The following is a 72,089-nucleotide window of genomic DNA, read 5'->3' as shown; positions in this document are numbered from 1 at the left end:
ATCTCTTGGTCTCCCTGTAACCTCCCCCTCACTTATCGACCCTAACGACAATGAAAAATTAAACCGCGTGTACCTAATGGAAATTTGGGAAAAGCAATCGTCACCGAAGTTAATCTGTCGGTAAAGAGGGAGGAAAGGGTTACATCTAAATGAAAGGAAAAATGCAAATGAAACTGGTGGAAATTAATTTTGAAATGGGGTAAAGTTAATAAAGAAAGTAAATGTGCGGCCGTTACGTTAACAATTAACTAGCGGTAATTAGATATTTGAGATTTGGGGAAAATTACGGTCGCCAGTCCTACGGACAATTACTATAATAACTGAAAAAGAAAGGTTATTGCACATATAATTAGCACTAAAAGCGTGGCAACTGAAGGTTGACACGTGTTGTGTGAAAACTGAATGTTTGTCTGAAGTAATAAATTTCGCTACACCCTGACTTAATTTAGCAAAATAATTAATAAAACTGGAAAATTGAAAGTTAGTTTAGTGACTGAAATTAATAGTGAACTTTGTTTCTGAAGCATATCGAAATTCAGTAACATACAGTTAGTCTTGGGCTACCTCAACAATCATTTCAAAAGCTACTTGAATCTACGCAATTTAGAAATAAGAGATTTAACTTTGAACTTGAATTAAATGATTCTGAACAATTAACAATAGTAAAATTTAGTACGTACCAAGCTGAGCTGCAGTCACAGGTAAGCTAAAATATGCTAACAAAACTCGCACTCTTAATTTGTGCTCGTGTAATCTAAATATTGTAGCCAGCTATGAATACTTTAACTGAACTTTCAAATTAAGGCAGTAAAATTGAATTATATTATTTTAATGCTGGCGTTTGAATTTCAACGACACTCGGGTTCATTTCGGAAAAGGAAGGGACCCTGCTTGGTAATGCAATTGGGACAATGAGCAACAAAGGTTCATGCTAAGTTGCTGTAATTTTGTGATGCAACAATTTTAAAAGCTGAGGTCTGCCATACAGTTCTGAAACTTTACGTGCTTTTAGTCTTCCTTGTTGGTTGATTGAAGGTTTGAAGTCGTCGATCGAGGAGGTGGCGACAGTCACTCATTGTCGGCCGTCGCTGTTGCAGAAGCTGGATGCTGGCGCGCCTTCTTCTCGACACGGTCACCAGGCGAAACGGGCTCTTGATGTGTGCCAGCTAATGCTTCCCGTCCGCGACACCGTGCTAGAAACTATCATAGCAAGTCGAGCGCAAACCCCGAAAGCGCGGCAACTCGCGGGAGCGTCGCACAACACACCTGCTACACTCGCTACTCCAGGCAGACTCTCTCTCTGCTCAGCCCGCGCTCCACGCGGCAGAGTTAACACTACCAAAGATCCTGAACACTTTCGTTCTCCACACGACCTATCGATGTATTCGTTCGATAGTATAGTTTTCCCTAGGCCAGACCCAGCGTATAAATACAAATAATATCCACAAAACAAACCAATTATACATCGACATAAATGCATATATATACAAATAGTAAAACCATTACAATATACAAAGACACAGAAATGTTATATCTTCAGGTAACAAAATAAGGAAAAAAATTTGCAGTGCAATAGATGGAAATAGGAGGATATGCATTTCCGGCGTTACATCCCTCTACTATTTTTACCCTCCACGCTGCCCTGCAGTACTAAATTGGTGACTCCTTGATGCCTCAGAGCATGTCCTACCAACCGATCCCTTCTTCTGCTCAAGTTGTCTCACAAATTTCTCTTCTCCCCAATCATATTCAATACCACCTCATTAGTTATGTGATCTACCCATCTAATCTTCAGTATCCTTCTGTAGCACCACATTTCGAAAGCTTCTATTCTCTTCCTGTCTAAACTGTTTATCGTCCATGTTTCACTTCCACACAAATACTTTCAGAAAAGACTTCCTGACACGTAAATCTATACTCGATGTTAACAAATTTCTCTTCTTCAGAAACACTTTCCTTGCCATTGCCAGTCTACATTTTATATCCTCTCTACTTCGACCATCATCAGTTATTTTGTTCCCCAAACAGCAAAACTCATCTACTACTTTATGTGTCTTATTTCCTAATCTAATTCCCTCAGCATCACCCGACTTAATTCGACTACATTCCATTACCCTCGTTTTGATTTTGTTGATGTTCATCTTATGTGCTCCTTTCAAGGCATTGTCCATTCCGTTCAACTGCTCTTCCAGGTCCTTCGCTGTCTCTGACAGAATTAAAATGTCATCGGCGAACCTCAAAGTTGTTACTTCTTTTCTTTTGTTTCCTTTACTGCTTGCTCAATTTACAGACTGAACAACATCGGGGAGAGGCTACAACCCTGTCTCACTCCCTTCCCAACCACTGCATCACTTTCATGTCCCTCGACTCTTATAACTTCCACCTGGTTTCTGTACAAACTGGAAATAGCCTTTCACTCCCTGCATTTTACCCCTGCCACCTTCAGAATTTGAAAGAGAGTATTCCAGTCAGCATCGTCAAAAGCTTTTTCTAGGTCTACAAATGTTAGAAACGTAGTTTTGCCTTTCCTTAATCTATCTTCTAAGATGAGTCGCAGGGTCACTATTGCCTCACGTGTTCCAACATTTCTACGGAATCCAAACTGATCTTCCCCGAAGTCGGCTTCTACCAGTTTTCCCATTCGTCTGTAAGGAATTCGCGTTAGTATTTCGCAGCTGTGACTTATTAAACTGATAGTTTGGTAATTTTCACATCTGTCAACACCTGTTTTCTTTGGGATTGGAATTACTATATTCTTCTAGAAGTCTGAGGGCATTTCGCCTGTCTCACACATCTTTCTCACCAGATGGTAGAGTTTCGTCATGGCTGGCTCTTCCAGGGCTGTCAGTAGTTCCAATGGAATGTTGTCTACTCCCGGGGCCTTGTTTCGACTCAGGTCTTTCAGTACTCTGTCAAACTCTTCACGCAGTATCATAACTCCCATTTCATCTTCATCTACATACTCGTCCATTTCCATAATATTGTCCTCAAGTACATCACACTTGTATAGACCTTCTATATACTCCTTCCACCTTACTGCTTTCCCTTCTTTGCTTAGAACTGGGTTGCCATCTGAGCTCTTGATATTCATACAAGTGGATCTATTTTGTCCAAAGGTCTCTTTAATTTTCCTGTCGGCAGTATCTGTCCTACCCATAGTGAGATACCCCTCTACATCCCTACATTTGTCCTCAAGCCATCCCTGCTTAGCCATTTTGCACTTCCTGTCTACCTCATTTTTGAGACGTTTGTATTTTTTGCCTGCTTGGTTTACAGCATATTTATATTTTCTCCTCTCATCAATTAAATTCAATACATCTTCTGTCACCCAAGGATTTCTACGAGTCCTCGTCTTTTTACCTGATTGATCCTCTGCTGCTTTCACTATTTCATCCCTCAAAACTACCCATTCTTCTTCTACATTATTTCTTTCCCCCACTCCTGTCAATCGTTCCCTAATGCTCTCCCTGAAACTCTCTACAATCTCTGGTTCTGTCATTTTATCCTGGTCCCATGTCAATAAATTCCCACGTTTTTGGTTCTTATTTCCACCATAACTGATATTCCTTGTAATCAGGCCACAAGGAAGAGTAAATATTAGTAAATACGCGCGTCTGCCTCTCCCGTATATTCGTCATATATGAGTGATTTTTACAATAGTTACAATTTATTACCATCGTCCCCAAATCCAGTAGTTATTAGGCAACTCACCCACTCCAGAATGTACGCGCCTTTTCTCGTTGTTACACCCAGGCGTGTTGTTAAATATTACTTATATTTTATTAATATTCTGTGGCATAATTTCCACTTGTGCATATTGCTACTGATGCGACTCTGCTTGACCGCGAGAATTATTACGCGACTTTATAATTAAACCCATTTTCCAAATTACTGCATCGGCTGGTGAAATAATCAGAAAGATTAAAAAACAACGGAGAAGGCGAATTACAAAGTTTAACCGTTGCATGCCTGTTAGTTATCGTTCAGTGCTGTGTCGAGTAGAGCGTTGTGTCGCACATTATGCGAATTTGGAGATCGCAGAGTTAGAGGAGCAACGCGTGTGCATTAAATTTATCGTGAAACTCTATAAAATACACTCCTGGAAATGGAAATAAGAACACATTGACACCGCTGTGTCAGACCCACCATACTTGCTCCGGACACTGCGAGAGGGCTGTACAAGCAATGATCACACGCACGGCACAGCGGACACACCAGGACCCGCGGTGTTGATCGTCGAATGGCGCTAGCTGCGCAGCATTTGTGCACCGCCGCCGTCAGTGTCAGCCAGTTTGCCGTGGCATACGGAGCTCCATCGCAGTCTTTAACACTGGTAGCATGCCGCGACAGCGTGGACGTGAACCGTATGTGCAGTTGACGGACTTTGAGCGAGGGCGTATAGTGGGCATGCGGGAGGCCGGGTGGACGTACCGCCGAATTGCTCAACACGTGGGGCGTGAGGTCTCCACAGTACATCGATGTTGTCGCCAGTGGTCGGCGGAAGGTGCACGTGCCCGTCGACCTGGGACTGGACCGCAGCGACGCACGGATGCACGCCAAGACCGTAGGATCCTACGCAGTGCCGTAGGGGACCGCACCGCCACTTCCCAGCAAATTAGGGACACTGTTGCTCCTGGGGTATCGGCGAGGACCATTCGCAACCGTCTCCATGAAGCTGGGCTACGGTCCCGCACACCGTTAGGCCGTCTTCCGCTCACGCCCCAACATCGTGCAGCCCGCCTCCAGTGGTGTCGCGACAGGCGTGAATGGAGGGACGAATGGAGACGTGTCGTCTTCAGCGATGAGAGTCGCTTCTGCCTTGGTGCCAATGATGGCCGTATGCGTGTTTGGCGCCGTGCAGGTGAGCGCCACAATCAGGACTGCATACGACCGAGGCACACAGGGCCAACACCCGGCATCATGGTGTGGGGAGCGATCTCCTACACTGGCCGTACACCATTGGTGATCGTCGAGGGGACACTGAATAGTGCACGGTACATCCAAACCGTCATCGAACCCATCGTTCTACCATTCCTAGACCGGCAAGGGAACTTGCTGTTCCAACAGGACAATGCACGTCCGCATGTATCCCGTGCCACCCAACGTGCTCTAGAAGGTGTAAGTCAACTACCCTGGCCAGCAAGATCTCCGGATCTGTCCCCCATTGAGCATGTTTGGGACTGGATGAAGCGTCGTCTCACGCGGTCTGCACGTCCAGCACGAACGCTGGTCCAACTGAGGCGCCAGGTGGAAATGGCATGGCAAGCCGTTCCACAGGAATACATCCAGCATCTCTACGATCGTCTCCATGGGAGAATAGCAGCCTGCATTGCTGCGAAAGGTGGATATACACTGTACTAGTGCCGACATTGTGCATGCTCTGCTGCCTGTGTCTATGTGCCTGTGGTTCTGTCAGTGTGATCATGTGATGTATCTGACCCCAGGAATGTGTCAATAAAGTTTCCCCTTCCTGGGACAGTGAATTCACGGTGTTCTTATTTCAATTTCCAGGAGTGTATTTATAGAGAGAGACACACCAAGTGATGCAGGAAACTTACGGTGATGACTACTTCAGCCGTACACAGTGTTATGAATGGTTCACCCGGTTTAAAAATGGCCGGACGGAAGTTAAAGATGACCTTAGTTCAGTACGCCCTTCGATTTCTACCGAGGAGGCTCATGTCAGGAACGTCAACGAAACTGTGCGTGCGAGCCGAAGACTGACTGTCCGGGAAATTGTAGAAGAATGTAACATTTCATTTCGATCAGTTCATGGCATACTGACACAACATCTTGGGATGCATCGTGCTGCCACCAAGTTCGTCCCACGACTCATGAGTCAAGACCAGAAAGACCTTCGCCTCGCAATCTCTGAAGAGCTTTTGAGTCGCGCAAATGAGAACGATAAGTTCCTTAAGAGAAACATTGCTGGTGAAGAGACATGGGTCTACGATTATGACGTTGAGTCTAAGGTTCAATCTTCACAGTGGATAGGGAAAGGTTCTCCAAGACGAAAAAACGCTTGTCAGATCAGGTGAAATGACAAACCCGTGCTGATAGTTTTCTTTGACTTTGAAGTCTTAGTCCATCACGAACTCGTGCCACAGGGACAAAATGTTAATCGATGGTACTACCGGGGCATGTTGCGATCTCTGTAAGAAAATATGAGAAGGAAACAGTCTGAAACGTGGCGAGACAACTCATGGCTCTTGCGTCACGATAACGTACCCGCAAATTCCTCGCTGTTGGTGCGTGACAGTTGCACAAAAAACGAAATCACTATACGGGCCTCATCCTCCGTACTCTCCAGACCTGGCCCCTGCGGACTTGTGAAGTTGAAAACTCCTTTGAGAGGACGAAGATTTACAACGGCAGACGAGATAAAAGGAAATTCGGTGCTTCACGTGATCCAGTGGAGACGGCGTTGGGATCAGCATGAATTTTGGGGAGTAGTATTACGAAGGACGGCATGCACAATAAGTAAAAGGAAAGCGTAAAAAAATTTTGTGAATAATGTTCCGGAATTTTTCGAACAGACCTCGTACTGATGCCGAACGTCCACATTATCTTCTTCCAACTCTGAAAGACAACTAGGAGATTCCATGAGGCTGTGGATCGCAATATAACGATTTCTGTTAGGTTCTGTGATCACGCTACGAGCCTACGGAAACGTCATTGTACCCTCTTCATCTGAAGCAAATCGACGGCTGCGTGCGTCTTGCTTCAGCGTTCCAAAAATATGGCAACCGCATAGGGAGAGATCGAGGCTGTGGGGAGGTTGTGTAAAACCTCTGTAGTGTTGTCGAACAACCCTGGCAACGTGTGGTCGGGCATTTTCCTGCAACAGAGTGATGCCGTCTGTAAACATTCCTGGGGGCTTGTAATTCATGGAGAGCTTCAGTTTTTGCAAAATGTCTACATATTGCTGTGCACTTACTGTGGCTGCGTTTTCCAGAATGTCAATGAGCAGTGGCCTTTCAATTTGTTTCGCATAAGGAGGTGCATGCAGGGGCACAAACATGGTTCCGTAGGCTGCCGCAAACGTATTTCCAGGAAGGCAATGACCGTCTTATCTCACAGTAGGATAAATACATCAACAGTTACAGCGATTACTTCCGAAATAATAAGTTTAATTACTTTTTTCCCATCTGTCTCACTTTTATTTGACTGCTCTTAGTTTTTTATTTATTTTTTTATTTATTTTTTTTTCTTGCGAATTGACCACTTAGGATCACGCTACAATTTCATTTCTTCTTTGTCGGAAGTTTCCTCTTTCACCAGTACTCCTGTTGCTTATGTTCCTCCGTCCAGGTTCTTCCAGTCCTCTTAGTTCTTTCGGCTTGGAATCCTTCCAAATTTTGAATCATGGGCCGAAATGTATCCCTATTTAACATCTGAACTTCCTGAATCTTGAACCTTTCCAGAACCTTATGAGCTTCCTTAACTCATGTCTTCTTTTTCGACAGGTAGTCGAGTATCCTTTTGGTTAGTCTGGTTTTGTCCTTTCTGTACAGGTGTCCTAGAAATGATACCCTCTTCTTTTTCATGGTCTCCGAGATTTTCTCCACCAGTTTGTAGATTTCATTGTTGCTCAGAAGTTTCCAGCCAGTTTCAACTTGGGTTGGACGTATGATTTTCCGAGATATTCTTCTTTCTAGTATCTCCAACTTTTCCAACCTGTAATTCATTGAGAGGCATTCGCTGGCATACAGGCGCTTTGGTTTTACCACGGCATTGTAGTGCTTTATTTTGGCATTCCAAGATATGCACTTTTCTTGTAAACGTTTTTAGTTATTCCGTAAGTGCTCACCATTCCTGAGATACGGTCCCCCACAGCAGTTTTATCCAGTCCGTTCTCTTGTATGGCTTCACCGAGGTATTTAAACTTTTTTACCCTCTCAATCCGTCCAATATCTGTTTCAAGGAATTATGTTCCATGTTTGTCACTTGTCATAAATTTTGTCTTCTCTTTCGAGATCCTAAGCCCTGTCTTGCTAGCGATCCTTTCTAATAGGTTGATCTTTATGGCCGCTTCTTCTAAGTTCTCTGAAAGTATTGCAAAATAATCAGCGAAAGCCAAGCAGTTGACTTTGATTCCTTCCGATTTTCTTCCTAGACACATTGGGCTAATCCCTCGATTTTTAAGTTCGGAATACCAAATTCTCACAGTCTTCTCCAAGACACAGTTAAATAGTATTGGTGATAATCTATTGCCCGTCGCACACCTGTCTTTATTTCAAATAGTTGGGACAATTCTCCCATAAATTTCGCTTTGGAAGTAGTGCCTGTTAAGGTTTCTCTGATAGTTTCCCAGCTTGTTTTTGATGATCCTATCTAGAGCCTCTTTATCCACCGAGTCAAAGGTTGAAGTCAATGAAAGAAACCACTATAATTTTGCGATTCAGCATTCTGTGTAGGATTATTGGTTTCAAATTAAAAATTTGTTCGCCGCAGGAGCGGGCTTTCCGGAACCCACACTGGTATTCTCCAAGTTTTTTTTATCTAGGATTCCTTCACTTCTATTCAGTAGTATCTTTTAGAGGATTTTGTAGGTGACTGGGAATAGTGACACGCCTCTGTAAGTGTTTCGTCTTGTTTGTCACCTTTCTTATGGAGTGATTGGGTCATTGCCATTTTCCATTCATTTTGCGGTTTTTCTGTCTTCCATATTTGCTGGAAGATTCCGTGTAGGTCATCTAGGATTTCCGTTTCTTCCCATTTCATCATTTCTGCTGATATTGAGCCTTCTCCGCTAGCCTTGTTGGTTTATTTCTTATTTTGTTGGTGACATATCTTCTAGGTTCTCAGGAGGAGTCAGAAGTTCCAGTTTGGTGGTCAGAGGTGGGCAGTTGAGCGGCTTCTCGAAGTATCTGGCAATTTTCTTGGTAGTTCAATCCAATTTTGCCCGGTTCATTTTTGAAGCTTACACTGGCGAGCTGGTATCCTTTGAGCTTGTCTTTGAAAGTTTGAAAGAAATCTCTGCTATTATCTTTTGTGACGCTGTCCTGGAGACTTTGTAATTTTGCATTCTCAAATGATCGTTTGACTGTGCGGAATATCCTTGATGTTTCTTTTTTTTTGTTTTCTGAGTTGTTCCCAGTGTTCCATATTTCATGAACTTTTCCATCTTTTCCATGTGTCGACTCTCTTTTCTAGTGCTTTCTCACATTCTTCATTCCACCAGATTGACCGTATTGTCTTTGCCAGACCGAGTGTTTTCTTTGCGGCTTCATTGGTCCCTGTACATAGTGTAATCTCTGACACAGTACTCGATAAAGCCTGTGCTATGGTAAGTGAGCGGGATTCACCTTATGAGAAAGGATTTTCGTATCGTTATCGACCGCGTGTACCTGAATGGTGGCAAATCAGACTTACATCCACGCAGTAATAACAATGGTCCGTCAAGTAAGTCCGAAATTCAATTACATGTCAGGATGGATTAAAAGCAACCCAGAAGATGCTACCAATTAGATAATAATACGGTCGCCAGCCTAATTAGGCATCAACTGAGTTTCTTCCCTATACAAGTTGGTATATATTCATGCAAAACAACAAGTTGTAACACTGCATAATATAGTCGAATTTTAGAACCAGAAAATCTGTTGAACTGATAGTTTCACATTCTGTACTGATATGGATGAATACATAACACTATACTATAATGTATACTACAAAACTTTATACTGTCTATTAATCTGATTAAAATCGGGCATAGGTTACCCTAGAAATTGCACTTTCGTGCCACACACACAAATTGTCAATTTTGATAAAGATAAAACGCTGATAAATTTTGACTTTTACATTGACTTTAACTTTTGTTGGTCAAACCAATTTAGAACACTTCAGAATTCAAATGAATGAGGGGGGACCCTGAAACTGTTATGATCGCTGTATTTAAAAAAAATTGATTACTGAGTTTATTATGCGTTCAAGATTTCCAGTATATAAGTTACTACTCTTTTCATCTTATTTACTGCTCATTTAAATGCCTTTAAATCTGTCTCGAAATAATAAACTTCATTACTATATCAATACTAAAGTTATCTTTCAACTTCGTTGAACCTTCGTTACTCATTTACTGGTTCATTAACAAAACATTTCTTTAAACACCATTCTAACATAGGTAGTTCTGCAAATAATTATTATTAACACAAATTTTAATTTTCATTTCGTGACACTCGGATTGCACATCATTTGGAAAGGACCCTGTGTAGGTTAGTTGTGAGGATAGTTAAATGATGAAAGTTCTGGTAAAATTTAGGTTATTATTGGACCAAACAAACACAGTTCACTCTCTGATCCACACGAATACAGTATTAAAAGTTTCAACCTGCTAGTACCGATGCGGCAGTTGGCGGGCGGCGAGATGGCGAGGCACAGAGCACACATACAACCACAGCTATGGCTCTTGATGTATCGGCACTTTAATTCTTCTTAGCGTCGCAATACTTTTCCATTTAGTGCCTATGGAGTTTTGCCATGCTGTGTGGGCGTTGGAACAGCATACCCGAGGCTCCGTGAAGCTATGTCTTCCAGGAGAGCCTCCTCGCTGCAGAAGGTGTTGCTCAAACCAGTGCCAAACTCCAACAACTACTACTGAGCCCGTTGTGCCGTGCAGTTCCCGTGCGCATTTTCCCGGGCTCGCCTGCCATCCACCTTTTACCGCTCCCTGACAGACCTGGTATTCACTCAGGTTTTGCATTCTACATATCCTAACACATTGCCTGCGTATGGACAAGACGCACAGTTACAATTTTAAACATCTGACAACACTCTCAACATCTGTTACATTTCAATTCTATTACAATATTACTTGACATTTGACATCAACATTAATATTCACCTTGAAACTTATTTACAGTTTTCTTAACACAATGGCGTGAAACAAAATAATTGAAATCAGAACATCAATTACACAAGTTTATCGAAAAATCAGATGGAAAAAATTACTTATATGTACAATAGTACAGCGTCGTTGTTGTTACAGTAGGTGTTGTCAGATCTCTGTTCTAGAGGAGCGGATTTCTTCTCTTAGCTTATTTAAATAATGTCTTGGTGGATGTTCATTCGGTTGGTGTTGTATTTGGTCACTTTGAGTGGATCTCATTTCGTTTTGCCCTGAATACTACATACATGAAAATAATTGTTCAATAGTGCATTATTACGGACAGAAGAGTTTCAGTTCTCCAGAGTACAGGACACTTGTGCCAAACGAGTCATCTTTGCGGACGAATCGACCTTTAATCTATTGGGTAAAGTAAACCGCGGTAATGTAAGAAACGGGTCACAAAATCCTGGCGTCGACATCGAACATTAAATAGCCTCACTGAAATCGAACGTGTTTTGTGCCGTTTCTGTTCACAAAGTTTATGCACCTTTCTTTTTTGTGGAAGAAACTGAAATGGATGTCATACGTGGACATGATGCAAAATCGGTTGTTTCTTTAGCTTCACGAAGATTCCAGTCAACATCTACCCTGTGCAAACCACCGTGAGGTGCACGGCAGAGGGTGCGTCCCATTGTTACAGTTATTGAAGTTTCTTCCTTTTCCATTTGCATATGAAGCGCGGTAAGAAGGGTTGTTTTAACGTTTCTGTGCACGCAGCAGTTATTCTAATATTATCCTCACGATCAAAAAATGGCTCTGAGCACTATGCGACTTAACTTCTGAGGTCATCAGTCGCCTAGAACTTAGAACTAATTAAACCTAACTAACCTAAGGACATCACACACATCCATGCCCGAGGCAGGATTCGAACCTGCGACCGTAGCGGTCGCTCGGTTCCAGACTGCAGCGCCTAGAACCGCTCGGCCACTCCGGCCGGCTATCCTCACGATCCCTGTGTGAGCGATACGTAGGGGGTTGTAGTGAATCCCTAGGGTAATCATTTAAATCCGGTTTTTGAATGTTTGATGATAGCCTTTCTCGGAATTGTTTACGTCTATGTTCAAGAGTCTGCCAGTTCAGTTCCTTCAGTATCTCTGTGACAGTATCTTACTGAATTTAACACAAGAAAGCGCGTACTCACGCATCTGGGAATTCCGAAAGTTGGTTCACTGGTGTGGACATGAAATAGAACATCGCCTTTGACCACCGCAATCTCAGGATATGGATAGTATCGTGCGTCAGTGCTCTGAGTTTGAAAATCATAACTCCATCATCAATCTCTGAAATGGAGCTTTTTTTACAAGGAATAGAATAAAATTTAATTTGCCCACTGTTCCATATTGATATAAAGCATCTTCTTCATACTGTTATTGGCAAAATACCTCCTTGCCTAGGTGCTGATGGTATATTGCCCAATTTATTTTGTTGTCAGATAATTTCATCCCTGACGAAAGAAACGACTGTGCAAATTTCGCTTTAATAAATTCTGTTCAGACATCGTAACGAAAAATACGAGTGTAGTGCAACTGTCAAGGGATCAGATTACAAAGATGTAATGCGAACAACTTCTAGATGGTCTTAGCGTTCGGAGTTCTTAAAAGGTAGGAATGACGGCAGATATCGAACGAATTAAGAGACGTACCACTAGGGTCGTAACGTATCACCTACATTTTAGTGTAACGTGAACTCTCACAGAATAAATGAGAGACAGTCAAGGAATTTTTATTATCGCCTCGAAAAATATCAAGCTGTGACCATTAAACTTGATCTTTATGTTAATCCTTCTCTATATAGGGTGATTAAATGAGAAAGGACAGATTTCAGTGTTATTGCAGACAAACTGTGAAAGACAGAAGTACTTTGTGCAAGGCACTTGGTAAAGAAAGGTTCAAAGTGTTATGTTCGCACAGACACTGTACTGTACACTCAAGAGGTGCACATGCGTTGCTCCATTTCATTCCACACACGAATCAACAGGTCCCCATTTATCGAATCGGCAGCGTCAACAATTAGATTCCTCGGCTTTTGAAGAGCAGCTGCCGTAGGAAGGAAAAAGACTCTGTATTTTATGTACCATCGCAGAAAAAAGTCCCAATGTGTAAGGTCTGGTGACCTGGGAGAAGAAAGCCAATGAACAAGATTTTGTTGTCCACCTCTTCCACGTTGAGGGCTGGTATTGTTAAGATAACGCCACCCATGAAGGCGAGAGTGAGGCGGGATGTCGTCATGCAGAAAAATGGAATCATGTAGATAATCTCTGGCTCAAGTTTAAAAAAATATTTGACTACGCACTGAACAGGTATGTACACAGTAAAACAGTTCGTAATGGGAGGGAACCTCCGTAGTACACAGCAACTGTAAAGAAACAGAGACTACTGCATAATAGGTGTAAGACAAATCGTAGGGCTACAGATACAGACATGCTGCATTAAACGTGTTTGGCTGTCAAGAAAGCAATGTGTGATGCCTTCAATGACTGCCGTAGTAGAATATTGTAAATGAAATTTCACAAAATCCAAAGAAATTATGGTCGTACGTAAAGGCTGTTAGTGCTACCAAAGTTACTGTACAGTCCCTAGCGAATGAGACAGGAACTGAAATTGAGGGTAACAAAGCAAACGCTGAAATGCTTAACTTCGTTTTCAAATGTTCCTTTACAGAGGAAAACACAGGAGGTTCAGTAGTGGGTAGAGCAGGTGGTAGACTTCGGTGTATCGGTAGAATACTAGGGAAGTGCAATCAGTCCACAAAAGTGGTTGCTCACAAATCAGCCGTGCGACCCATCCTAGAATACTACTCAAGTGTATGGGTCCTGTGCCGTATAGGACTGACAGGGTATTGAACGTGTACAGAGAAGGGCAGCACGAATGATCACTGGCTTCTTTAATCCGTGGAAGAATGTCACAGAGATACTGAAGGAACTGAATTGACAGACTCTTGAAAATACACATCAACTACCTCGAGAAAGTCTATTAACAAAGTTTCGAAAACTTGCTTTAAATGATTACTCTCGGGATGTACTACAACGCCCTACGTATCGGTCACACAGGGATCGTGTATATAGTATTAGAATAATTACTGCACGCACAAAAGCATTCAAACAACCTTTCTTACTGCGCTCCATATGTAATGGGAAAAGGAAGAAACTTTAATGAGTGGTGCAATGGGACGTACCCTCTGCCGTGCACCTCACGGTTGTTTGCAGAGTATAGTTGTAGATGTAGAAATAAAGTTGAAGAAACAATTGATTTTGCAGCATGTCCAGGTATGACATCCCTTTCAGTTCCCTCCGCAGAAAAGAAAGGTGCATGGACTTTGTGAAAAGAAACGTCTCAAAACACGTTCAATTTCAGTGAGCCTACTTAATGTTTGACGTCGACGCCAGCATATTGTGACCCCCCAGTTTCTCACATTACTGCGGTTTACTTTACCCAACAGATCAAACGTCGATTCGTCTGTAAAGACGAGTCGTTCGGAACAAGTGTCGTCTACCATACTCTGGAGAACTGAAATGCGAAATTCGTACCACCAGCTATGATCGCCGGGGCTCAACTAGTGCGATAACTGCAACTTGTGCGACGTCATATGCAGGTATCGTATCAGAACACCATGCACCGTTATTTGAGTGAGTTGGAGTTCTTGGTCTCAGTCTTGTGGACTTCCGAGGGCTCCGTGTGAACGCATCCCGGATACGCTCGACATTTTCACCAGACGTCTGATGCCGACCAGTGCTCTTCCCTTTGAATATGCAACTAACTTCGAAGACTTTTGTATGCCTGTCATAAATCTACTTGTGCAGAGGCGGCTTCTAACTGAATCGACGGCGGAATGGACGTTGCATTTCAACAGTGAAACAGTGGACTTCGGGCAGATTCCAGCATACAACAGGACTTCTCTTGACGTGTGCAAGCAAACAACAGTGCAGCTGTGGTGAAACTCTGACCTTCCAATGTCCAGTTACATGCGCAATGTACACTGCTGGCCACCGTAAATGCAACACCCTGAAGGAAGCATCCGAATCAAGTGAAATTTACACCATGGGTTTGCAGCGATGAGATATGCAACTGATTAGAATTTCAGCGCAGACGCTCATCACGCGCGCCTGTGGCGCCACCTCATAGCGCCATTTAAGGCTTGGCGATTTCAACGAGTGTACGTTCGGCACGTGTGTTTACCTTGTGGTTGTTTCATAAGACGATCAGTTATGCCTCGTAGACAACAGCGAACATCTTTTGATCAAGTATCCGAGTTCGACAGAGGAAGGATAGTGGCTTACCGAGATTGTGGATTATCATACATAGAAATCGCAAGTCGTGTTGGACGAAACCAAACAACTGTAATGCGGATATGTGACCGTTGGATGCAGGAGGGTACGACGGACCGACATGGTCGATCGCATTCACCTCGGTGCACCACTGCACGTGCTGATAGGCAAATTGTGCGCATGGCAATGACGGATCGCTCAGTGACATCCCGAACCATAGCACAGCACATTGCGTCTGTAACGCATCATCCAGTGTCTGCGCGTACCATTCGACGCCGTTTACAGCAGAGTGGTCTGTCCGCAAGACGTCCATTGCTTCGTCTACCATTGACGCAGAACCACAGACGTCTCCGTCGCCAATGGTGTGATGACAGACGGATGTGGACGGCAGAATGGAATGACGTTGTCTTTACTGACGAGGCACGCTTCTGTCTGCAGCACCACGATGGTCGGATTCGAGTGTGGAGACACCGTGGAGAGAGGATGCTGGACAGCTGTATTATGCACCGCCACACTGGTCTTGCCCCGGGTATTATGGTATGGGGCGGTATTGGATATTACTCTCGCACGCCTCTAGTACGCATAGCCGGTACTTTAAATAGCCGGCGCTACATATCCGAGGTGCTGGAGCCAGTAGTCCTTCCTTACCTTCAGGGCTCGGCCACAGCCATATTTCAACAGGATAATGCGCGACCACACGTGGCACGCATTGTCCAAAGGTTCTTCGTCAATAACCAGATTGAAGTGCTTCCCTGGCCGGCTCGCTCTCCGGATCTTTCGCCGATAGAAAACATGTGGTCCATGGTTGCTCAACGAGTGACCCAGATTACATCCCCAGCTGCCACACCAGATGATCTTTGGCAACGTGTGGAAGCTGCTTGGGCTGCTGTACCCCAGGAACACATCCAACGTCTCTTTGACTCAATGCCGAGACGTGTGGCAGCGGTGATCTCCAACAATGGCGGCTACTCTGGCTACTGATTCTGGCAGGAACCACATGTCACAGACGTCTGTAAACGTAATCATTTGATACTTGGTCAACATATCTATAAAATAAATTTTGTTGTGCTACCTCTCGTCTTTCTTGGTGTTGCATTTAGGGTGGCCAGCAGTGTATTTCCATCATTTAGAGTTTGTCTCTAATAAACAACTGAAATCCGTTTTTTTTTCTTTTTGAATCACCCGGTATATTCACTTTTCAGTGCAATACAGAAGCGACTGACTTGAGGAAGGTGATGGTTGTATAAATCTGCGTTTTGGATGTTACGGAAAAGTTTCATCTCGAATACCATTTCGTCGTCACTCTGAAAATCCCTGCCACGCAAAATTTCTTCATGTAAAGAAAGAATAAGAAGCCACTGTGTGCCATGTCAAGGTAACATGAACAAACAACAAACACCATCAGAAGAGGCCTTGAAGACCAGACGGTACCGACCAGCCGCCTTGTCGTCCTCAGCCCTTACGCGTCACCAGTCGCGGATTCGGAGGGGGTATGTGGTCATCACAACACTCTCCCGGCCGTTGTCTGTTTCCGTGACCAGTGCCACTACTTCTCTGTCAAGTAGCTTCTCAGTTTGCCCAAGGGCTGAGTGCACCGTGCTTTCCAACAAACCACCCAAGTGAGACGAAATTTGGTAGCCGAAAGAAGGAGCATGAGTGGCTGAGTCTTGTGCAGATTGACCTGGGCCGCTGTCGTGGAACAGAACATCCCTACTGGACAGCGTCCTGTGACGCTGCGCGTTAATAGCCTCCGCACCATCGTCAGGAGATTTATTTGGTATGCTCCTGAGGTGCTGTGAGCACCCCACTGAAGCAGTCTCAAAAACACCCGATTTATGGATGGGTCTTCACCGTTTTCGCCGATAGTAAACCTTTTATTTTCTCCCTTGTCTCGGTGCCATAGTGATGCACACTGCACTCGTCCATGGCGATTAGGAGGATAGGAAGGCACCTGCATTACCTTTTTGAATGGGTGCGGGTAGTCACGGAACGCAGCAGACGGCGAGCTTTGTCATGTTCAGGATGTCGTGGAAGATGTTCCAAACTGATGAATATTAATTTTTTACACACTCGCTTCGATTGTGGTACGCTTGTCTTCGAGCAGCAGGGCACCGCCTTCTTCTGCGATTCCCGGATCTTCACAGAGAAATGATCTGCCACTTGGTTCTTCCTCATTCAGACTTGTTTGACAGTACTGGAAGCGACTGCGCCGCCTTAATCACAATGTCCTACCAAGGTCCATTGTTGCCGTGCATTTCCACCATCTCAACATGGATTACTGCAGCGCTGTTCAACTAAGGAAAGCGAATTACCGCACAATCCCCCACGTTTATCAAATGGCTGCGCCTTAGTGTTACTGATGCTCTAAAGGCGTGCTGCGATACGGTGGGGTGGAGATTTCAGTGTATCCGCGGTCTGCAGACGTGCATGTAAAAACAGACAAAAATTAGCTATTTAATTTTTTACGAGGTGATAAATTTTATTAATACAGCTTGTAAACGTTACTGGTTAGAATAATGGTTCTCAACCTGGGGGTAATTATCCCCTTAGGGGTAAAATGAAATTTTCTGAGCGTAAAAACTAAACGCTTCAATTCTGTGTCAGTCACGAAACCAAATTATTTTCAAACGATCATTACTATTATCACACATTTGTAAGTCTCTCATAATGATTATATAAGGTATCAATAACTACTTCTTCTCAATTAGTAGCATTAATTCGATGGAAGTTACAGGTTCCTCACACAGTCCACCCACCACATACATACATTGTACTTTGTTTCATACATCGTTAATTATAAAGTGAGATATATACGAAACAAACGCTAAATATCTCAAGGAAATGTGTTTTCTAACCTGTAGATAGTATCTGGGGCAGTTGAAAAATTGCCTCATTAAGGCCTTCGAAACAGATAAATGAGTTAGCACGACACAGCAGTACATACGTAAGGGCTACTATAGTACAGTATTATTATTATTATTATTATTATTATTACTGCTACTATTAGTGGCTGTGGTCAGACACAAAGCATTAAAATCCTGAAGTCAAAATGGCTCTGAGCACTATGGGACTTAACTGCTTAGGTCATCAGTCCCCTAGAACTTAGAACTACTTAAACCTAACTAACCTAAGGACATCACACACATCAATGCCCATGGCAGGATTAGAACCTGCGACCGTAGCGGTCGCGCGGTTCCAGACTGTAGCGCCTAGAACCGCTCGGCCACTCCGGCCGGCAAAATCCTGAAGTCTTCCAGTTTCTGCCAGTTCAGAAGTAAGGAGTGCAGCAGTAAAGTGATTTACGAACAGTAAGTACAGTGCAAACATTTTAACTTGGTTGATTTTCAATGGAGCTGCAGTGTGCAGGTCAAGCAAGCGCCGCAATGAAGAGAAGTAATGCAGGGGAAGAATGTTTTCAAACAAGTGTCTACCCTCGGTGTGGATAGTTAGCTTCTTTTATGATAGGGTATTGTGGGTAGCACCTGCGATGCACCACGAATTACTCCGTCATACACTCCGTCATTCATTCTTACACACACACACACACACACACACACACATACACATTAAATATCATTCATATTTTATCATATTACAAATACGAGGGCAGTTCAATAAGTAATGCAACACATTTTTTTTTCTCGGCCAATTTTGGTTGAAAAAACCGGAAATTCTTGTGGAATATTTTGAAACATTCCCGCTTCGTCTCGTATAGTTTCATTGACTTCCGACAGGTGGCAGCGCTGTACGGAGCTGTTAAAATGGCGTCTGTAACGGATGTGCGTTGCAAACAACGGGCAGTGATCGAGTTTCTTTTGGCGGAAAACCAGGGCATCTCTGATATTCATAGGCGCTTGCAGAATGTCTACGGTGATCTGGCAGTGGACAAAAGCACGGTGAGTCGTTGGGCAAAGCGTGTGTCATCATCGCCGCAAGGTCAAGCAAGACTGTCTGATCTCCCGCGTGCGGGCCGGCCGTGCACAGCTGTGACTCCTGCAATGGCGGAGCGTGCGAACACACTCGTTCGAGATGATCGACGGATCACCATCAAACAACTCAGTGCTCAACTTGACATCTCTGTTGGTAGTGCTGTCAAAATTGTTCACCAGTTGGGATATTCAAAGGTTTGTTCCCGCTGGGTCCCTCGTTGTCTAACCGAACACCATAAAGAGCAAAGGAGAACCATCTGTGCGGAATTGCTTGCTCGTCATGTGGCTGAGGGTGACAATTTCTTGTAAAAGATTGTTACAGGCGATGAAACATGGGTTCATCACTTCGAACCTGAAACAAAACGGCAATCAATGGAGTGACGCCACACCCACTCCCCTACCAAGAAAAAGTTTAAAGCCATACCCTCAGCCGGTAAAGTCATGGTTACAGTCTTCTGGGACGCTGAAGGGGTTATTCTGTTCGATGTCCTTCCCCATGGTCAAACTATCAACTCTGAAGTGTATTGTGCTACTCTTCAGAAATTGAAGAAACGACTTCAGCGTGTTCGTAGGCACAAAAATCTGAACGAACTTCTCCTTCTTCATGACAACGCAAGACCTCACACAAGTCTTCGCACCCGAGAGGAGCTCACAAAACTTCAGTGGACTGTTCTTCCTCATGCACCCTACAGCCCCGATCTCGCACCGTCGGATTTCCATATGTTTGGCCCAATGAAGGACGCAATCCGTGGGACGCACTACGCGGATGATGAAGAAGTTATTGATGCAGTACGACGTTGGCTCCGACAGCGACCAGTGGAATGGTACCGTGCAGGCATACAGGCCCTCATTTCAAGGTGGCGTAAGGCCGTAGCATTGAATGGAGATTACGTTGAAAAATAGTGTTGTGTAGCTAAAAGATTGGGGAATAACCTGGTGTATTTCAATGCTGAATAAAACAACCCCTGTTTCAGAAAAAAAAAGTGTTGCATTACTTATTGAACTGCCCTCGTAAAAGTGTTCCAAGGATCGTCTTTCACTCTACAGTTTAGCTACGTGCTAAAGTTTGTGATAATGTGGGGGAGGGGACGGATAACAGACGGCAGGGTAGGGATGAGGGCTGGGGTTCTAGCTAATGACTAATTGCACTCAGGGGTAATGGTCTAACAAAGTTTGGGGACCACTGGGATAGAAGAAATGCGGTGTTCATTTTGCAAAATCCTGTCTCCTAAATATAGAGAAGATTGTGAATGCCTAATACAGCCTCCATCGAGTATCTCGCATAGGGATCATGAGACTAGGAGAACAAGATGACAGAGATTAGTGTGATTAGCGAGCCATAGTGACAGGCAAATTCTCTCGTTCAGAACGCAAATAGAATAGTGCAAAAAATCGATAACACTGGAATGAAATACTGTCCAACATGCGCTGATAGTAGCTTTATAGTGTATACGTTGATTTTGATATGTGTGCGAAAGTAATAGCGCAGAGAGAGAGTGAGAAGTCGTCGTGCCTCTCCTACCTCATTGCGGAAGTCACAAGCAGTTCGATCGCTTGTGCTACCAGTTTTTCTTTCTCCTACTTACCTAGCTTGGGTCACCAGTTGGAAAGCAGAGAGTCTGCCCTGCGGAAAGAAATCTGGGCCGACTGATCTGCGTGTGAAGCTTTTCTGTCGATTTTACAGCCATCCGTAGTCGCTAACAAGCCTTCATATTCGGGGAGTGGGGATTTCAGACGTAATGATGGCCATCTTGCACGTCGCTTCTCTCTCTTCTTGTATCAAGCACACTCGCGCACTCGTGTGTGTGTGTGTGTGTGTGTGTGTGTGTTTGCGTATGTGAATGCTTTGCCACAAGGTGCCTCCCCTTCTGACTTATCGATCTTTTATTCACTAGCTTTCTATCGTAAATCAGTTAGTGTTGTAGTTTACAGTGCTAAAATACAGTGCCTCCTAATTTTCCAATTACATATTCCTGTAACTATGATGTTATTTGTTTTATGTGGTCGGCACTTGTGGCCGAGCGGTTCTAGGCGCTTCAGTCCGGAACCGCGCTGCTGCTATGGTCGCAGGTTCGAATCCTGCCTCGGGAATTGATGTGTGTGTTGTTCTTAGGTTAGTTAGGTTTAAGTAGTTCTAAGTCTAGGGGACTGATGACATCAGATGTTAAGTCCCATAGTGCTTAGAGCCATTTAAACCAGTTGTTTTGTTTTTGTTTTATGTGTTTGTATCGTATTAATTTGGTAGGTATTCATTACTTCAAAAACCGTAATGTAGTTATGAAAAACTGCTAGGAAATAATTTTGTAAAAATGTGTCGGAGAAACGCTGGAAAACTGAAGGAAATTTGTATTGCGTTAGGATCCAAAGAATATGTTTCAAGTATGGCAATAATATCGCAGGGCGCGCGCGCGCGCGCGCGAGAGAGAGAGAGAGAGAGAGAGAGAGAGAGAGAGACAGAGACAGAGAGAGAGAGAGTGAGGGAGAGTTGGGGGGGGGGGGGGGAGGGCAACTGCTTGTTGCACGTTATCTGTGGTGTAGTGTGGGCATAGATAGGGTAGTGGCGTTCAAGTGCGTAATAAAGGGAACTGTAGAAATGGTGTTATAAGCATACCAAGGCACTGTAAATGGTTGAGCGAGCACACATCTGTTCACAGTGTGAATGATGCAAGAGCAATTTGTGACTGGAGAAGGGTACCGTGAGACCACAGTTATTAATATCCGCGTACTGCTTTCCAGATTTAGGTTATCCGTAGTTTCCGTAATTCGCTCAAGGCAAATGACAGGATGGTTCCATTGAAAAAGTATCTGCCGATTTCCTTCTCCACTCTTCCGCAATACGAGCTTGCGTTCCGTCTCTAATGACCGCCCTGTGGACGAGACGTTGAACTCTGATATTCGTTCCTTCCTTTTCCTGAACTTCTGTCTGTGGCAAAAATTGAAACAAGATGTCGACAAGGAAATAGGGATGACTCCCTACGACATGAAATGCTCTTCTAGCACAGTGCTGAGCTGCGATAAGCCCATATCGTACTGAACGTGTTACCTGTTCGCAATATCTGTAGGGCCTATGGCACGCATCAGCGCTCAAGTTCAACATTTTGAGCACGTTGTTAGACCCGTTCTTTTGCCGTGCTTGCAATAGGAACGTGATGTGTCGTTCCAACGATAATGCTCACCCACACACTGCGTGCGTAACTCAACGTGGTTTGCAAGACGTGCAGCAACTTCCCTGACTTGCACGATCTCCAATTGAAGAAGTGTTAGATATAACGTGAAGAGAAGTGACTCCTGCAGTCGTCAACCAACAATACAGAAATTACTTCAACAGGTCGAGCAGACGCGGCATAACGCATCCCAGGACAGTGTTGGCCATAAGTATGATCGACTGGATGCGAGGGTTAATGCCTGCATTGCCGCCCGTGAAGACTATACACGTAGTAATGTAGGTGTTTCAGCGTGGTTGGAGTCCTATAACCTCAGAACTGCTTTTGCTATTGATCTGTAAATGTGATCATTTCATGCACCCCATATATCCTGTTGCAACAATTAATCTTGAGTGAACTGGAAACCACTAAAAGGGTGTATTAATTTTTTTCCCCGGTAGTGTATTTGATGAGGTTACACACTCGTTACGCCGCTGAATTCCTCTGTATCGGCATTTTCGATGTCACAAAAAACATGTAAAGTGTCATTAAAAACACTCGTTGTCATTTAATGGCAGCTCGAAGTGCTACAAATTACTAGCAGACATAAAGTTCGCCACTCTGTCGGCTATGACTTAGCGACAACCGCACGTAGAATGACAAGACTGTAGTCATAAAATTTTAACTATCAACTTGAAGAAATAAAGTTACACATTTTCTTTTCGTTTATTTGCAGGTATATGTGTCAAGTCCTAGTACACAACAGAATCCACGCCACAGGAGTCAAACAACCTGGCGAAGCTTATTGAAAAACAAGAGACGGTCGGCGCCGTTTTGCATTGTCTACTCTAGCACCGTGCTACGGTACAACTGCAAAGAGATATTAATGTGTCGCGGACCTGCAGACATGCACCTGCAAACAGACAAAAATATAATTACTCTCTTCGAGGTGGTGACTAAAACTTTACGACAGCCCCTCCTATCTAATCGCTCTGTACACTGAAGATACCGAAGTGAAGGGACAGCACATATACAGATGGCAGTATTCTCGCGCACGTAAGGTGTAAAATGGTGGTGCATTGGTGAAGCTGTCATTTGTACTCAGGCGATTTATGCGAAAAGGTTTCCGGCGAGAATTAACAGGCTTGGAACGCGGAATGGTAGTTGAAACTAGAAGCGTGAGACATTCCATTTCAGAAGTTGTCAGGGAATTCAATAGTCCGGGATCCACAGTTTCGTGAGCGTGCCGAGGAAACCATATTTCAGACATTAGCTCTCACCACGCACAAAACAGTGGCCGATGGCCATCGCTTAACGGAGGAGATGAGCGGCATTAGCGTAGAGTTGTCACTGCTAACAGACAAGCAACACTGCGTAAAAAAACCGTATAAATCAATGTGGGATATACAGTGAACGTATTAGTAGGCATAGCACGGTGAAATTTGGCGTTAATGTGCTGTGACAGCAGAAGACCGACGCCCATAGCGCGTCTTCTGGGATCGTTATCATATCGGTTGGGTCCTAGACGACTGGAAAACCGTGAGATGGTCAGATGAGTCTCGATTTCAGTTGGTTACGAGGTGTGGTGCAGACCCCAAATAACCATGGACATAAGTTGTCATCATGGACTGTGCGGCTGGTCCCGGCGGAGGTTCGAGTCCTCCCTCGGGCATGAGTGTGTGTGTTTTTCCTTAGGATAATTTAGGTTAAGTAGTGTGTAAGCTTAGGGACTGATGACCTTAGAAGTTAAGTCCCATAAGATTTCTCACACTTCTGAGCATTTTTTTGAACAAGTTGTCAACAAGGCACTGTGCAACCTGATGGTGGCCCCGTAATGGGGTGGTTCAAATGGCTCTGAGCACTATGGGACTTAACTTCTAAGGTCATCAGTCCCTTAGAACTTAGAACGACTTAAGCCTGACCAACGTAAGGACATCACGCACGTCCATTCCCGAGGCAGGATTCGAACCAGCGACCGTAGCAGTCGCGCGATTCTAGAATGTAGCGCCTAGAACCGCTCGGCCACCCCTGCCGGCCGTAATGGTGTGCGCTGTGCTTGCATGGAACTGTCTGACCACAGACTAGAAATGGTTATGTTCGGCTACTTGGAAACCATTTGCAGCCATTCATAGACGTCATGTTCCCAAATAAAATTCAATTTTTATGGATGACAACGCGCTATATCACCAGGCCACAGTTGTTCACGATTGGTTTGAAGAATAATCTGATCGATTCGAGCTAATAATTTGGCCTTCCATATCACCGGACTTGAATCCCATCCATCGTTTATGGAACATAATCGAGAGGCAGTTTGTGCACAAACTCCTGCACCGGCATCACTCTTACGGAAAACTACAGAGGCAGCATGGCTCAGTTTACTGTAGGGGACTTCCAACTACTCTCTGAGTCCATGCCACGTCGACTTATTGCATTACGACGGGCAGAAGAAGGTCCGACACGATATTAGGAAGTATCTTACGACTTTTTCACCTTACTGTGTATACAGGGAGTTTAAACAGAGTACCACATATTGCCCCAGGTGTTAGTATTTGTCAAAACTAGAAGAAAAGTTCTTGTCATTATGTGTCCAGAAATCAGTATTCGTTGAGATGTGAGACTTCTACTTATTACTACAAATACGTAGTATTCGGCGACGTACGACGCCTTATTGTGCATAAGAGATGTCGCAGTAAATTACCACCATATGAACATAAGAGCAGCTGCAAACCCTCGAGTAGCAATGGAAGTGAGGCATGAGGACCGCTTCAGTATCAGCATATGGGCTGGAACTGTTGGTGACGGTCTCATAAGGCCGTACACTTTACGAAACAGATCGAGAAGTGCTGTACATCAACGATTTCTGCGCGATGAATTACTAGCGCTAATAGAGAATGTTGTCCTTTTAGAAAGACGATTGCACTTTACGGAGTATGGGCCACCCCGTTCGCTACGGATCGTGAAACAATGTACACCGCACCGCTTCACGAGCGATGCATTGATGGAGGAGGTCCGGTAGCAGCGTCTCCCGGTTCTCCGAACCTCAATCCACTGGATTTCTGGTCATATGGTCATTTAAAGATGTTGGTGAATGCCGAACCGATCGACAGTGTCCAGGGGTTGCAGCAAACCGGATATTATGACGTCGACACGACGACGATGACGACGATGACTACGATAACACTGGGTGCTACGGCGAGCGTCCTCGGCACCTGGACTACCATAGCAGCAGCCGTCACGTCAGCAGCAGCTGCGGCTGCTTTGACGAAGATAAACGACCAAGGTTACACGAACGTTGTCCCATACATTCGTATCAGAATAACAAAGTGATCGGTAGCTAATTATATGTGGTAAAGATACTATAGGGCCAATTAATAAGAGAATGAGGTCTTCCGTAGTCTATGTTTACGTTTCCCTGTCTCATACGTTCTCGATTGTCAATGACGTTGTCACTGTGATACAGGTACCCATCTCCGACCCATGTTTTCGGGAGGTTTCCCTTAGTAGTAACAAAGTGCAAGAACTGCAACATCCCCTCACTCGTATTCCCAGTTGGTGTCCCCTACCCTCAATTCCAGGAACACTTGACACATAAGTTGGAAAGACGTGTACCAAGATCTTTTAAAGGGACGATTAAATTCCATTTGGAAAAAAAAAACTGAAAAAGTAGAAATAAATTCCATTGACGCTATCTGAATGAAACGTTGTATATCTGAAAATGTGCATGATTCACTGAGAAGAAGAAGTGAAGGACGTACCAGGATGCGTGGTAACCACATGCAGCATTGGCAGCAGTGTATACTTCAATGTAACATACAGGTGGGAATGAGAGGAGAGACTGGCCAACATCTCGACAAGTATTGATTTCCAAGCAAAGTATTACCAGTGGAAAAATGCCCCTACCGTGGCAAAAAAAAAAAATGCGAATGTTTTCATGTTTATTTAAAAGACTCTGACTGAAAATGGGGTACCTGCTACTTATTCTACCTTTCTCAGCACCTTTAAAAATTATCCCAAAACTTTGGCATACGAACATATTTGCTCTTTCTTAAACATGCAACTCACCTTAAATTCCCACAATCTCCGCTAATAGTAACTCGCTTACACCTGTTAGTCCGATGCTGTAAGTCGCACATAGCAATCCACTCCAACTTGCCCATTCTCAGCTAACACATTCAGCACGACTCGTTGCCATCATCTCTTTGTGTCTCTCTGTCATTGTCTCCTCTGTCACAGCCACGGTCCCCTTCGTTCTGTACTACTACTAGTCTCCTCTCACTCTCAGTGTCCCCCTCTTGTTCTCTCTAACTGCTAATATTCCTTCTTTCCTACGGCTGCTCTCTCTCCCACTGTCACTATCTCTCTCTTCCTTGTCATTTTCATATACTCTGTCTCTCATTATTACTGGCTTTCGCCCACTTCCACTTCTCTTTCTCTTTACTGCTCCCCAGTCCCACACCACTCCTTCACTCTTTTCCTAGCACTGTTTTGTCACTGTCAACTACGTTCCACTGCCCTCTGTTCCTGTCTTTCTCTCACACTTCTTTTCCCTGCTCCTTCATCAGCAGTATGCACTGGTACATAATGGTGCGAATTGTTCATCGTAAGTAACCAAAACATCTTCCCTTTAATAATTTGTTTACATCATCTAAAATAGTTGTGAGGCACATTACAGTTAGAAAGACATTGTCTCATATCTTGTTTTGGTTGTAGGGTATGCAGCTCATATGAAAAGAAATCTACTGGTCAGTAAAATTTAGATATATGTTGACTCTTAAACAGAGGGTAACAGCAACCAGTAACTTTTTACAATGATATTTATTTGTTTAAACAACGTCGTTACCGGTTTCGAACCGACAGAGCCATCTTCAGACGGATAATTCACGTTTTACATTAGCTTTTGCCTTTTGCTTCCCCAACCAACAAAATGTGCAAAATGTCTTTTTAACTGTAATTGTGCCTCACCACGATTCTAAGTCATGTAAAAAAATTATTAAAGGGAAGATGTTTCGGTTACTTACGATGAAAAATCCGCGGCAATATGTTCCAGTGCAGACTGCATATCATCTTGCAGCAGCGAAAGCTGTATGACAAATTAATAATCGTTGTAAGGCACAATTACAGTTAAAAAGACATTGTCTCATATCTTCTTTTGGTTTTAGGGTACCATCAACCCAAGGAAATTTCGTCAGTTTGGGAAATAAAAGGAGAAAGCTAATGTAAAACGTAAACTAGCCGTCTGAAGATGATTCTGTCGGTTCGAAACCGGTAACGGTGCTGTTAAATAAATACATAGCATTGTGAAAAATGGCTAGTTCCTGTTATTTTCTATGTAAGAGGCAACCCATATTTTGTACACAGCCACGGGCTCAGAACGTCAGTTTTTGACAAATAAAAATTATATAGTTCACTTAGGTGAAATTGAAATCACGCGAAACTTACTTTAAACCTCAGACCGGATTATACGAGAAAAAAAATTCCATGTGATTCATTACTGGGGTGCCGAGATGATAACGGAGACGCTTTACAGCATATTTCTCTTTGCTATGGCACGTTATAAACTACGAATTCGCCTCACACTGGATTTTACGTATTTTAAGTATACGAATAGAGTAACTTTGAACCTCTGTCTCATGGACACGGATAAAGATACCAAAAAAATTTCGTTATTGCTAGAAATCGGGAACTAGGAATATATCGTAAAAATTTCAGCCATTTGCGGTGGATAGCCGTCTTGGAATCCTCGGTTGGGTTTCAGTCAGCGGGTAACGAGGAAAATATAATAAAAAAACCCTATCGTGGAGTTTTCCGTGGAAACTCCCGTGAAATAATGGTGCCTGCATAAGTCCCATCAAGCTCACCGTAAACCTCATCAAATTCAAAAAGAACCAACCGATTTTCTCCGTTTGCATAACCAAGAGGAAGTGTGTATTGTTCGCACTTTGACTCTGCACTCTAAGATAGTGATACCAAGACGACCCTTCTGTTGGATATACAAACGGTCCCCAGCCGAAGACCTATCCAAAACACTAGAAAAAACCTCTTTATCACCAACAAAATCCGAGGTATGAGCATCGGCGCATCTCATTTTTATACGCTGCGTTGTGGAACATACTGGGTACACATTGAAAGATTCCCGTCTAACCTCCTAGCCTATGGAAGCCAGATGAAAGTTGATGTCGTTAAGTCCTGAACGAAAATTGCGCAACGGATAACTGGGGAGGGGAGCTTGAGAGCGCTACCTAGAGAGCGTGCCCTTTCTGTACGATACTAGGCTAGGGGCTGGAGGGTTCACACGCTGATGTGTGGGTCCCTGCATTCTGTACCTTTTATCTTAAATGAATTCCTTTAACTTGACTTCTTTGTGATTTTTAAGGTATGTTAAAGATTGATGACAATTGATTACCTATTTATTTTAAACATTATCACTCGACTTTACAGCGATTGCAGCAGTTGTTCCAGTTTACAGACATTACAATTTTACAACTTATAGCTCGGGTATATTACATACTAATCAGCATGCACATTTCTACAGGCAAGACGGAATTGCGTTGGCCAAATACACTCCTGGAAATTGAAATAAGAACACCGTGAATTCATTGTCCCAGGAAGGGGAAACTTTATTGACACATTCCTGGGGTCAGATACATCACATGATCACACTGACAGAACCACAGGCACATAGACACAGGCAACAGAGCATGCACAATGTCGGCACTAGTACAGTGTATATCCACCTTTCGCAGCAATGAAGGCTGCTATTCTCCCATGGAGACGATCGTAGAGATGCTGGATGTAGTCCTGTGGAACGGCTTGCCATGCCATTTCCACCTGGCGCCTCAGTTGGACCAGCGTTCGTTCTGGACGTGCAGACCGCGTGAGACGACGCTTCATCCAGTCCCAAACATGCTCCATGGGGGACAGATCCGGAGATCTCGCTGGCCAGGGTAGTTGACTTACACCTTCTAGAGCACGTTGGGTGGCACGGGATACATGCGAACGTGCATTGTCCTGTTGGAACAGCAAGTTCCCTTGCCGGTCTAGGAATGGTAGAACGATGGGTTCGATGACGGTTTGGATGTACCGTGCACTATTCAGTGTCCCCTCGACGATCACCAGTGGTTTACGGCCAGTGTAGGAGATCGCTCCCCACACCATGATGCCGGGTGTTGGCCCTGTGTGCCTCGGTCGTATGCAGTCCTGATTGTGGCGCTCACCTGCACGGCGCCAAACACGCATACGACCATCATTGGCACCAAGGCAGAAGCGACTCTCATCGCTGAAGACGACACGTCTCCATTCGTCCCTCCATTCACGCCTGTCGCGACACCACTGGAGGCGGGCTGCAGGATGTTGGGGCGTGAGCGGAAGACGGCCTAACGGTGTGCGGGACCGTAGCCCAGCTTCATGGAGACGGTTGCGAATGGTCCTCGCCGATACCCCAAGAGCAACAGTGTCCCTAATTTGCTGGGAAGTGGCGGTGCGGTCCCCTACGGCACTGCGTAGGATCCTACGGTCTTGGCGTGCATCCGTGCGTCGCTGCGGTCCGGTCCCAGGTCGACGGGCACGTGCACCTTCCGCCGACCACTGGCGACAACATCGATGTACTGTGGAGACCTTACGCCCCACGTGTTGAGCAATTCGGCGGTACGTCCACCCGGCCTCCCGCATGCCCAGTATACGCCCTCGCTCAAAGTCCGTCAACTGCACATACGGTTCACGTCCACGCTGTCGCGGCATGCTACCAGTGTTAAAGACTGCGATGGAGCTCCGTATGCCACGGCAAACTGGCTGACACTGACGGCGGCGGTGCACAAATGCTGCGCAGCTAGCGCCATTCGACGGCCAACACCGCGGTTCCTGGTGTGTCCGCTGTGCCGTGCGTGTGATCATTGCTTGTACAGCCCTCTCGCAGTGTCCGGAGCAAGTATGGTGGGTCTGACACACCGGTGTCAATGTGTTCTGTTTTCCATTTCCAGGAGTGTATATACCAACAAAGTCTCCCAATATTTCACATGGGACATCCACTATGTGAGGAGGATAACGGGCAAACTGGGGACCAGATACCTTAACACAGGGGGTGAAAGTTCCGAAATTAAACGAGAACATTTATTTCATTACACAATCCGAAGCTGGAAATAAAAGAATTAGTACAAATATTCAAATACCTCTCTTACATGCGTGAACATTGAGACAGACGCACTGAGGGCACGTCTGCTCACTTACCCGTCTTCTGTAACACAAATGGTTCAAATGGCTCTGAGCACTATGCGACTTAACTTCTGAGGTCATCAGTCGCCTAGAACTTAGAACTAATTAAACCTAACTAACCTAAGGACATCACACGCATCCATGCCCCAGGCAGGATTCGAACATGCGACCGTAGCGGTCGCTCGGTTCCAGACTGTAGCGCCTAGAACCGCACGGCCACTTCGGCCGGCTCTGTAACACACCTCTTGAATATGGCGGGCACCCGTAGGTCTTCCTGGGCCCCTGTGGAGGGGATGGTCGAACCACTTGCCCGTAACCAACCTCTCCACTCCATATCTTGTGACACTGGAACGTCTTTGACTTTTACCTGCCTGTGATGTCTCTCTGATCCCCTACCCAGGAGTGAGCTTGGCACTACTATTCTACAGAACTACTTCCCAACTAAGATTTGGCCACGCTTTACGGAAAGGTGTGAGGAGGATTAGGAAAGTTCATGTGCAGATTCACATTCACGTACAAGAAATGCATAATACACGTCAGATATAAATACGTATTATGTAGCCTGACACATTTCGTTCCACCCGTCCACATAGGTTCTGTTGCACCCGCGACCGGCCGCGTCGTGTAATAAAATTGGCTGCGGAGCCGCCTCTGTTTATATTTCTGGGTGCGAGCGAGCAGCGAAACCTGCTTCTTATAGATCGGAAACTACTGGTGGGCGCGGACCGCAGAGGGAACATCCAGAGCCGCAGTGGACGAAAAACGGAGCGGCAACGCTCCAACAGGTCGTGGTGAGCGGGCGCGGACCGCAGGGGGAACGCTTGGTACCCCAGACCGTAGATGAAACCCCCAGGAGCGGGGTTGGTGGGCGCGGACCGCAGAGGGAACACCTAGAACCGCAGCGGACGGAAAACGGAGCAGCAACGCTCCAGCAGGTCGCAGGGAATGGGCGCGGACCACAGAGGAAGCGCCTGCAGCCGTTGGTGGAGGGGGAAGGCCATAGGCATAAATACTGGACCAGGCCCACTCGAGGAGCAGTCTCAGGTCGCACCTGATGAAGGTTACGAGCCACGTGACCGAAATATCGTGCAACTACGACGCTGATATCCGGCAAAACACCCGACAACCCAAGATGTCATTAGAACGCCGGGAAAGCCTGAAGAGTTACATGAAAAGTCTCTACGGGGAGGAGATGTATCCGAATATCAAGAAGCTGGACAAGCTTCGGCAGAAGAAAGGGAAGATGCTGAGTTCTCTCAGTTTTTTGCTGAGGTGTCGAGATGGAGAAGTGGTACCAGTATTTGCCAGAATTAAACATCACATCAACTCCAGAGCGGCGAACAAGATAAAACGCAGAGCCAGCATGGCACTGGTGAGAGAGAGGATTCGAGATATGCGCCATAGGTTAGATGGTGTGGCCAGGGAGCTGTTACACATTCATCTGTACATGGCAGCCTCCTTAACAAGAGAAGATTGGGATTGGGTAGACCGTGCCTCCTGGTCTTTAGCTGAGTGTGCTAGAAGGAATGCCTCATCTTGCCAATCTGCAAAGTTTGACCGCATGAGTAAGAAAGCACAGCAGATGGAAGAGACACGCACTGTGACGAATCTGAGTGGCATACAGTTTGATGATACAACCTTAAAGGTACTCAGCAAGGGTCTCAACTTTGCTACGACCCCTAGAAATGTACCCATTTCAGGTTTCGTCAGTGCAGTAGAGCAAGTTGCAGCCACACTTTCACCTAATGTGGCAGAGGAAGTCCGCCGAGAGACCTGCAGGGCCCTCACCAAGGCCAGGCCGCCGAAGTCGAACATCACAACCGAGGAGAGGCTTGCACTGAAGAAACTCTGGGAAGACAACAGCATTGTGGTACTGCCAGCAGACAAAGGGAACTCCACTGTCATCTTGCAGCGGGTGGATTATGATGAGAAAGTACGCCAACTTCTGGAGGACCCTGCGTACAGAATTCTGGAGTGTGACCCAACGGACAAGGTGGCCAAGAAGACTATTGCTCTCTTGAAGGAAACAGGGATGCCTGATAAGATCATCAGACAACTACGGGAGAAAGCGCCAGTGCCACCTAGACTGTATGGTCTGCCTAAAATACACAAGGAGGGCGTGCCCCTACGTCCAATTGTCAGTAATATTGGGGCACCTACGTACACAACAGCCAAGTACTTGAAAGGTCTCCTGTCTCCATATGTGGGCAAATGTATTCACCACATCCGCAACTCAGAAGATTTCCTGCGACGCCTCAAGCAACTGCACATCACAGATTCGGACATCATGGTCAGTTTTGATGTGGTATCGCTGTTCACCAGGGTCCCACTGAAGGACTCACTAGAGCTGATTGCAGAGAAATTTGACGGTGCTCTGTTGGACCTGTTCAGTCATACACTGACATCCACGTATTTCCTGTACAGAAACCAATATTACGAGCAAACTGAAGGTGTAGCTATGGGCAGCCCACTGTCCCCTGTGGTTGCCAACATGTTTATGGAGAGTTTTGAGGAGAGGGCATTGGAGACAGCCACATTTAAACCCACATGCTTCTTTAGGTATGTGGATGACACCTTCGTGATCTGGCCACATGGAATGGACAGGCTCAATGAGTTTCTTGAACATCTTAACTCATGCCACCCTAATATAAAGTTCACCATGGAACTGGAGAAGAATGGCCAGCTGCCATTTCTGGATGTACTAGTCCAGAGGAAAGCAGATGGATCAATTGGCCACAGTGTGTACCGAAAACCAACACACACTGATTTATATCTGCAGGCCAGCAGCTGTCACCACCCTGCACAGAAGAATGGGGTTCTGAAGACTTTGGTCCACAGAGCACATGCTCTGTCAGACCAAGAGAATCTACCTATAGAGATAGAACGTCTCAAAGCAGTTTTCTCCAAGAATGGATACACGGACAGACAAAGTGAGAGGGCACTCCAACCAGCCTCCATACCACAGGTTCCTGAAGAAGACCAAGATGAAACAAAGAAGGTGGCATATCTGCCCTATGCTGGCTCTATTTCTGCCAGAATCAGTAGGATCCTCCGTAAACACAATATCAAGTGTGTTTTCTGTCCATCCAACAAGATTGGGGGACTGCTGGGGAGTGTCAAAGACGACCTGGGGTTACGAAAAGCAGGGATTTACAATATACCTTGTCAATGTGGCAGGTCCTACATTGGCCAGACGACAAGAACTGTGGAGATCAGGTGCAAAGAACATTAGAGGCACACTGGGTTAAGACAGGTGACTAAGTCAGCCATTGCTGAACACTGTCTAGAACTAGATCATGCCATGAAGTATGAGGATACCAGGATTCTAGCACAAACACCCAGATTTTGGGACAGTGTTATAAGAGAATCGATAGAAATTAAAATGGCTGACGAACTTATGAACCGTGACACAGGGTACCAGCTAAGCAGAGCGTGGGATCCGGCTCTGGAATTGTTAAAGGAGCAACGGGGCCAGCTGCAACACTGCACAAACAGAAGAACCAGAGACATGGAGATGGAAAACGAGCCCCTGACGGACTGCCAGGAGCACCAGACCGAAGATGGAACACCCAGAAGTGGGACTGGTGGGTGCGGACCGCAGAGGGAACATCCAGAGCCGCAGTGGACGAAAAACGGAGCGGCAACGCTCCAACAGGTCGTGGTGAGCGGGGGCGGACCGCAGGGGGAAAGCTTGGTACCCCAGACCGTAGATGAAACCCCCAGGAGCGGGGTTGGTGGGCGCGGACCGCAGAGGGAACACCTAGAACCGCAGCGGACGGAAAACGGAGCAGCAACGCTCCAGCAGGTCGCAGGGAATGGGCGCGGACCACAGAGGAAGCGCCTGCAGCCGTTGGTGGAGGGGGAAGGCCATAGGCATAAATACTGGACCAGGCCCACTCGAGGAGCAGCTTGAGTACTAATGGCGGGGATACGCTGCGCCTACACGCCTGCGCCGTCTGCAGCTCATACAAAACAAAGTACTCAAAATCATAAGCAATGCTCCACGATACACACGCATCGCGGACCTTCACCGGGAATACCGACTTGAGAATCTCACGGAGGTAATCCACAAACTCACCACAAGACTATACAGAAACTCCAGACATTCGCAGAACCCGTTTATTCTGAATCTGGGGAACTACGACCACAACCATAGATGGAAACATAAAAGACCAAAAGACATACTTGCAAGGGCATAACATCTATGGCCAAGCATACGCAAAGATAACGGCACAGGCGAGCCCCTGTTAATCAGACGCTATTACTGGATATCCAGCTGAAATACACTGCCGAATAACTGGCACCACACAGGGAAGCCGTACCGTACACCGCATGCAAACAAGCTCCACACATCCCCCACACAGTGAGACGATCTATGGCCGATCTCCCACTAATGTATAACGATCTTGATTGTTCCAGGAATGTAGCAGCTGCAGCCACTGGGATACATCGCCATCGCTTGTCACGGTAATGATGCATGATGCCCATACTAACAAATCCAACCTTGCATGAGCCATCGCAGCTAGTAAGCCACTACTGCTCTTACTACCCATCCCACTGTCGCAGAGGTTTTTTTCCCACGGCACGAGCCATGGCACTTTTTTCCCTCTGCTCTTCAAATCGCTACCCTCACTCGCGTTTCGTCCACTATCTATCACCTGATGGACCGTGTTAATGCGTAGCCTTACCCAGACGCACGGACAACATCACAGCCCAGCATCCTGTGATCCACTTACTAGATAACTAACATGTTTTACGGAGGTCACAGTAGAACTTTTGGGTTGGTCACCACGTTGGTGCGGGCGTGGAGGGGCCCCATCTCTACTCGAGGAGCAGTCTCAGGTCGCACCTGATGAAGGTTACGAGCCACGTGACCGAAATATCGTGCAAGTACGACGCTGATATCCGGCAGAACACCCGACAACCCAAGATGTCAACTACTGTACCGTTTCAACATGCTGTCCTCTGCGTACCGATTGGAACTCTTTTTCTAGTTTAGACTAATAGTTCCTCCTGTAGGAGTATGTGACATTCTTTTTAAAACAGCCTGTATTTTGGATGACCTGGCTAAAGATGAATCATCCACTACTCACATACGATGTGCTTCCTTTTATGCAGGGCCGTACCAAAAGTTGTTGCGAGCTGTGTAGCGGGACCTGGTCTCGGCAGTGACAGTCGTGTTGACACTGTGCTGGGGCAGGGATTTCTCGAGCGGCTCGGCTTTCCCCTCGGAACGTTTAACCGGAGGCTGCGACACGGCGGCGGCAGCGGCGCTCAGACCACCGGGTTTTTGCGCCGCAGAACCAGTCCGGCTGTCCGGCTGCGGTGCGCGGCCGCCGCGAGGTGTGAGGTGCGGCGCAGCGACACGGCGCGAGCGGCCGACCCGCTCCTCGGCGTGTTTCTTGCGGACACCTGGCCTGGCGTGGCCGTGCCCGGCTGCCGCCGCTCTCCTGGCCGAGACGGCAAACCTGTCACCTCGCGACGCCGCGGCCGCCTCCTCCACCGACAGCTTTCGCCCGGCTCCATAGGACGGGATGCTTCGCAGATCCGCTCAGCCGCGAGTAAAAGGTTCACATCCGGAGGAAAGCACTGGGTGTCAATAGTTTGTTACTATTTTTCCATGTCAATACTCCACGCTCTGCTACATTCGCTCTTGGGTGTCTTCTGCTGGTGAATCTTGCGCTCCGCCGTGGGAAGCGCAAAAAGTGCAGGTGACGCCTGTATACAGGGTGTTACAAAAAGGTACGGCCAAACTTTCAAGAAACATTCCTCACACACAAAGAAAGAAAATATATTCTTTGGACATATGTCCGGAAACGCTTACTTTCCATGTTAGAGCTCATTTTATTACTTCTCTTCAAATCACATTAATCATGGAATGGAAACACATAGCAACAGAACGTACCAGCGTGACTTCAAACACTTTGTTACAGGAAATGTTCAAAATGTCCTCCGTTAGCGAGGATACATCCATCCACCCTCCGTCGCATGGAATCCCTGATGCCCTGATGCAGCTCTGGAGAATGCCGTATTGTATCACAGCCGTCCACAATAAGAGCACGAAGAGTCTCTACATTTGGTACCGCGTTTGCGTAGACAAGAGCTTTCAAATGCCCCCATAAATGAAAGTCAAGAGGGTTGATGCCAGGAGAACGTAGAGGCCATGGAATTGGTCCGTCTCTACCAATCCATCGGTCACCGAATCTGTTGTTGAGAAACGTACGAACACTTCGACTGAAATGTGCAAGAGCTCCATCGTGCATGAACCACATGTTGTGTCGTACTTGTAAAGGGACATGTTCTAGCAGCACAGGTAGAGTATCCCGTATGAAATCATGATAACGTGCTCCATTGAGCGTAGGTGGAAGAACATGAAGCCCAATCAAGACATCACCAACAATGCCTGCCGAAACGTTCACAGAAAATCTGTGTTGATGACGCGATTGCACAATTGCGTACGGTTTCTCGTCAGCCCACACATGTTGATTGTGAAAATTTACAATTTTATCACGTTGGAATGAAGCTTCATCCGTAAAGAGAACAACTGCACTGAAATGAGGATTGACACATTGTTGGATGAATCATTCGCAGAAGTGTACCCGTGGAGGCCAATCAGCTGCTGATAGTGCCTGCACACGCTGTACATGGTACTAAAACAACTGGTTCTCCAGTAGCACTCTCCATACAGTGACGTGGTCAACGTTACCTTGTATAGCAGCAACTTCTCTGACGCTGACATTAGGGTTATCGTCAACTGCACGAAGAATTGCCTCGTCCATTGCAGGTGTCCTCGTCGTTCTAGGTCTTCCCCAGTCGCGAGTCATAGACTGGAATGTTCCGTGCTCCCTAAGACGCCGATCAATTGTTTCGAACGTCTTCCTGCCTGGACACCTTCGTTCTGGAAATCTGTCTCGATACAAACGTACCGCGCCACGGCTATTGCCCCGTGCTAATCCATACATCAAATGGGCATCTGCCAACTCCGCATTTGTAAACATTGCACTGATTGCATAACGACGTCCGTGATGAACACTAATCTGTTGATGCTGCATACTGTAGAGCAATGAGTCGCATGTCAACACAAGCACCGAAGTCAACATTACCTTCCCTCAACTGGGCCAACTGGCGGTGAATCGAGGAAGTACAGTACATACTGACAAAACGAAAATGAGCTATAACATGGAAATTAAGCGTTTCCGGACGCATGTCCATATAACATCTTTTCTTTATTTGTGTGTGAGGAATGTTTCCTGAAAGTTTGGCCGTACCTTTTTGTAACACCCTGTATAAGAAGGGTAGAAGGACGGATCCTCAAAATTACAGACCAATATCCTTAACATCGGTTTGTCGCATGATTCTCGAACATATTCTCAGTTCGAATATAATGAATTTCCTTGAGACAGAGAAGTTGCTGCCCATGCATCAGCACGGCTTTAGAAAGCATCGCTCCTGCGAAACGCAACTCGCCCATTTTTCACATGATATCTTGTGAACCATGGATGAAGGGTATCAGACGGATGCCGTATTCCTTGACTTCCGGAAAGCGTTTGACTCGGAGCCCCACTGCAGACTCCTAACTGAGGTACGAGTATATGGGATTGGTTCCCAAGTATGTGAGTGGCTCGGAGACTTCTTAAGTAATAGAACCCAGTACGTTGTCCTCGATGTTGAGTGTTCATCGGAGGTGAGGGCATCATCTGGAGTGCCCCAGGGAAGTGTGGTAGGTCCGCTGTTGTTTTCTATCTACATAAATGAACTTTTGGTAAGGGTGGATAGCAATGTGCGGCTGTTTGCTGATGATGCTGTGGTGTACGGGAAGGTGTCGTCGTTGAGTGACTGTAGGAGGATACAAGATGACTTGGACAGGATTTGTGATTGATGTAAAGAATGGCAGCTAACTATAAATATAGATAAATGTAAATTAATGCAGATGAATAGGAAAAAGAATCCTGTAATGTTTGAATACTCCATTAGTGGTGTAGCGCTTGACACAGTCACGTCGATTAAATACTTGGGCGTAACATTGCAGAGCGATATGAAGTGGGACAAGCATGTAATGGCATTGTGGGGAAGGCGGATAGTCGTCTTCGGTTCATTGGTAGAATTTTGGGAAGATGTGGTTCATCTGTAAAGGAGACCTCTTATAAAACACTAATACGACCTATTCTTGAGTACTGCTCGAGCGTTTGGGATCCCTATCAGGTCGGATTGAGGGAGGACATAGAAGCAATTCTGAGGCGGGCTGCTAGATTTGTTACTGGTAGGTTTGATCATCACGCGAGTGTTACGGAAATGCTTCAGGAACTAGGGTGGGAGTCTCTGGAGGAAAGGAGGCGTTCTTTTCGTGAATCGCTACTGAGGAAATTTAGAGAACTAGCATTTGAGGCTGACTGCAGTACAATTTTACTGCCGCCAACTTACATTTCGAGGAAAGACCACAAAGATAAGAGAGATTAGGGCTCGTACAGAGGCATATAGGCAGTTATTTTTCCTTCGTTCTGTTTGGGAGTGGAACAGGGAGAGAAGATACTAGTTGTGGTACGAGGTACCCTCCGCCACGCACCGTATGGTGGATTGCGGAGTATGTATGTAGATGTACATGTAGAAGACAGCGCCCACATGACGAAAATTGATGCACATCTTAATGAAGTCACCAGAGATACTGTACTGTTCGGTCTACTCAGATTCAATGGTAACGTGTACTAGTTAACAATTTAACAATGCTCCAAAAGCTCTAACAAGGGAAACTTAACATCGCAGCCCCCCCCCTCCCCAGCAGATGGTCCAGTGAATAGCTCTTCAAAAACTGAACACAGATCAAACTTTAAAACATGAAGACGGTGTATTGAACTGTGAAAAAATACGCAAAATAGAAACAGTGCACGGTCTAAATTCAAGATGTACAATATCGACCTCATTTGAATACCAACGCCGTCGTGCTTATGTGGAGACGGTGTTGGATTGCAAAGGAGAAGGCTTGGGTTCAAATTTCCCTCGTGCCCCATTTTTGTCACAGAATTATAAACTATCCGTCCGGTCATTGACATGTCTGTTGGTTGTATTCAAATTTGTGTCTGTATCGTGGTGTAACTTCCGTCTGCAACAGCGAGCTGTAAGAAAGGGACCTCCAGACTTCCGTATCTCCTATTCGTTCTACACAAGTATCACATATTAAGTCTCTAGCGTTTCGTTTCGGTAGTTTTGACTCTTGAAATCCTTTGTTGTAACATAGTTCACACCCGTTTATTTGTGAGGTATCTAGCCTGCTCTCACTTTTCGCACATTTACTTACGACGATAATGTATTCTTACCACATGACTCGTGTTCAGTAAGCTAATAATAGTATGACAATTGCGAAGATTACAGAAGGAGAACAGACACGTCAACGACCAGACTCACACTTCCTTAGTTTGTAGAAATAAAAAAAAGGCACTACGGGGTTTCAGCAGGGATCTTCCGCTTCACAGTCCGACTCTGTGACCACACAGTCACGTCGCGGTGGCTATAATAATTTTCTCGATGTTGCGTAGCATGAATTTGCACCTCCACTGCTTCTATTTTGCTTCTTTTTCACAATGCAGCACAGATTCTTCCTGTTTGCAAGCTTGATTTGTGTTCAGTTTTCGACGGGGTATCCACTGTGTCATTTTGCCACTAAATCTGTGGGAGATGCGATGGGGAGTTTCTCTGATAAACAGGAAAGTAGCTAAGAAAAACTTGCTTAAGACAATGTCTTCTCTTAAGATCTCTCCCTCATACGATGCCCTACAATATGCACTAACGACTCGTCTGGAATCACCTGGCCTGATTCAGGACGTTCCAGTTTCTTCGACGTGATCTCTAAATGACCCGAACATCCACCCAACAATGCTCACATGGTTCAAGATCAAACAAGGAAGATTCAGGGACTCGAGCTACAGTGCAAAACCTGGTCAAAGCTGAACTGCATTAGGGTAGGCCAAGGGAAGTGTGGCTACATCTTCAACATGAGGGGTGCCTGTTCATCTACTGACTCGACTACGGAGTGGAGGAGCAAACAGTGGACCCATCGTTTGCTTCGAGCAAAATGACACACCAAGTACTCCGGTTGCCATGAGAAGGTTGACAAATTTGTACATATCTATTTGATTACTGATACTTCTATAACAATCAGATATAAGAGTATTGGAACTGAATAGTAACAACGTTTTATTTCGAAATTACACAAAATAAATAAATGTTTCAGAGTTTTACTGTCTAGCTCGCATTACCAGCATAAAGTTGCCTTGGAGTCGAAGGACCGGGTCAGATAAGGGTTGAGCATCATTCGTATGAAGATTCTTATTAACACTTGCCAACAACATAATTTTATTAATTAGGCAAACAGGATACCGACATATTACAACGAAACTGTTAATTTAAATGAATTTACTCAAACAATTACTGACAATCGATCAACAATTTATTAAATATTTCACAGAGATTAAATAACGAAAGTCAATAGTGTTGATTCAAATACTTGCTTTCAACTCTTCGAAAGGCATTCATGAAAACATGAGGTATGAACTTTAGATCTACAACAAATGTTATTCTCTTTCCAAAAATATACGAGTACTTGTGTCTTTGGTTACTGTTGTCTAAATATTTACAGCAATTTTAATAAGAGAAGCAAGATAATACACTCCTGGAAATAGAAAAAAGAACACATTGACACCGGTGTGTCAGACCCACCATACTTGCTCCGGACACTGCGAGAGGGCTGTACAAGCAATGATCACACGCACGGCACAGCGGACACACCAGGAACCGCGGTGTTGGCCGTCGAATGGCGCTAGCTGCGCAGCATTTGTGCACCGCCGCCGTCAGTGTCAGCCAGTTTGCCGTGGCATACGGAGCTCCATCGCGGTCTTTAACACTGGTAGCATGCCGCGACAGCGTGGACGTGAACCGTATGTGCAGTTGACGGACTTTGAGCGAGGGCGTATAGTGGGCATGCGGGAGGCCGGGTGGACGTACCGCCGAATTGCTCAACACGTGGGGCGTGAGGTCTCCACAGTACATCGATGTTGTCGCCAGTGGTCGGCGGAAGGTGCACGTGCCCGTCGACCTGGGACCGGACCGCAGCGACGCGCGGATGCACGCCAAGACCGTAGGATCCTACGCAGTGCCGTAGGGGACCGCACCGCCACTTCCCAGCAAATTAGGGACACTGTTGCTCCTGGGGTATCGGCGAGGACCATTCGCAACCGTCTCCATGAAGCTGGGCTACGGTCCCGCACACCGTTAGGCCGTCTTCCGCTCACGCCCCAACATCGTGCAGCCCGCCTCCAGTGGTGTCGCGACAGGCGTGAATGGAGGGACGAATGGAGACGTGTCGTCTTCAGCGATGAGAGTCGCTTCTGCCTTAGTGCCAATGATGGTCGTATGCGTGTTTGGCGCCGTGCAGGTGAGCGCCGCAATCAGGACTGCATACGACCGAGGCACACAGGGCCAACACCCGGCATCATGGTGTGGGGAGCGATCTCCTACACTGGCCGTACACCACTGGTGATCGTCGAGGGGACACTGAATAGTGCACGGTACATCCAAACCGTCATCGAACCCATCGTTCTACCATTCCTAGACCGGCAAGGGAACTTGCTGTTCCAACAGGACAATGCACGTCCGCATGTATCCCGTGCCACCCAACGTGATCTAGAAGGTGTAAGTCAACTACCCTGGCCAGCAAGATCTCCGGATCTGTCCCCCATTGAGCATGTTTGGGACTGGATGAAGCGTCGTCTCACGCGGTCTGCACGTCCAGCACGAACGCTGGTCCAACTGAGGCGCCAGGTGGAAATGGCATGGCAAGCCGTTCCACAGGACTACATCCAGCATCTCTACGATCGTCTCCATGGGAGAATAGCAGCCTGCATTGCTGCGAAAGGTGGATATACACTGTACTAGTGCCGACATTGTGCATGCTCTGTTGCCTGTGTCGATGTGCCTGTGGTTCTGTCAGTGTGATCATGTGATGTATCTGACCCCAGGAATGTGTCAATAAAGTTTCCCCTTCCTGGGACAATGAATTCACGGTGTTCTTATTTCAATTTCCGGGAGTGTATTTCAGCAGTTGAAGTTACATAACAATCTTTTCAAAGGTTCTGAGGAAACAGCCTTCCACTAGGCAGTCCACAAACATTTCTCGAACTTTTCGGCTAAAATACAACAAATAATTGATTTTTGCCCTAAAAGGGGTTCAGTAAAAGGGAACATAAACAATTAAAACTCTTCGATATGGAACCAATACACGCCGGGAAATGTAGTCGGGACAAACGAACCCGAAATTACTTAGGAGAGGTCCGATACAGTGCTCACCACACTCCTTTTGTAAACAACCACTGAGGCAAGCCCTGAGGCACAAGCATACAACGACAGCCTGATGAACAGAGAATTACACGTTGGCATTGCGTACAAAACAGTTGCAATAAGTGGCTAAAAGGTATTAACGTAACCGGCCAAGGCAACCAACCGACAATCAGCTTCAAATCACTCCATGAAGCGGAAACAGAAAAACTTAACCCTCACACGGGACGGAAAATATAGGTGGAAGAAAGACACGAGCTGTTGGCTGATGAACCTCGCCTATGTAAACATAAGCTTGGATTGGAAGTGTAACCCACCAAAATACGTGCAGCAAGATTTGTACCAGTAAGGCGCATAAACTTTCGGCCTACAAATAACTAAATAAACCAAATTGGCGATTTAGTGCACGACGTACCAGATAAGAGAATGCTTTGAACGTCCAATTTACAAAACCCCAGTGATGTATGCATACAATCAAATAACAAATCTATGAAAGTTACCAAATGTAAGCTATTATACTTCGATACGAACGACACGCTTCTCAAATTGCCTGGACAGACGTAGGAACAGAAAACAAGAACAAAAGGCTGAACCGAATTCGATATACTCGTAGAAGCAGCAGGGCACAAACACACACATGATGTGAACCAGTCACAATTATTAAGCTCACAGTGGAGAGCAAATCAATCTTGATGAATGTCGCGTGGTCTCGGCACCGAAGTAATGAACTCAAAGTAGGTCACCGCCCATACAAGGCCAGTGTACGATGCCAAACAGTGGAAAACTTGGAGCCGCCAGGAGATGTGTGGCTGAAAACTATCCACCGCTCGCCTCCAGAACTGGTCGCCCAAAGCAATAGTGTGTCCACTCTCGTTCCTGTCAAGGTTCCTCGTGTCTGGTAGATGCTCAGCCATACCAACTAGGAAGCCACAAGGACGGCAGAACAAACAGCCAGCCTGTTGCCCCAAAGACGTAAGCTGCCTGTGCTGCTTCACACACTGGCTCTACCCGGAAAACGATCTGAAGGCAGTCGCAGCAAACGCGTCGCGCGCCCTTCGTGCTAAACAATGTAGAGCCGTGTGTGGCTCGTGTTCCCGCCATCATGTATTTTACACCCTGTTGTTAACGTACTTCCAGCTCAGGGCGTTAATTTATTGTCTGTTGTGAGATGCGGACAGCGAGTTCGGCTCTCGATTTCGGGCTGCTATAGTTCAATTTTTTTATCTTGGCGGCTCGCGCATGCCCGCCCAGACGCGGGAGATTGCTGCGTTGCCAGTTGCATACGACGCACGCGCCAATAGAAGCAGCGCCATAGTATAGCATAGTTCGCAAGCTTACGTTTAGGGGGGAGCGCGCAGTTCATGAAGTAAAGCCACCACGGCCGCATTAACCCTTTCGCTGCTACAAAGACGTGCTCGCTGCATTCCGCGCTGTGCGCGATTTTGTCACTCCACTGCTCACCTGTGCAGACACGTCGTGTTCCGACTGCTTTGACACTCTTATCATTCGATTCCACAAAAACTATTTGGCCCAAAAATTAGATTTTTACATGTCTTCTTGACTGATACCTTCTCCCCATAAATGACTTAATTTTGTTTCGATGTTCAACGCAGTTGTTGTTGTTGTTGTTGTTGTGGTCTTCAGTCCTGAGACTGGTTTGATGCAGCTCTCCATGCTACTCTATCCTGTGCAAGCTTCTTCATCTCCCAGTACCTACTGCAACCTACATCCTTCTGAATCTGCTTAGTGTATTCATCTCTTGGTCTCCCTCTACGATTTTTACCCTCCACGCTGCCCTCCAATGCTAAATTTGTGATCCCTTGATGCCTCAAAACATGTCCTACCAATCGATCCATTCTTCTAGTCAAGTTGTGCCACCAACTTCTCTTCTCCCCATTCCTATTCAATACCTCCTCATTAGTTACGTGATCTACCCACCTTATCTTCAGAATTCTTCTGTAGCACCACATTTCGAAAGCTTCTATTCTCTTCTTGTCCAAACTAGTTATTGTCCATGTTTCACTTCCATACATGGCTACACTCCATACAAATACTTTCAGAAACGACTTCCTGACACTTAAATCTATACTCGACGTTAACAAATTTCTGTTCTTCAGAAACGATTTCCTTGCCATTGCCAGTGTACATTTTATATCCTCTCTACTTCGACTATCATCAGTTATTTTACTCCCTAAATAGCAAAACTCCTTTACTACTTTAAGTATCTCATTTCCTAATCTAATTCCCTCAGCATCACCCGATTTAATTTGACTACATTCCATTATCCTCGCTTTGCTTTTGTTGATGTTCATCTTATATCCTCCTTTCAAGACACTGTCCATTCCGTTCAACTGCTCTTCCAAGTCCTTTGCTGTCTCTGACAGAATTACAATGTCATCGGCGAACCTCAAAGTTTTTACTTCTTCTCCATGAATTTTAATACCTACTCCGAATTTTTCAAAAAAATGGTTCAAATGGCTCTGAGCACTATGGGACTTAAGTTCTATGGTCATCAGTCCCCTAGAACTTAGAACTACTTAAACCTAACCAACCTAAGGACATCACACACATCCATGCCCGAAGCAGGATTCGAACCTGCGACCGTAGCGGTCACGCGGTTCCAGACTGAAGCGCCTTTAACCGCACGGCCACACCGGCCGGCTCCGAATTTTTCTTTTGTTTCCTGTACTGCTTGCTCAATATACAGAATGAATAACATCGGGGAGAGGCTACAACCCTGTCTGACTCCTTTCCCAACCACTGCTTCCCTTTCATGCCCCTCGACTCTTATAACAGCCATCTGGTTTCTGTACAAATTGTAAATAGCCTTTCGCTCCCTGTATTTTACCCCTGCCACCTTCAGAATTTGAAAGAGAGTATTCCAGTTAACATTGTCAAAAGCTTTCTCTAAGTCTACAAATGCAGTTATTATGCAGCATTAAATATTGTAAACCATTGCACGAAATTTTGAAGAGTTTGCAGAGGTAAAAGTCCATAGAGTATACTTTCCGTATGGTCGATTTTAGTTGCCACAATGTTGAGAACGAAATGTGGACAAGATACCTAAATTTCATATAAAATTACTACATGTAATGCTGCATAATAACTGCGTTGAACATCGAAACAAAATTAAGTCATTTATGGGGGAAAGGTATCAGTCAAGAAGACGTGTAAAAATCAAATTTTTGGGCCAAATAGTTATTGTGAAATCGAATGATAAGTGTGTCAAAGCAGTGGGAACACCATGTGTCTGCACAGGCGAGCAGTGCAGTGATGACAACATCGCGCACAGCGCGGAATGCGGGGAGCACGTGTCTGCAGCAGCGAAAGCGTTAATAAAGAGACAAATCACTAGAAATTAAAAAAAAATGCATTGAAACGAATATAATTGGTGAAGTAAGTCACTTCGATATTGTTTTTAAATAATGAAAATATTAAGCAGCGCGCAAGGTTTGAACTCATAACGTTTTGTGTAGAAGCCTAACACCTTAACCATTACGCTAAAGCTGCTCCTCTAACTACAGAACGCAATGAGGACTATAACACGTCACGCAAAATACTGACAAACACTGTTGGTATGACTATGAATTACTCACGCTTCGTCGAAGTACAATAGGAAATAAACAATTACCGCTGTTCTTTATTGCGAAAAAGCGGTTCCTGAGATTGATACAAACACCTTTCCTACCTATCGCCTCAATTAGGAGTCTTATTGCTTGTTTGGTTTAATTAATTAATAGAATATGAAGCAATTGGTATAAAGAATGCATTTTCAAAACTTTCTGTAAAAGAAAGTCTGCTATCAAGACATTGCTTTTGTTCTATTACTTTATTTATGACTGATCGTTTCTAAAACTGAAGACACTCGTCCATCCTAAGCACTGCAGTCGAGATCTGGCAACGTCGTTCTCTGTTCATTGGCTGACTGTGTTTTGTGACGTCAGATGCGCAGAACGAACCTAAACTCGGCCGCCAACATAAATGACGCGCACTTTAGTCAGTTGCAACGCGTCTGGAGCGCAGTCCGGACCTGCCAGTCGGGGAGATGCAATGCGGCACTAGTGCAGTCGGGTCGGAGCAGCAGTGAGGGTGTAACGCCGGAAATGCATATCCTTCAATTTCCATCTATTGCACTGCAAATTTTTTTCCTTATTTTGTTACCTGAATATATAACATTTCTGTGCCTTTATATATTGTAATTGTTTTACTATTTGTATATATATACGTGTAACTGGTTCTCTGAGCGCTTCTGGGTCCCTTCAGTTATTATCTTGTGGAACTTGGGTCGCTCCTTTCCTGGTGCAGGGGTGTCGGTTAGCCAGTGGGCGTGTTTCCTCTGCGTGGTTGGGTCCGAGCCAGCATTTCCGCCGTCGTGTGTCTGGAAGTGAGTGGGAGACGGACCAGCGGTGCAGTCGCGAAGGAGCAGCAGTCGCGGAAGGACGAGCAGGAGCAGCACCCCCTATAGAGGAAAGCCTGCGCGCCCTCTCAGTGACGTCACGCACGTAGTCTGGTGCCGGTGCTCGCAGTCCGTTTGGCCACAGCAATAAGACTGTTACGGAAACCGCACGAGGAAAATTCGTAAAGAAATCTGACATACCTCTCTCATGAATTACAAGATTTCCTTTCTCAAATGACCCAGTTCTTTTGTCTGTAACTTATTTCTGCATACCATTTAGCCCCGACGTAAAAAGTGGCTGTAATAACTTTCATTATCTGAGGCATCAAAACTCCCAAATGAATGGACCCATTTCATTGTAGTTTATTTTAAAGTTGCTTTAATGGGGATTGTCACGACTTGTTTGATGGCAGTTTGGTTAGCCGTTCAAAGATCGTCAGCTACACAAAGTGCAAGTGTTTGCCACCAGTGTGCTCTTTTCCAATACCATTCCTAAACTGTAAGTGCTGTAGTATAAATTGTAAATCTCGAAAAGGCCAATATAAACGTCTGCAACGGTATACATTTATCTTTTATGGCTGGCCACCATTCACCATTCTTCCGTTTTGCAGCTCCTGTGTAAGACGATTTTTAATGACAAAAATTTTGATTGAAAGCCACCCGCGAAAGATTCTCGTATGCTCTCGCGGACTTTCTATTAGGGTTTTTGTTATGTTTTTTAAGTTAAATATTGCATCACTTTGACGCAGGTCTAATAGTGTGGACAGCAATTTGCAAAGTAGCACACTGGCAGCTAACATTTTAAGGACACTGTTATTGCCGCTGCTTATTCCTTATGTAGCAAAATCTATTTTAAAACCTGGTTGGATGATATACGTGTGAATTAAAAAAAGAAACACGAAAATTGGGCAAATAGTGTTCGAATTATAACACCCCCTAGAGAGAGGCACTGGTAATAAGCAATAGTATGAGTCGTTTCAAAAACTAACACTGCCCTGAAAGACATGTTCTACATATGTTTTAGTCCACCATTTCAGCAACCTCGTATTCATGCTTTTTTTAAATTTAAAGAAATTTCTCCTGTTAATATTTTTTAAGTAAAATGCAGTTCTAATGAATGATATGATATCTCTTCTCAGTTTGTGCACCTTTCCCTAAGAAACTTTCTTTCCATTAAGAAAATCTCACTGACCTGAGATGAGTATGTAATGGTATTGCCATAAAGTTTTGGTATGCCAATACAAATTTCAATGAATTCTCTTTTCTCAGTAAGTTAACTAAATTTCCATTATGTATTGAAATTACATGAGGTCTCAAAATACAGATTACCAGGTTAGAATTTCGCTGCTCTAAACTGAATACCTTTGAAGAAAGAATGTTTCTGTACTAAGAAGTATATACTTTGAAACAAACTGTTTGCATGAATTGCACATAAATAAATTTCAACTACGAAGTAAACTTTCATTTCATCTGTTGAGAAGTTTTATGACGTGATGTGACCTGTGATGAAATAATTGTGAAAAATGAACACTTACCTTCATTTGGCATCACATTTGGGCTGCACTCACCAGTGGCTTAGATACTTCATCCTTCCGTAAGTTTGGGGAAAGGGGTGGGGGTGGTGGTTCAGCTCTATTTAGTTGCAATACTTTAACAGATCATCATTCCAAAATATATATACTGGTAATTGTTTAGAAGTGGAAAAAAAGTTTCATCTACTGACCATGCTGATATGAATGAATGCAAATTAAGTATAAAAATTCTGTGTATGAATGAATTTATTTATTTCTTTTGTTCATCTTCCATACACTCTTGTCAATCACTAACACATGGAATGAGAAAAATTTTAGATTATAGTGGTTCACAATAGAAAATTATAGATGTACAGCATGAATACTATGTAGGGACAAAATAATTAAGACTTATGGACACCAAGGCCAAACATTAACAATAACCACATTCTTGAGACTTAAGTTTCATAATTTTAGGAATAATAATGATAAATTTTGAACAACATTAATTATTAAATTGCTATTTTATAATCTCCAGGGTAGTAATGGAAGGTCTTTAAGTGGGACACTAAAAGAATGCAAATAAAACACTGCACCATAAAGTTTTGTGTAGGAAGAATGCATATGAAAGCACTGTAGTAGAAAAATGGCAATGCATATAGACATTATATTAGGTCACCCTGTAAATTGCAAGTAATTACCAACTGTAAGTGTATGTTATGTGGCAAAAATGTGTCAAGTGGTGTTGGAATATGATCTGCTAACATTAATTAGATTAGGTGAGTGATAAGCAATTGTGACAGGCTTAAGCTTTTTTAATATTCTTTTATAAACAAATATATTCAAAAAGCCAACAGAAGGGCATACCTGAGAGTCCACCTCAGATTTTTTCTCCTCAGCAAAGATGAGCTAACAAGAAGGCACTTTATGGCACAGAGCAAGCATCTATTTAAAGAGCTCAGTAATTAGTCAACCTGAGGATTAGTGGCACTCAATAGTGCTTGTAACAGAAGTGAGAGCTGTTCCAGAATTACATTACTATTAGATGAGGAGACCTGCCAATCATTATACACAAAGGCCATGAAAGTACTGCAAAGCCCTCCCCCACCAGCTTCTCCATTTGTATTGGTAGTAAAATATATGCAAACATGATCTACATAAGAAAATGTTGAGAGAACAACAGTTATAACAGCTGCAGAGAAAGTAGTAAACTCAGAAAAAGAGGGGCAATTGTCACAGCATGCACATCTGCACTCATAACAGTGACAGTAGTAGAAGACAGAGGAACACCACGAACACTACGTGAAATCGAAGTTTGTCTACCTAAAGAATGCATAAATACTATAGTAGCTTTTTCAACAGTAACAATTAATGAATCATTACAAATTGGCAGATTTCTCACATGTATCACAAGCTAAAGTAATAACTTCAGTATACAAAGAAAAGTGTTGCAGAGAATGTAGAGAACTATAGAGCAATTTTGCTCTTGTCTTCCATTTATCACCAAAACAAACTAACCTTGTTTGCAAAAAAAGTGGAGTCTGCTATAGCACAGTTTGTGTAAGTTTTTCTCAAAATAATAAAGGAAGGTGATCAAAATGGCATTGTCTTGTCTTTGTCAAAGGCATGTGCCATGTTGGGCCACATAACTTTATTACACAAATTAGAAATACTATGAATAAGGCATGCAGCAAAGAAGTGGTTTAAGTCATACTCGGAAAAGCAAGCGAAATGATTTTTAGGTTTCACATACTATAACAAGATTACTATTGGTCCTCTCTGCCTGCCACACCCCCTCCCCTCCCTCCTGTATGTATCATTCACCACCCAACTTCAACTGAGAAAGAATTAGTGTAAGATTCTTTATATTAAAGATTAATTTCTTTGATAAAAATTTCACGTTAGGATATTAGTGTTGATAGCTGTTAGCAGCTGTATATTAAAATATTTATACAAACTCTCAGCCATAAGTTGCAATTTGGTAAGTTTGACTAGTTTCAGATTAATCTGACTAGTTCAGCTTAAGAGGCATTTGTTGATGTGGCAATATTACTGATGACAGGTTTTGTATTAATGATTTAAAAAGAATCTAAGATAAAGATTTCAAAATTATGTTGTAAGAGTTTGCAGTTTTCGCTGAGTGTTTTTTGAACTTTTTTTTCCATTAACCTTTTTACAGTAGTTGTTTAAAAATATATTGACACCAACCCAAACAACACTTTTCATTATTGCCTGGGATGAATGTCCATTGCAGCATACCCCATCAAATAATAAAAAGTCATTTTCGTGAAGAGTAGCAAGTGCTACTGCACAGGCAATAGCACGTTGATTCGTACAGGCAAGAAAATCTCTTTCATGTTCTTTGAGAAGTTTGCTGATGACAATATAAGTGTAGACAATCATATTTAAAATAGTGTCTGATGGGTATTTTAGTCCTCCATGATCAAGTCTCTGTATCAAACTAAAATGTTCGTTTATTGGCAACTCCTTTTCAATCACAATTTCATTAAGGCAACTCTCACATTTCAGCTTCTTAATCACTGCATGAGCACAGTAGCCTGCAATGAAAGTTAAAGACGTTGCAATATCTTTCACTGAAAGAACATCGTCTTGAGTTACACTGACTTCTATGTCTAATGTGTCTGTTTCTTCAACTTCAGAAAACATAAAATTTTTTATGGCCCCTACTGTGATATTGCCATAGGAAGGAGAACATAAAACTAAAGGCATTACACTTTGAATTCGAAGCTTCTTTTCTGCTTCATAGACTTGTGTCACTGAAACATTGTATTGGGAACCTGCAAGCTGTCTATACTTTCCAAAACGCCGCTCAAGCACATCTGTTTGTAGCTTGGCTGTCAGTAAATAGCTCATACCTAGCTCTTCAGTACAGTATCGAGCAATCTCTACCACGGCATATGTTGTATGCTGAATAGCAAAAAATGTTTCTTTTGTGAGAAACCCACTTGACAAACCCTTTGCTTTCCACACATCAAGCCAGTCTAGAAAATCTAGCAAAAATTGCATAGAAACGCTATCAGTTGTCAACGGATCCATATAAGGATTCTGTTTGTGTTTCCCTTTAAACACTGATTTCACATTCATGACATCAAACCATTTTGTTATTATTCGAATGTATTCTGCTGTTGATGGTGCATGTCTCAAATCAAATTTATCACTAGCTACCTCAAGGCCCTCTGACACATGTCGATTGAATATCTGCAGCACTAGTTTCATACTCTGTTTTTCTAATGATGTAGGGCAAAGTGATTTGAGAGACAATGTGTGACAATATTTTACTAAAGAACTGGAATCTATGTCATAAATCTGTTTCAGTGTTTTAAAAGAAGCTACAGAAAACTTATTTTCTTCCACTTCTTTTCTAACTGGAAACTGAGGATAAAACATATCTTTACCATCATTTTTTTGGTTCAGCCACACATTTCTTATGCATTTAACAATGTGTACGGCATCAATTAAAAAGAAAAGTGGGCGATTAGGATCAGATGGATGTTTAAAAACTATATTGAGAAAACATTGACATGGTTTTGCTATTGATTTTGTTGTTGTCAGTTACCACACAAAAAACCCTATAGCCTATTAGTTCAAGGCCATTTATTATGGCCAGTAGCACATCGTATAATGCATTAGATGAAATGGTTTTCACCGGTAAAATGTGAACAACATCCCTGTACAAAGACTTGACACTCTGCAACATAAATACAAATGCTGAATTTGCAGCACATTCCGAGTTATATGACATGCCCAAAACACTACCTCCTTTATATTCCAAATAAGAATTTAGATGAATTTCATCTACACTCAAAACAACATTGACATCATTGCTGTTCAAGTATTGAAATTTCTGTCTTGCATAGGACAGGAAATTACTTCCCCCAAGCCTTTCGTGAGATGGATTCACATTAAATTTGCTGCAGACCCTACGCAGAGTGCTTGGATGTGGCATTTTCATTAATGAGCTGCTACGTAAAAAATTTTAAGCATGAGATGAAATGGAAAATAGCAAACAACACAGTATCATAAATGTAGAACTAAACCTATGATTAAATTTCTTTACATTTATGAGACTAACTTGTTCATATATAAAGTCTACCATCTCCTTTTCACTCTCCTGTAAACTGTCTTTCAGCACTCCTAGACTGTCTTTCACTATCTCTACAATACTATCTATAGAAGTTTCTGAGTGCCCACAATCTGTGTCTGAAAACTCCTGCAGTACACTGACAATTTCATGGATATTGGTTACAATTACAGGAAAAGATCTTTTTCCTAATGTCTTAATTTGTACATCTTTCTTAAACAATGAAACATTTAAATTACTATCTATAACGACAGAATGTGTGATTAATGGTGCTGGATTTCTTATTATCTTTAAAAAACAAACAAAATCACTGCGTTTTTCGATCACACTCCACTCGTTGGGCAAATCCACTTCCTTCGTACGCAACATCAACTCTTCTAAAGAACTGAAGCTGAAAGTGTTTTCATAGTCCTTCTGTGATGCTAAACTATATTGTAACGCTGCAGCTAACTGCTCATTTTCAAGCCTTTGCTTTTTCTCCTCTGGCCCTTCACGTCTACTTTCTTCCTTTGAAAGGTAGGAAGGACAGTTTGGGAGTAGTGATGGAACTGCATGTGGTCTCAAACGTGGTTTGAGAAGGGGGGCTCTTAATAACTGACCAGTCCTTTCATCCACAATTTGTGTTTCCCAAATAACATCATCCTTGTGGAAGTGAACATGACATACCTGTAATTAAAAATGAATAAAAAATGAAAACTGTGCTTACAACTGAATGTGATGACAATATTAATAGTGTGAAAACAATTTATGAATATAAAGTTAGTTTCTAGTTCTAAAATACAAATAGACTCCCAACTAAAATGCAGAATACTCAAGTGATAAATGTGGCCATGGCATAGTAACTCTATAAAACAATAACACTTCAATATCAAAACACATGCAGTTACATGTCATGGCAACAAGCTCTTAAAGAGATGGTGAAATGAAGAAAGTACTTTCCCCATCAAAAATTACAAACATTGACTAATGTTTGTAGCATGATTCAATAACAGTGACAATTTTTTTTATAATTTAGCCTTGAAGCTCATATATTCACAAGAGGGGTGGGACTTTTGCTTAATGTCTTGCTCTATTCCCCCCCACCCCCCACCCCACACACACACCTCGGACACAAGAAAGCATGATGACACCAAACTCACACAGGTGTAATCCATAGAAGCAACTGTGACACAGTAACAGAATAATACAAAGTAATTGTCACACTGTGTAACCTTTAGAACTATGAAATACTTAAAGGTAGTGCTTTTTATCAGATAGACACTGTTTTGCTTTTGATATCAGTTCATAACTTACATAAAAACTGACAGTATGATGAACTAATACATTGCCACTTATGTGCTACCTATTAGGCTAAACATGAGCACACAATTGCTTTCAAGTACTGTAGCTGTGTATCTATAAGACAGCTGTGTAGGTCACTGGCATGTATCTGAAATTCCAGACCCAGAAAGTAAGAATTTGTAAAATCCACAAGTATTTTTTATATGTTTTCACAGTTTCTCCCTTTGCATTTTGTGATGGCCTGTTAATCCATTCATGTACTCATTCATTTTTCCTGTCTATGGTTCACTGTTAAGTCTAAAGCCTACTATATTCCCTAATAGTAACATTCCTTGCAATGACTTCAAATTCCCACCAATAATTTATTAAAAACAAGCGACTGAGACACTGTTTTTACTTCATTTTCAATTTCTGGGTAAACCACATTACTTGTTTTTGAACAGGCAACTTCCTAAAGACTTTTACAGCAAAAAGAAACACTAAATACAGAAGCAGAATACATCGAAAGTCGTCTGTATCTTAAGTGCACGTACTTAATTATAAACCGACTTTTATTCCTAACAACAGGCAGCATAAACAGTAAGTATACAGATATACTGAGATATTTAACTACGTAAGTATGACTGTGCTTAGGCTATACTGGTTGAACTTACAGAATTCATATAACCTATACCAGCTAAACTGTAGAATTGCCAGGGCAAGAAAACGAAACGCTATTTAGTTCGGCACTTATTCAGTTAAGATCTATTAGTCAAAATGTCGCTGACCTTCCTTACTGCATAAGTGCCTATTCTGTGTTAGCACACTTAACCTCTTTTAAGAAATAAACAAAACAAATACTTACTCTTGAACTTGAAGAAGGAGTGAAGTTATGTCTGCGAATACGTGACAACCATTTCTTCCTCGTTGCTTCATCCTCCGGAAATTTAAACACGGTTACTTTTGGTCCACCGTCGTAATTTCCTCTACAATTCGGCACACAACAACGATACGGCATTTTGCAGGCAACGAAATTTTCACAGCAAAGAAAAACAGATCACCAGTTTAGTGCACAGAAACTAAACAACCAAATCACGTACACTAACGCAGGAACACCATTCACTATAATACTAAACTGACGCGTAACTCGCCGAACGACTATTCACAAGCACTGTTCCGTGAAACTGTTGAAGAAGGGACTATGTGTGTAGCCATCTTGTGACGTCACGCACTACGTAGACAGGCTTTCTTTTACAGGGGGTGCTGGCAGGAGTCGGTCGGTTGTTGCGGTCGAGGGAAGTTACCTCCGCGGTACAGTCGGCTGGGGCCGCTGGCAGCCCCTGCGCAGTGTCGGAGCGTGTGTGGAGCTGTCCGATCGAGCTTCGTGGTTCACCGACCCCAGGACGTCGAAGTTGAGTAGTGGTTTCAACTACCCAAGCCCCATCCCTTCAATTTGTGGTGGTTCGTTTCGGTGGTTGCTGTTGGGGAGGTTTTCCTGTGAGCAACTCAGAGTGTTTCTACTACTACTGAAATTTAGCCTCCATGCGATGCAATTAACTATCTTGGTTGAGTACAATTCGAGTGCACCAGTGGAATTTTCTGTCTTGTGGCCGTTAGTGTTCTGGTTACCTGCCCTGCGCACTGACGTAAATTCAAGCAGTCTTCTTTTGAGTGAAGTTAACTATGTTACCGTGTTTCAAATTCAAGAGTACCAGCGGAATTTTCTGCCTAGTGGCTGTTAGTGTTCCGTTTACCTCCCCTGGCCACTGACGTGATTTCAGGCAGCGTCCTTTCCTCACCTGTTGTCGCTGTCGAACGTGGTCTGTTATTTTGACAGCTAATACATGCTCCGTTGTGGATTATCATGTTTGTAACCTTTCCGGTTTCAGTTCTCATGTACTGATTGACGGGAAGCAAGTCGTTGTGTCGGCAGGTCCGTGGCTGTTCCCTGGTTGGGTTGCGACGGATCAAGTATAGCTGGGCTCACCACCTGTCTCGCCTAAGTGAACGAGGGCAGACCCACCTCGCTGGAGGCTTCTGAGTGCCACCGTTGTTTAATTATCTGTTGTCAGCTTATGGTTATTTTTTATTTTCTTAAAAATTTTGCAAAATTCATTTTTAAATTTATCTTTCACGCTTAAATATTGCCGCCTTCTGTCTTTAAAAATATTATGGTAATATATTTTAAAATTTCGAAACTTAATTGTGGCGTTCAGCCATTAGCATTGCACCTTGCATATGTATGTTCTGTGTGCTTAACCTTAGGGCTTTCCACGTAGCCGTGATATGCTTTTTATTTATTTGATTTGCCTCTTTAATTGCATTTTAATCGTGTTGATTTTTAAGATTTCTTGTTGTTAAACATTCTGGCCTTCCGCCTTCAAAATTCTATGGTAATATATTCTAAAATTTTGAAATTTATGTGTGGCCCTCAGCCATTTCTTTTGCACTTGCAATGTTTGCTGTTTTTTAAATGTATTTCATTGCTATCTTAAATGGATTTTTATTTTGTTGATTTGTTAAGATTTCTTACTTGGAGGCCTTCCGCCGTTAAAGAGTTGCATTTGGTAAAGGTCCGGCTATGTGCGGCTTTGGTTGTTAAAGTGTTATTAAATTACAATAAATGACAATTAGAAGATAAAACTGACCTCAACCTTTGGCCCTTTCCACAATCCTATTACCTGTTCTGCCCAGCGGGTTTAGCGGGCGAATCAAATGTGTTCCTCGAACCTGGCGCAAGCTGTCTATCGCGAAATGGTACAGTGTCCTTCAAAGTAGTTATCACCATATACAGGGTGGCAATTATTGAACTACATGAAATAAAATCGTCATAATTTCTTAACGGTTTGCGTTAGGGCGTTAAAACTGGACAGTTGGTAGCGGGGCATGGAAGGAATTAGAATGGTTTGGTTTAGCAACGAAGCCCAGTTTCTTTTGAATGGGTTCGTCAGTAAGCAAAACTGGCGCATTTAAGGAGCTGAGAATCCGCATTTCGCGATCGACAAGCCTATTCACACTCAACATGTGACTGTGTGGTATACAAGGTCCAGTCACGGAATAATCGGTGCGATATTCCTTGATGGCACGGTGACTACCGAACGGTACGTGATTTCATCGCCGTTATCCAAAGTGACCCTGATTTCGACAAGATGTGGTTCGAGCAAGACGGAACTCGACGTCATCGAAGCAGAAGAGTGTTTGACGTCCTGGAGGAGCACTTTGGGGACCGCATTCTGATTCTGGGGTGCCCAGATACCACTGGCATGGGCCACGATTGGCCGCCATATTCTCTGGATCTGAACACATGCGACTCCTTTTTGTGGGGCTATATTAAAGACAAGGTGTACAGCAATAGCTCCCAAACCATTTCTGAGCTCAAAACAGCCATTCAGGAGGTTATCGACTGCAGCGGTGTCCCGACACTTCAGCGGGTCATACAAAATTTGACTATTCGTCTGTGCTACATCATGATTAATGATGGCAGGCATATCGAACATGTCATAACCTAAATCCGAATATCTGTAACAGTTCTGAAACGAACGCCGTGAATTATTTCCTTGAACTTAGCGATCAAGTTGAAGTGACAAGGGCCTAAGTCTTGGGAGTGTAGTGGGTTGTGCCACACTTATCAGCTACCTCGATCGAACGAGTCAGTCACAATTTTGCGCCATATGCACAAGAGCATTATCGAACAAAATAATGGTCCAGTGCTGAGGCAATTGACGTCATTTCTCTTCCTAATGTTTTATTCGTGGAACACAGCATGTGACCAAGTAAGAGAAGGAAGCGGCAATACTTTCTGCAGGGCCCGCACCTTATTCTGTTGAACAACGCACGGCCGAATATGCGCAAAGTTCTGACACGCCTCTTCTGTCGATGGACCTGGGAAGTGTTGTACTATCCACTGCACTCACAGGACTTAGCCGGCCGGAGTGGCCAAGCGGTTCTAGGCGCTACAGTCTGGAACCGCGCGACCGCTACGGTCGAAGGTATCGAATCCTGCCTCGGGCATGGATATGTGTGATGTCCTTAGGTTAGTTAGGTTTAAGTAGTTCTAAGTTCTAGGGGACTGATTAACTCAGATGTTAACTCCCATAGTGCTCAGAGCCACTTGAACCATTTTTTGAACCCAGGACTTAATCTCTTGTGCCCTCGACTTGATTGATAGGTTGAAGGACAGGCTTCATGACATTCCCTTCAGAACCGTTATACAGAGTCATTGGGCAGTAGGCAGCTTCACTCGAACTATCAGCACAAGTGGCGCAGCTAAGGGTATCTTACGACTGCCACATGAATGGCAATGGGTTATACAGAATGCTGGTGCCCATCTTAAAGGAAATTAAAACTTTGAAATACGTAGCTGCTTTGTATACGTTGAGAGATTAAAAGCCTCTTGTGGCCTGCCGCCTTACATTTTTCACAATTTTTTTATATCGTTCTATTAATGTGTCTCGTTAGGGGAGGGTCGAGAAAGGTCATTGCTGTAACTGAAAAAGGAAATGAGGACGCTGAATTTATTCCTGATATTTTTATCTAGTGTTGAGACAACTGCTTGCTCTTCTGTTTTTCTCATGTGGGTCAGCTGGGACTGAATGACGGCCACCTCCGTCGAGTGTTGCAAAAGAACGTGAGGTTGGGCTTGACCGGCTTTTCTGTGAATACGAGGGGCAGTGGACAATAGTGTGTGGCTGTACCTCAGTGCGGTCGACCTGCTACGGTTGTTGGCCATTGTATTAGTCATGAAGCGACGGCGAGAGCGAATTTTTGGAGCCAGCATTAAATGTTTCAGTGATGTTTGCTGTCTGGGCTTCGCTTGCTGACGCAAGGTGGTAGTGTTGTTTTCAGTGGTACTAAGACTCTGAGGTCTGAAGCCATGGGGAGCCCAACACATTGGCGCCTGGCATCGGGTAGATATTCTGTCCGGTTTTGGCGGCGGTTTCCACGGCTGCTTACACGCGCCCCACGAAATGCAGGCAGTTGATTTGGAAACCCAAGAAGACGCGATGTGACGCCAGAGAGCCCTACTGAAAATCGGAGGCAATGACCGCCATGGGTACAAAAAATAATGCCATTCAGCTTGGTGGGATTTTGGAAAGTGCACGTATCACAGATGATGGGCGCATTTACCTGTAGCCCCCTACGACTGGAAACATTCGAGCGTGGTGGAGTCGCAGAGCACTAGTTTTCAGTGTTGGTGCGCTGTGCAAGAGATAGTGAGCCCCTCTGGAGCGTCAGGGAGAATAGGTGGACTGATGGTGTCTCCTCCTGGAGATACTCTTGTGCAGACTCAGGAGTAAGACTGCCATGGTGATCCAGACAGAAGTTTAGATTTCCTTCCGGAGTTTATTTCATCAGGTTTTGTCCTCTGTCATCGACCATCAGAGAGCCCAACAGTACAGAGGTATAAGCAGCTGCACCAACCGACAGCTGTTTGCTGTCTTCACACTGCGTGAGATATTCGTGGTAAAATATTTGCTGCACCAGCGTAATAAGGACCTGTAATTCTTCTCTAACGCCCTAAGGAGCGTAAGCTCTCATTTTGGCGCTACAGTAACCACAATTTTGCATGTGCCTTTTTCACAGCTCATTTCCGATCGGCATCCTCGCATAGTCGGGGTTTATCAGTATCTCTGTTGATTGACTAACTTATAATTCATTACCATATTCAGTATTTCAGGGTAGGTACTGGTTTAAAAAGCATGCCAACTACTTATTCACAACATCACTATTTTACGCCCCCGTTCTATTAAAGGATTCTTCAGTGAATTGCAGATTTACGTTTTCATCAGGAAAAATAAATCTCTTTGTGATTCTTAATTTGTTTATCATTTAGTACTCAGACGATAAATTTCATTTCCTACCCATATCAATTCAGCTGCAGATTGGTTAGTAACTTTATTACACTACTGGCCATTAAAATTGCCATACCACAAAGATGACGTGCTACACACGCGAAATTTAACCGACAGGAAGAAGATGCTGTGATATGCATATTATTAGCTTTTCAGAGCATTCACACAATGTTGGCGGCGGTGGCGACACCTACAATCTGCTCACACGAGGAAAGTTTCCAACGGATTTCTCATACACAAACAGCAGTTGACCGGCGTTGCCTGGTGAAACGTTGTTGTGATACCTCGTGTAAGGAGGAGAAATGCGTACCATCACGTTTCCGACCTTGATAAAGGTCGGATTGTAGCCTATCGCGACTGCGGTTTATCGTATCGCGACATTGCTGCTCGCGTTGGTCGAGATCCAATGACTGTTAGCAGAATATGGAATCGGTGGGTTCAGGAGGGTAATACGGAACGCCGTGCTGGATCCCAACGGCCTTGTATCACTAGCAGTCGAGATGACAGGCATCTTATTCGCATGGCTGTATCGGATCGTGCAGCCACGTCTCGATCCCTGAGTCAACAGTCGGGCACGTTTACATGACAACAACCATCTGTACGAACAGTTCGACGACGTTTGCAGCAGCATGGACTATCAGCTCGGAGACCATGGGTGGGGTTACCCCTGACGCTGCACCGCAGACAGGAGCGCCTGCGATGGTGTACTCAACGACGAACCTGGGTGCACGAATGGCAAAACGTCATTTTTTCGGATGAATCCAGGTTCTGTTTACAGCATCATGATGACGGCATCCGTGTTTGGCGACGTCGCGGTGAACGCACATTGGAAGCGTGTATTCGTCATCGCTATACTTGCGTATCAACCGGCGTGATGGAATGAGATCACCTCTTGTTCGCATTGACGGCACTTTGATCAGTGGACGTTACATTTCAGATGTTTTACGACCCGTGGCTCTACCCGTCATTCGATCCCTGCGAAATCCTACATTTCAGCAGGATAATGCACGACCGCATGTTGCAGGTCCTGTACGGGCCTTTCTGGATACAGAAAATGTTCGACTGCTGCCCTGGCCAGCACATTCTCCAGATCTCTCACCAACTGAAAATGTCTGGTCAATGGTGGCCGAGCAACTGGCTCGTCACAATACGCCAGTCACTACTCTTGATGAACTGTGGTATCGTGTTGAAGGTGCATATGCAGCTGTACCTGTACACGCCATCCAAGCTCTGTTTGACTCAATGCCCAGGCGTATCAAGGCCGTTATTACGGCCAGAGGTGGTTGTTCTGGGTACTGATTTCTCAGGATCTATGCACGCAAATTGCGTGAAAATGTAATCATATGTCAGTTCTAGTATAATGTATTTGTCCAATGAATATCCGTTTATCATCTGCATTTCTTTTTGGTGTAGCAATTTTAATGGCCAGTAGTGTAAATTACAGCGCGAGTGCAAAACTTCTTACAACTGATGTACAGGGTTATTTTATTAATTCTCTTAGCGTTCACTTCTTCATTGTGCATAAGTTAAGATGTTACTTAAAACGGGGTTGGTTGAGTATATGAGCAGTTCTCATGCAAGGTCAGTTGAATTGAAATGTTACATACACTTCTCCACCTCCGCACCTCGCAAAATTACAAATAAATAGTTGTCGTTCGTGTGACCCTTTACCACTGACGGATGTCATGACAGTGAAGTGGTGTGGTGCTTGCGATCAACACAGTAAGATGGGCAGACGTGGAGATGTGAGAGAATAGAAGATAGGAACTTTCGTGGTTGAACGTGACCATGGCCACGCCAAGAAAGGAGATGCCCAGTTTTTCTGGTATATCAGTGCAGACCGTCCATATTGTCTACAAGTAATGATGACCCACTCGTAGACCCATAACACAGCTTCACGACAGGGACCAGAGATGAGTGGAATGCCTTGTCAATTGCAATCGGTTTCAGACCCGATAGGAGCTGCTGGTCGCAGTGAATGCATTCCCATCTCAACCAGTTTCCTAACAAACATTGCGAAGGGAACTGTATGCAATGGACATACATCGTAAAAGTCATTGCCCACAGTGGCGCATATATATGCATATTATCAGCTAAGCAACATAGTAACTGGACAGCTTCTGACTGCAGTCGTGTAACATGTTCTGAGTAGTGATTTAGTCTCTTTTCAAATGATCTGAAATACTGAGTCCATTAACATCCCAGTGAGGTGTTTAATCAGTTGTGTATGGATGGTGTTGTTCAGGTCGGGGTACATGTTTTTTGTAACACGACTGGAACCTACTCACTGAGGTTACCGTCAACGTTAACCAAGGGTTTTTTGGGGGCCAAGTGTTGCCTATTATTCCAAACTTTTATGTTCAAAATGTGTGCGAAATCTTATGGGACTTAACTGCTAAGGTCTTCAGTCCCTAAGATTACACACTACTTAACCTAAATTATCCTAAGGACAAACGTACACATACCCATGCCCGAGGGAGTACTCGAACCTCCGGCAGGACCAGCCGAACAATCCATGACCGGAGCGCCTGAGACCGCTCGGATAATCCCGCGCGGCCAAAACCTTTATGATGAATATGTAGTGACCACTCTCAACTTCCAAGATGTCACACAGTAACATTGCCGATTTTATGCACAATCTACCACCATATAACATCTCAAACGGCCCGCTAATCATTCCAATGTCAGTCCCTTGGAAAACGTCTGCGAGTGTTCTGCCGAGTAGCGGCTGAAACTTAAAAGTCAACATCTCCACAATTTTATCAAGTCTATAGTTGGTGTGCACGGAATTAGCGTACCTGTACGTGCCTTACGTTATTTTGTCCATTGCGTTTGTTTGATACTGTGGCTTACACCTCGAGACCTGTCTGTCCTTTCAACAATTGAGGACCCCAAGATTTCCTCATCCGTTTTTACAGCTTGGGTATCCATCCTCCAGTGCCCTCTAGGCCTCATGTCAAATGAGCGGGAGGGGTACTCTTTGTACCAGTTAAGCGAATAATAACGTGCCGTTTGTCTTTAAATACTTGCATAGCACATTAATCAAAGCTTTCGTTTCTGACCCCTGGATCACCACTCATACTGTCTTCACAATATATTTTTTTAAATTCACATTAACTACACTACGGGCCGTTAAAATTGCTACACCAAGAAGAAATGCAGATGATAAATGGTTATTCATTGGACAAATATATTGTACTAGAACTGACATATGATTACATTTTCACGCAATCTGGGTGCATAGAACCTGAGAAATCAGTACCCAGAACAACCAACTCTGGCCGTAATAACGGCTTTGATACGCCTGGGCATTGAGTCAAATAGAGCTTGGATGGCGTGTACACGTACAGCTGCCCATGCAGCTTCAACACGATACCACAGTTCATCAAGAGTAGCGACTGACGTATTGTGACGATGCAGTTGCTCGGCCACCATTGACCAGACCTTTTCAATTGCTGAGAGATCTGGGGAATGTGCTGGCCAGGGCAGCAGTCGAACATTTTCTGTATCCAGAAAGGCCCGTACACGACCTGCAACATGGGGTCGTGCATTATCCTGTTGAAATGTATGATTTCGCAGGGATCGAGTGAAGGGTGGAGCCACGGGTCGTAACACATCTGAAATGTGACGTCCACTGTTCAATGTGCCGTCGATGCGAACAAGAGGTGACCGAGACGTGTAACCAATAGCACGCTGGGTGATACGCCAGTATGGCGATGACGAATACACGCTTCTAATGTGCGTTCACCGCTATGTCGCCAAACACGGATGTGACCATCATGGTGGAGTAAACATAACGTGGATTCATCCGAAAAAATAACATTTTGCCATTCGTGCACCCAGGTTTGTCGTTGAGTACACCATCGCAGGCGCTCCTCTCTGTGATCTACATCTACATCTACATTCATACTCCGCAAGCCACCCAACGGTGTGTGGCGGAGGGCACTTTACGTGCCACTGTCATTACCTCCCTTTCCTGTTCCAGTCGCGTATGGTTCGCGGGAAGAACGACTGTCTGAAAGCCTCCGTGCGCGCTCTAATCTCTCTAATTTTACATTCGTGATCTCCTCGGGAGGTATAAGTAGGGGGAAGCAATATACTCGATACCTCATCCAGAAACGCACCCTCTCGAAACCTGGCGAGCAAGCTACACCACGATGCAGAGCGCCTCTCTTGCAGAGTCTGCCACTTGAGTTTATTAAACATCTCCGTAACGCTATCACGGTTACCAAATAACCCTGTGACGAAACGCGCCGCTCTTCTTTGGATCTTCTCTATCTCCTCCGTCAACCCGATCTGGTACGGATCCCACACTGATGAGCAATACTCAAGTATAGGTCGAACGAGTGTTTTGTAAGCCACCTCCTTTGTTGCTGGACTACATTTTCTAAGCACTCTCCCAATGAATCTCAACCTGGTACCCGCCTTACCAACAATTAATTTTATATGATCATTCCACTTCAAATCGTTCCGCACGCATACTCCCAGATATTTTACAGAAGTAACTGCTACCAGTGTTTGTTCCGCTATCATATAATCATACAATAAAGGATCCTTCTTTCTATGTATTCGCAATACATTACATTTGTCTATGTTAAGGGACAGTTGCCACTCCCTGCACCAAGTGCCTATCCGCTGCAGATCTTCCTGCATTTCGCTACAATTTTCTAATGCTGCAACTTCTCTGTATACTACAGCATCATCCGCGAAAAGCCGCATGGAACTTCCGACACTATGAGCATGTTTGATGCAGCGTCGAGGGTAACCGCAGCCATGGTCTCCGAGCTGATACTCCATGTTGCTGCAAACGAGTCCGTTGGGATCAAGCACTGCGTTCCGTATTACCCTCCTGAACCCACCGTTTCCATATTCTGCTAACATCATTGGATCTCGACCAACGCGAGCAGCAATGTCGCGATACGATAAACCGCAATCGTGATAGGCGACAATCCGACCTTTATCAAGGCCGGAAACGTGATGGTACGCATTTCTCCTCCTTACACGAGGCATCATAACAACGTTTCACCAGGCAATGCCGGTCAGCTGCTGTTCGTTTATGAGAAATCGGTTGGAAACTTACCTCATGTGAGAAGGTTGTAGGTGTCGCCACCGGCGCTAACCTTGTGTGAATGCTCTGAAGAGCTAATCATTTGCATGTCACAGCATCTTCTTCCTGTCGGTTAAATTTCGCGTCTGTAGCACGTCATCTTCGTGGTGTAGCAATTTTAATGGCCACTAGTGTAATTACTCACTTTCCAAAGGTACCTAGAAAAGCAATACAGTACATTATTAACCTTCTAACATTAATACTTTGGATACTGAAATTCATCTGTATTCTGTGAACTAACTTACTGTTCCTTAATTTTCCATTAGTTTTTAGTATCCATCTGCTTACCACACATCAGATACTTCCATTCACTTCTTTCTCAGATCTTCTTGTTTCTTTGTTTCATGTAAATCCTTTTCCTGTGATTTATACCCGCAGTTTCAGGAACTCCTTGCAACATGGTAGGCCAGTTTGCGAAAAACCAGTCATTCCTTTCGCCGGAGGTTGTCATCACTTTCGCCATTTAGCTCTACGTATGCCACATTTTCTGTAACATGAGAATATTCATTTTCACTTTGGCTGAGGGTAGTAGGTTTAGTTGTCCTAGCAAGTAGCTGGACGTAAGCTTCCAACAAGCTGATACTGCCGTTATTACCTGAACCTATATTTGTAAACAATTGAATTCGTGTGTCTGTAATGTTATTGCTTCCTCAAGGCAGTTCACCTCACAGACTGGACGACTCTTCTGCTAAGGCATTAATTAAAGGCCAGTTTCGTCTCTCTGAAACAGAGATTGTTTACCGTTTGTAATGTCCGATATATAGGGGGAATGACAATTCTACAGTTTTGTATATCTGAGCTAGGTTGCTCTTTGCATCAGTAGATCGTTCGCGTCAACAACTATCATGGTGCTTCAATATGACTGTCCTAGTTGCTTTCAGATTCACCGCTTTATTTGGTATAACACTGTAGTTAACACGATTATAAATTCCAATAACTTACAGAATGATCTTCACATGTTATAGTTTCAGTACTATGTACGATTGATATAACGTTTTCTAAGGATAGTCTGGTAAGAGTTGTCCTATCTTAGAAGTGCACTTACATAGGTTATGATGTACAAGAAAGGCTTTGGTATCACAGAGAGATTTCTCTGTTGAAATTACGAGAGCGCATTTGTCCACAAGAGTCAGGTAACATATTACATTCTCTGATATACTCTTATGTCCCGAGAAATGAGCATGGCGAGAAAATCAGAGAAGTCAGAGCTCATACAGGTGTTTGTCGATAGTCGACTTACAACACTCTCCTTGTATTGGCAAGACGTGCCCAGCCAGACCTCTCCTTGTAATATGAAGATCGTACACGCGAGGCTATCTTCGGAGATGAGCATGTCTGTCACATATTGCAGTTTTTCTGAAAGTCACTAACCTTGTATCTTCAGAGAAGATGTCTCTTTGCTACATTGACAGGTCGTGGGTTCGTTCAGAATTGACAGACAGAGTTGCAGTTTTAATATTTGTAGGAAATAATTAACTATTTGAATTGCAGGAAAAAGCACGCAGTGTGACGTTCTTTAAGGGATACCAATTATTTATTCCGGTGGTTTTCCGCATCACATCCACTGTACAGTGCACAACATTAGTTATCCATTCTGTGGCTGTAGATAGATTATACTTTATTTCCTACACTATAATTACTATCAACACACCGTATGCAACTGCACGTTTGATCGGCAAACGACTATGCAAGTATGAAAATTTTAATGATATTTTTAATAAATGACGAGAGCCACTAAGGACACACCCGTTCACGGTGGCCCACGCTGCTGGACTGCCGGTGCCAGCACGACGTTCAGGCCTGCTGAAACAAAGAATGTTCTGCGTCACTCGTTTCAGCCAATCGTATCCACGGAAATTTCGTTTTACTATATATATTGGTGACCAGCACAGCCTATCTCAAGTTTCTGATGCGAGTGACGTTGTTACGCCACGTCATGTCGCATTGGTGCCACACTGGAACCTCCATGTCATTCCGAAGCAACATTTCCCTTCTGTGCACACAGCAGGCTTTACGTGGTACTGCACAATCTCATGCAGCCGTCGATACGCGTTACCGAACATAAATGTAACAGAATGAGATTTTCATTCTGCAGTGAAGTGTGAGCTGATACGAAACTTCCTGGCAGCTTAAAACAGTTTTCCGGACCGAGTCTCGAACTCGGGACCTTTGCCTTTCGCCGACAAGTCCTCTACCAAATCGGAGCTACTAAAGCACGACTCGAGCCCCGTCCTCACAGCACAAGTTTGGAAGGCAGGAGACGAGATACTGCCAGATGTAAAGCTGTGAGAACGGGTTGTGAGTCCTGCTTGGGTAGCTCAGATGATAGAGCATTTGCCCGCGAAACGCAAAGGTCCCGAGTTCCAGTCTCGGTCCGGCACACAGTTTTATCTGCCAGGAAGTTTTATAAATGTTACAATTTTTCCCATTCATAATTCCCCAATGGAACAGGGAAAGGAGAAGAAATGGTGGTGGCAAAAAAGTACCCTTTCAGAGCGTAGTTGTACATAACTGGTTTCTGACTGGACCCCTGGGACGCTAATGTTTCAGAAATAAGTTAAAAAGTCTTGGTGTATTGCGTCGACTGCGAGTAGAACCTTTGAAATTTCAATGTGTGTCCGAGTAAGTCACTTTCGAAACGACTTCCGAAAACCTGTCTGTACTCCACTGCTTGAAACCCATTTAAAGAATCGCTCGAAAATCAGCACCATATATTGTGCAACACACTGAAAACCAAGACGTCGACGACGATTGTCCCGGCTGGACTCTCAGCAACGTTATAGTGTTCAGCACTGGGAGACATTCACTGGGACCCATTTACTAGCATTGTTCTTGCTTACCCACAGTTCTGAGACGGGTTTCATGCAGCTCTCCATGCTACACTATCCTGTGCAAGCTTCTTCACCTCCCAGTACCTACTGCATTCTACATCCTTCTGAATATGCTTAGTGTATTCATCTCTTGGTCTGCCTCTACGATTTCTACCTTCCACGCTCCCATCCAATGCTAAATTTGTGATCTCTTGATGCCTCAGAACATGTCCAACCAACCGGTCCCTTCTTCTTGTCAAGTTGTGCCACAAACTCCTCTTCTCCCCAATTCTATTCAATACCTCCTCATTAGTTATGTGATCTACCCATCTAATCTTTAGCATTCTTCTGTAGCACCACATTTCGAAAGCTTCTATTTTCTTCTTGTCAAAACTATTTATCGTCCATGTTTCTCTTCCATACATGGCTACACTCCATACAAATACTTTCAGAAACGACTTCCTGACACTTAAATCTATACTAGATGTTAACAAATTTCTCTTCTTCAGAAACGCTTTCCTTGCCATTGCCAGTCTACATTTTATATCCTCTCTACTTCGATCATCATCAGTTATTTTCCTCCCCAAATAGCAAAATTCCTTTACTACTTTAAGTGTCTTATTTCCTAATCTAATTCCCTCAGCATCGCCCGACTTAATTCGTCTACATTCCTGATCCTCGTTTTGCTTTTGTTGGTGTTCATCTTATATCCTCCTTTCAAGACACTGTCCATTCCGTGCAACTGCTCTTCCGAGTCCTTTGCTGTCTCTGACAGGATTACAATGTCATCGGCGAACCTCAAAGTTTTTATTTCTTCTTCATGGATTTTAATACCTACTCCGAATTTTTCTTTTGTTTCCTTTACTGCTTGCTCAATATATGAATTGAGTATTTTCGGGGATTGGTTAGAGCCCTGTCTCACTCTCTTCTTAACCACTGCTTCCTCTTCGGTCCCCTCGATTCCTATAACTGCCATCTGGTTCCTGTGCAAATTGTAAATAGCCTTTCGCTCCCTGTATTTTATCCCTGCCACCTTTAGAATATGAAAGAGAGTATTCCTAACAATATTGTCAAAAGCTTTCTCTAAGTCTACAGACGCTAGAAACGTGGGCTTACGTTTCCTTAATATATTCTCTAAGATAGGGTCAGTATTGCCTCACGTGTTCCAACATTTCTACGGAATCCAAACTGATCTTCCCCGACGACGGCTTCTACCAGTTTTTCCATTCGTCTGTAAAGAATTCGTGTTAGTATTTTGCAGCTGTGACTGATTAAACTGATAGTTCGGTAATTTTCATATCTGTCAACACCTGCTTTCTTTGGGATTGGAATTATTATATTCTTCTAGAAGTCTGAGGGTATTTCGCCTGTCTCATACATCTTGTTCACCAGATGGTAGAGTTTTGTCAGGACTGGCTCTCCCAAGGCTGTCACTAGTTCTAATGGAATGTTGTCTACTCCCGGGGCCTTGTTTCGACTCAGGTCTTTCAGTGCTCTATCAAACCCTTCACGTAGTATCGTATCTTCCATTTCATCTCCATCTACATCCTCTTCCATTTCCATGATATTGTCCTCAAGTACCTTGCCCTTGTATAGACCCTCTATATACTCCTTCAACCTTTCTGCTTTCCCTTCTTTGCTTAGAACTGGGTTTCCATCTGAGCTCTTGATATTCATATCAAATTGATCTCTTTTCTCCAAAGGTCTCTTTAATTTTCCTGTAGGCAGTATCTATCTTACCCCTAGTGAGATAAGCCTCTACACCCTTACATTTGTCCTCTAGCCATGCCTCTCAGCCATTTTGCACTTCCTGTCGATCTCATTTTTGAGACGTTTGTATTCCTTTTTGCCTGCTTCATTTACTGCATTTTTATATTTTCTCCTTTCATCAATTAAATTCAATATTTCTTCTGTTACCCAAGGATTTCTACTAGCCCTCGTCTTTTTACCTACTTGATCCTCTGCTGCCTTGACTACTTCATCCCTCAGAGACACCCATTCTTCTTCTACTGTATTTCTTTCCCCCATTTCTGTCAATTGTTCCCTTATGCTCTCCCTGAAACTCTGTACACCCTCTGGTTTAGTCAGTGTATCCAGGTCCCATCTCCTTAAATTCCCACCTATTTGCAGTTTCTTCAGTTTTAATCTACAGTTCATAACCAATACATTGTGGTCAGAGTCCACAACTGCCCCTGGAAATGTCTTACAATTTAAAACCTGGTTCCTAAATCTCTGTCTTACCATTATATAATCTCTCTGATACCTTCTAGTATCTCCAGGATTCTTCCATGTATACAACCTTCTTTTATGATTCTTGAACCAAGTGTTAGCTATGATTAAGTTGTGGTCTGTGCAAAATTCTACCAGACGCGTTCCTTTTTCATTTCTTACCCCCAATCCATATTCACCTACTATGTTTCCTTGTCTCCCTTTTCCTACTCTCGAATTTCAGTCGCACAAGGCTATTAAATTTTCGTCTCATTTCACTACCTGTATAATTTCTTTTATCTCATAATACATTTTTCTTCAATTTCTTCGTCATCTGCAGAGCTAGTTGGCATATATACTTGTACTACTGTAGTAAGCATGGGCTTCGTGTCTATCTTGGCCACAATAATGCGTTCACTATGCTGTTTGTAGTAGCTTACACACACTCCTATTATTTATTCATTATTAAACCTACTCCTACATTACCCCTATATGATTTTGTATTTATAACCCTGTATTCACCTGACCAAAAGTCTTGTTCCTCCTGCCACCGAAGTTCACTAATTCCCACTACATCTAACTTTAACCCATCTATTTCCCTTTTAAATTTTCTTACCTACCTGCCCGATTAAGGGATCTGACATTCCACTCTCTGATCCGTAGAACGCCAGTTTTCTTTCTCCTGATAACGACGTCCTCTTGAGTAGTCCCCGTCGGGAGATCCGAATGGGGGACTATTTTACCTCCGGAATATTTTACCCAAGAGGACGCCATCATCATTTAACCATACAGTAAAGCTGCATGCCCTCGGGAAAAATTACGGCTGTAGTTTCCCCTTGCCTTCAGCAGTTCACAGTACCAGCACAGCAAGGCGATTTTGGTTAGTGTTACAAGGCCAGATCAGTCAATCATCCAGACTGTTTCCCCTGCAACTACTGAAAAGGCTGCTGCCCCTCTTCAGAAACCACACGGTTGTCTGGCCTCTCAACAGATACCCCTCCGTTGTGGTTGCACCTACGGTACGGCCATCTGTATCGCTGAGGCACCCAAGCCTCCCCACCAACGACACGGTCATGTTCTTAATGAAGTTAATTAAGTGGCTTCTTCTGAACTCATAATATTCTCATAATGCCGCAAATATTCTTCGCTACAAACAAGCGATTTCATTCGACAGAATAAATTCCAGCAGTGAGTTTGTTATGTAACCAGAAGTTACAGCCTTATGTAAATATGTCATGTTACCAGTCGTGTATACAGAGTGACATTTGTTACAAACCTCCTACTTGACAAGTCGTTGTGGAGGTATGCCAGCAATCAGGTTTCCTGTCTGACTTCATTATGAGAGAAACGAACGACAGTTCGTTGTTTGCTTCAAATGAGGCAGAGGACGCATAATGAGCGTGAGCAGACAGGCCTCGTTCACAAGCTTTTCATACAAGAAGAACATTGGAAAACGTCCTATTACAACTCATCTTAGAATCTCAATTTTTATGTCGGTCTTAAACATGACTTTTCCTTTATATTTGGTAAATTGTTAATCGGCACTGAATACCAGTTGATTAAATAATATAACAAAATTTTCCCTATGTTTGATATTATTTTATTTTACACATCCTCGTGAAACGGAATATGACATTCGTACGTAGCGTGGATGACTGCCGTTCGTTTTGGCCGTTGGAGAGCGGTACCGGGCGACGAACTAAATACGTCTCTTACCATCGAGAGGTCGATAGGGATGTTTGACTGTCGAGACAGGAGGAGAAGAAGCGGGAAGTTGGTTGGAACTTACAAACAGAAAATGTGAGGGTATATGTGGTTTGATATATTTCCTACCCTGGTTTGGTTTCAAGCGGTGCTTTCATTCTTCCTTTCTGCTTCTTTTTTAATTTAATTTAATTTTTTTTTAGAAAATAAATTGGAAGATCTTCTCTTCAATACCGCTCTGTGACAAATGTAATGTAGCAGCTTTAATCGTATTAACCCTTATCCATGAAGATGGTCCATCATTGAAACTGGTTGATTATTGGGTTTAAAATAAACGCAGCTGATGGTAGAACTCGCAGTTTATATTTACCTTTTCTGTGATA

At 44.1% G+C, this 72,089-nt stretch overlaps 1 protein-coding gene across 1 annotated transcript; it reads right to left on the bottom strand.

Moving 5' to 3' along the window:
- Positions 1–35,542: 35,542 nt before the first annotated feature.
- On the bottom strand, positions 35,543–55,264 carry LOC126199678 (THAP domain-containing protein 11-like). The gene is made up of 3 exons (XM_049936606.1): positions 54,891–55,264; positions 53,095–53,431; positions 35,543–35,982 (listed from the first exon to the last, which is right to left on the bottom strand). The coding sequence occupies exons 1-3, from the start codon at positions 55,041–55,043 to the stop codon at positions 35,543–35,545; spliced, it is 930 nt and encodes a 309-aa protein (XP_049792563.1). The 5' UTR covers positions 55,044–55,264.
- Between the last annotated feature and the right edge of the window lie 16,825 nt (positions 55,265–72,089).

The sequence above is a fragment of the Schistocerca nitens genome, chromosome 8, assembly GCF_023898315.1.
Source record: "Schistocerca nitens isolate TAMUIC-IGC-003100 chromosome 8, iqSchNite1.1, whole genome shotgun sequence".
Taxonomy (NCBI): domain Eukaryota; kingdom Metazoa; phylum Arthropoda; class Insecta; order Orthoptera; family Acrididae; genus Schistocerca; species Schistocerca nitens.
Note: the sequence above shows the minus strand (reverse complement) of the source record. Positions and strands in the feature narration are given on the sequence as shown.

Bases quoted from the DNA above. Each gene is read 5' to 3' on its own strand.
- LOC126199678 (XM_049936606.1), bottom strand. From the start codon at position 55,043: ATGCCGTATCGTTGTTGTGTGCCGAATTGTAGAGGAAATTACGACGGT. The intron at 53,432-54,890 runs GTAAGTATTTGT...TTTTAATTACAG, and splicing joins CTCCTTCTTCAAGTTCAAGA to GTATGTCATGTTCACTTCCA. The intron at 35,983-53,094 runs GTGTGATCGAAA...CTCGCGGCTGAG, and splicing joins GGATTTGCCCAACGAGTGGA to CGGATCTGCGAAGCATCCCG.